The following is a 72,089-nucleotide window of genomic DNA, read 5'->3' on the forward strand; positions in this document are numbered from 1 at the left end:
ACTAGGCTTGACCCAAAAAACCTGTTTTGGCCCGGTGCGGAAGGACAGTGTGAGTGCGCCCTAAGTCTTTAAAACACTCTTTTAATAAACTCTGGATTCACTAACTACGCTGTTGCTGCTTCGGTTAATGTGCAGGGACTCTTCTCATGCTGCTGCAGAGGTTTGCTGTCATTTTGGGTCGAAGTAAATGTCTGAAAAAGAATGATCTGATCGATGCCGATACGCCTGTGAGGCCAGTATTGGCTAAATACATGTGTGTGGCTCTTCTGTGGAGTCACAGCATCTTAAACTCCCTCTACAGCACCACTCGAACATTAATCCCATCCACTGAGATGCTGCCAAACTCTCTCCACCGAGTGAAAATCATTGTTTTTGCAGGAAAAGATAAAAAAACGCTGACTGGACACATTACAATCAACAGCGAGCTAATATTTTGAAACAGCACAGCACCCATTGTGAATCACAATCCCTCCTAATCCAAACCTCCCTACGGCGCCAGTGCGTGCCAGGCCGTCCCCTTTATTCCTGTCCGATAATAAGCGGCTAGACAGCAACGCCGTCCCAGAAGCCCCTGCGGTTGCCATGGTAGTTAATAAGGCTCGTTAACATCAAAGGCACAAAGAAGATTGTTGACTCTCCGGGGGAGTTGAGTCGAGCCCGGAGGAACGCAATTAAGGCTGAGGGAGGGATCCTCCACATACCTGATGCTACGCTAACAAGTGGAGATGCAGCCAGAGGACCCATGATGTCTATCTGCGTGTGTGTGTGTGTCTGCGTGTGTGTGTGTGTGTGTGTGTGTGTGTGTGTAAGGTGAAAGCAATAGGTGGGCGCTGAAATGGATAATGGGCGCTCACCGAAGGCAAAACGCTCACCTCTCATAACAAAGACTGATGGTTACAATCACTATAATCACCAAGAGATTTAGTGTAACTGCCATTTTAACGCCACCTTTTTTCGATTTGCAGAAATAACTTTGAGCCAGATTGAGCAGATTTAATCTAATCACACACAGAGTTCAATTATTGGTTTCTCTGAGGCAGCGGGGACGTCCATTAGAGGACTCATCGCCTGCTCTGACTTCCACGTCCTGTGACTTTTGCTAACATCGGTAATAATTGAGAAGGGGTAATAACACGTACGGATGTGCTAATTTCATTATGACTCAACAATTACAACGTTCATGTGATTGAATCAATAAAAACAGAACAACCCAGATGAATAGACGAGGAACCACTTGATGGGAAATATAAATACAAGGGATCAAACGTTAACTCATGGTTGCAAAAGATACTTTTCCCCATTTTCTGGGACGGGGTCGTGGGGGAAGCAGGCGAAGCGAACTATTCTAGACATCGCTCTCCAGGGCAACATCTTCCCAACGCTCCCGGTTCGTTCCCAGGCCACGCGACATAGAGCAGGGGTGTCAAAGTGATCCAGTAAAGGGTCGCTGTGGCTGCAGGTTTTCATTCTAACCAATCAAGAACACACCTGATCCAACAAATGAACAAGGCAGTTCAGGTGATTGCATGACTCAAGCCAGGTGTGTTTTGGCTCGGTTGGAATGAAAACCTGCAGCCACAGCGACTCTTTACTGGATCACTTTGCCTCCCCTGACATAAAGAGTCTCCCCAGAGTGTTCTGGTCTACCCAGGGCCACTTGCCAGTTGGACATGCCTGGAAAACCTCCAACAGGAGGCACCCAGACGCCCGCACAACTTGAACCGATGTGTTGTTTGTTTCTCCCCCCATTACTTTGGTGCTCTCTGCCAAAAGTGCTCCTACATTAACACAAAAACCACTGATCATCAGCTCCCCACCATGGGTAATGGTCAGTAGTACTATTGCACAGTCTGTTTGGGCCTGGGGGCATTTAGGATCCTCATTGAGGTGGGCAAAAATGAATTTCTTAAGTGGTTCAGCCTGCAAGTGGGGACTCTGTAGCGTCTACCTGGTGGTAAAAGCTGGTATTCTTCGTGCAGAACATGTGTCTGATCAGATAGTATTATCGGAAAGTGTGGTTCACATGGGGGGATGGGCACATAAGCCCAGGAAAGAGACGGGTTCCCATAACAAACCCCCTTATTGTGTACTTTGAAATGTGGAACAGGTGTTTAGGGTTTAGTCTGGAAGGTGTGGTCTACGTGAGGTGGATATGCACATAAGCACGGGAAAGAGGTGGGAAGAGGACACACCCAACTGTTCAGTCTGAAAGGGGTTCACGGGAGGTGGTGTGTGTGTGTGAGAGAGTGTGTGTGTGTGTGTGGTGGCTGTGGATTTGTGGTTGTGTACTATCTGATGGGTGAACACAACTCGTCTCCCAATCATTTCCATGGTGGTCATTTTTCACACGATCTACATCTTAAAATAACACAACTCTACGCTGTAGCTGACGTATGGTGCTGCACATTTCTACTAGGTTATAATATAAACTCTGTGTTATTATGTAAATGCTGCAAACGGCTGACGTACATGCAGCACAGAGGTACATCTTCAACAGTCTGCTGGCACCTGACTCCGCTTACATAACCGGTCTGGTGTCTGGTGTCTGACGCCATCCGTGTGTTTCCACCCGTTTAAAAAAAAGCATCACAGCCTTTTTATTATTTCTTAAATGAACCTTTAAGTGGTCGTGCGTAGGGAGGGGATGTGGTGCCTCTGAAATATTAGAGCGGTTTGTGAGTCTGCTGTTTATTTCATTAGGTCTGATCTGCGTCGTTCCTTTACTCTCGGAGAAGGCCTTCGGAGCTTTACGGTCATAAAGGGCTGTATGAATAAATAAACTCCTGGAAGGTACCAGCAGAGCCAAATATGGTGCTTACATATTGGTGCAATGACGCATCATATATTCCATCTGTTTGCCGTTTAACTCCCTCCCTCTGGTCCCACTAAGCAACCTAACAGTGAATTAATTGTCCTTCCTTCAGCTGCTGCCTCTTTAATAAACATGTTCAAGGACTAAAGCGGTCACATTCTCTCCCCCGTGTATCGAAACTGGTTTTCAATCATTGTTGGCTTGTTTTTTAAATATCGACCAGAGCGATCTTTAACTGTAGTGTGTGGTCTGGTAGCACGATGGCACGACGGCAGGACAGTCTTGTTTCTAGCAGCCAGTCATGCAAAGTGCAAGCCCACGCCAAGACAGGACAAGCGTGAAGAAGTGGAGTGATTTCACCTCTCAACTAGGGCTGAAATAATTACTCCAGTAACTTGAATTACTCGAATACAAAAAGGGGCAAAATCTCTGCCTCGGTGATTCGTTTAATTCCTATCACGCACGTTCTGTGGCCCGTTCTGTGGCTGGTGAACCCGTGCACCTGTGTTCAGTAAGTGGCCATGCCATGCACACACCATAACACTCCTCACATGTTTAACTGTAGCTGCTCGGGAACTGTACACAAACAATATGATGTACCTTAACTGATGAATATAAGATTTGTATTTGGACCACAGATGGATTACAGAACGGGCCGACCGTGCACAGGCCCAGGGGGCCATAGGGTCAGGGGCCTATAGGGTCAGGGGCCCGTAGGGTCAGCGGCACATAGGGTCAGCGGCACATGGGGTCAGCGGCACATAGGGTCAGGGGACCATAGGGTCAGGGGCCCATAGGGTCAGCAGCCCATAGGGTCAGCGGCACATGGGGTCAGCGGCACATAGGGTCAGGGGACCATAGGGTCAGGGGCCCATAGGGTCAGGGGCCCATAGGGTCAGCGGTCCATGGGGTCAGGGGCCATAGGGTCAGAGGTCCTTAGTCACAAAATACTGGTGAAAAAAACAACAAAACTATTAAAAACAGGTGCTAAATAACCACAAACACAGACAAAACAACTACAAACAACCCCAAAGGACCGCAGAGATGCAAAAATGAGCATAAGACAGCAGAACAATTTTGTTTCTAGCAGCCAATGATGCAAAGTGCAAGCCCATGCCAAGACAGGACAGGCGTTCTTGAATTTGTCAGTTGATGGTGATGAAGAAGTGGAGTGATTTCACCTTTTTGAAATAATTAATCGAGTAACTTGAATTACTCGATTACAAAAAGGGGTAAAATCTCTGCCTCTGTGATTCATTTAATTCCTATCTTGCACGTTCCGCGGCCCGTTCGGTGAGGGATCATTGTTCCACAGGGACCGTTTTTGCGGTTGCACACAACTACAGCGCGGAGAAGCCAGAGATTAAGTTTAGGGATTATTTCACACTTACAAAGAAGTCAAAAAAGGTGCAATGTGTCCACTGCGAACTGGAACTGTTCTACCACGGCAGCACGTTATTGAGGATTCAGCGCCTGAGCAAGGAGTTCAACAAGGAGACAAAATAAAAGTGTCTCCATCTGTGATTCCTGACCAGGAACAGCAGACACTGAGCTACTGTCGGATATTTTTCAACAAGTTTCAACTTAATGGAAGGCTCTGAATGGATTCAAGTTCCCTCTGGTTAACTATGTAGTGTGTGTGTGTGTCTAAGGCTTTTATTTTGAAAGGTAATGACGGAAGAAGTGAAGCTACCCATGCAGCTTTTGTCAAGGTTAAAGAAGAGAAATAGTTTTACTTCTGCACACAGCAGACCTCTGTTGTTGTCTTATAATCCTCTGAAGTCAACAGCACAGGACTGTACATCCTTTCCAACATGGGTGTGTGTGTGCGTGTGTGTGTGTGTGTGTGTGTGTGGGGGGGTACTTTACTCATAGCAGGACAGGAAATGTCGAAGGTACATACTTGTGTTAAGCACACAGATGCATTAGCATACATAAACCATAATTTAAGTGTGAAGCACATGTAAATATACATGATCTCACACATGCAATCCACTTAGATGCATGCGTACGGTATAAAGGGGGACTTACAAACTACACAGTCAAGTACAGGGCTGCACACAAGCCCTCTGCGCGGAGGGCACTATCACTGTCACTCATACCATCAGACTGTATTGGAGCAGAGGAGAAGCTGGATTTAAGAACTTCAGCAGAGGAGATGAGATGATCCATCACTGCTTTCATCCATTTAATTTAAAAACAAAGTAGTTGTGTTTTTATTTTAGGTTGTTCAGAGTTGCTGCAGGTTGTCTAATGGGGGGAGTGGGGGTGTATTTGGAACAAGGTGATAAATCACCAGCTATCAAACACTTGGAGGTTCAAACTGGCTGGCTGGGGAATCACGCAACTGTTGGACAGCCTGATGAACGATCAGCAGCTGTGGTTCTGTGGACTGAGCAGCTGGTTTCCTGTTCTTCAGACTCTCCTGGAGACGTGTCTTCAGGCTGCTGACTTTGTGTTGCTGCCGCAGTCGTCTAAGTTATTGCATTGGTTCTCTGTATCAACGAGTACAGGGGTCTGCAACCTTTACCATCAAAAGAGCCATTTTGCCCCCTCTTCCACCAAGTAAAATTTGTCTGGAGCCGCAAAACACATTTGATGTCAAAGCTTATAAAGGTTTATATGTAATTATATGATTAAGAAAAAAAATAGTTGTTCATTCATTCATCTTAGACCGCTTATCCCGGGGTCGGGGTCGCGGGGGGCTGGAGCCGATCCCAGCTGACATCGGGCGTGAGGCGGGGTCCACCCTGGACAGGACGCCAGTCTATCACAGGACACATAGAGACGAACAGAGACAGACAACCATTCACACCTACGGGTGATTTAGAGTCATCAATGAACCGAACACCTGCACGTCTTTGGACTGTGGGAGGAAACCGGAGAACCCGGAGAAAACCCACGCAGACACGGGGACGACATGCAAACTCCACACAGAAGGGCCCCAGCAGGGATTCAAACCAGGAACCCTCTCGCTGTGAGGCGACAGTAAAATAAACAATAAAAATTATAGAATGAGAAAAATGAATCTGTTGACATTTAATCCCTAATATTACCTGTTATAAAAAATGTTGTTTGCTAATTTCTCATCAAGTATCAAGCACACAGGTAACATCATCATGTTAAAAGCAAATTCATGTCCACGTCACTATTTTTGGGGGGTTTATCCACGGTTAGCATACGGACAGCGCGGGTCAGAAACTCCAGATTAGCCCCCTGCAGTGAAAGGCGCTGGTCCGTAGACGTAGCATGTGACGCATATTTTAGTTTCACGTGATATTTTTTTCAAAAATCACCTTGAACTCCAAAAAAACAGGTGCTCCCTTTGAAAGATTGTCTACCCATGTTATTTATTTCAATGTTATTTTTTCAAAGCTACAGGAGCCACTGAAAAAGTGCTGAAGAGCCACATGAGGCCTGTTTGCCGTCCACGGCCCGTTTGGTAGACGTGGACTTTTGTAAAGCGTGTTTGCACGTGTACGAGCACGAGCGTGCGCACGTGTACGAGCACGAGGCCTACGGCGGTTCTGAGGTCATTTCCTGTGCGCCTGTTGGGACGTAGAAAAAAGAAGGAGGGACCATGCGCGGACATTTCAAACAATGGCGGTGAAAGGTTCACGTTGGTGTGATGTGGAGGTGGAGTGTTTACTGCAGATTTGGTCGATGAAAAGATTCAAAAACAGTCGACAAGACGCACAAAAACTCCGAGGTCTACGGAAAGATCTGGAAACAAAGCCACGCATGGCCATGACGTCATCAATGCGTGTGACGTGTTACGGCGTGATGACGTATAGGCAGCAAGAAGCATTCTCCGAGGCCCAGGTAGTGTTAGTACAAACGGGCCTGGAGGGGGGACAAGGACCCTAAAGCACGGGGCACGGGACAGAGGAACAGTGGGAGTGCGCCTTTAAAGGGAAGGTTTTTGTTGCCACTGTGCGTAAGACTGACATGTTATAGATATTGCAACTTGTTTCTGCTCGTGGAGGAACTGCTGGGTGTCTGTAAATGCTAAATAACTCAAAGTGTGGTCTAGAACTACTCTACGTATATATGTAAAGTGTCTTGATATGACTTTTGTTATGATTGGGCACTGAGAACAAAATTGAATTGAAGTTGACGATGACGCTGCTTTGAACAGTTGAAACTGGTTCAATGCCGACTTGAGGAGTGTGTGAATTGCACTTGTCATACGAAGTCCTTCATACTCTTCTAGGAACAGCAGGGAGAGCAGCTTATTAATAATGATAATTGCATTAATCATAGACGTAACAGCAGTGCCATATGCACACAGATGTGTCCGACATGCCTGAGTTACATCGTTGATGTGACTGAATTACATCATCATCCCAGCATGCCATCAAACTGTGCTGGTGCACCGATGGGCTGCTAGTTTCACTGTTATCGCCATCACACAGCCGACAGGAGCGCTGGACTATTCACTGGATTGACCGTCACTGCCCAAACCGTACAGGACCGGTTGTACGGTCCTGTCCTGTACCTCTAGATTATTTCTACAGCTGAATAGATGCATAGAGTACTCAGAGATTAGAGGTTGTGATAATTGGTTTGCCCGGGGGAGGGGCCAAAGGGGTATTTAAAGGAAGCTCAGCTCACTTGAGGGGGGCATTCGGCTTAGGGCGTACTCACACTGTCCTTCCGCACCGCGACCCGGGCTTTAGGGTACTTGTCCCCCCTCCCTCTCCCCCCCGCGCCCCAGCCCCGTTTGTACTCACACTGCCAGGGCCGGCCAATGCTTCTTGCTGTCCATACGCCATCACGCCGTAACACGTCACACGCATTGATCGCATGTGTGTGGCTTTGTTTCCAAATCTTTCCACAGACCTCGGAGTTTTTGTGCGTCTTGTCGACTGTTTTTGAATCTTTTCATCGACCAAATCTGCAGTAAACACTCCACCTCCGCATCACACCAACGTGAACCTTTCACCGCCATTGTTGTTGTTGTTGTTGTTAAATGTCCGCGCATGGTCCGTCCTTCTATTTACATGTCCGAACAGGCGGACATATCGCTACCGCCGTAGGGCTCGTGCTTGTGCTTGTACACGTGCGCACGCTCGTGCTCGTACATGTGCAAACGGCTCCGCTAAAGCCCACCTCTTTCAAGCGGGCCGTGGACGGCCCGCTGGCCGCAGTTATGCGCAGAACGGGTGCACTCGCACTGCTTAAACGTACTAGGCTTTAGCTGAAAAACCTGTTTTGGCCCCGGCCAGAAGGACAGTGTGAGTGCGCCCTTAGAGGCATGTGGGTCCTAATCCCTGCTGTCAATAAAAAAATCAGCACACTGAAGTTTGCCGACTGGGCCATCATCTAGCCATCACAAAGTGCGAACCCCGACAAGAACACTCACATCCGTTGAATTTACTGCACACACACTGAAAGAAGCACATCGTATTTCGAACACAATGGGAAACCGTCCCTAACCAACCATTCAACCCTTCATTCAGTATTCATGTACCGTAACAGGAACATACAGTATACTACACATGATGTTGCATTGTTAATTTATGCTGCAATTATTGAGAAGAAGAGAAGAAGCTGAGGGAAAGAGCCAAACATTGTTGAAACCGCGGGTGGAGAGGTGTGGGCAGCACATAGGGTCGGTGAACCCTTCCACCTGTGTTCAGAAAGTGGCCATGCCATACACACGCCATGACACTCCGCACATGTTAAACTGTAGCTGCTCGGGAACTGTACACAAACAATGTGATGTACCTTAACTGATGAAAATTAAGATTTGTATTTGGACCATGGATGGATTACAGAACGGGCCGACCGTGCCCAAGCCAGGGGACCATAGGGTCAGAGGCCAATAGGGTCAAGGGCCCATAGGGTCCAACCCTCACCTATGGTCATGAAAGCTGGGTCAGGACCGGAAGAACAAGGTCACGGCCAAAATGTGTTTCCTCAGGAGGGGGGCTGGAGTCTCCCTTAGAGAGAGGGGGAGAAGTTCAGCATCCGTGAGGAACTCGGAGTAGAGCCGCTGCTCCTTTGTTTTGAAAGGAGCCAGTTGAGGTGGTTCAGGATCATCTTGTAAGGATGAACCCTGGGCGCCTCCCTAGGGAGGTGTTCCAGGCACGTCCAGCTGGGAGGAGGCCTCGGGGAAGACCCAGGACCAGGTGGAGAGATTAGATCTCCAAACTGACCTGGGAACGCCTCGGGATCCCCCAGTTAGAGCTGGTTAATGTGGCCCGGGTAAGGGAAGTTTGGGGTCCCCTGCTAAAGAAGAAGAAGAAGAGGAATTGAATGGGGATTTAATCTGAAAGTGATTAAAAGAAAAGGACAGAAAGAAGAGAGGTGTCTCTTGCGTCCTTGAGGCATTTATCAAGTTTGGGCAGGAGTTGATGAAACCAGCCAGAATTTGACATTGAGCCCTGAAAGGATACCTCTAATAGACCGATACTGACAGACACAGATTGAAATAAAGGCTGTGGCACTGTTAATCGTCCAGGTGGGAACAAACTGGAAGTGAACAGCACGTGTAATGAGTGAAAACTGTCTTTCTCTTCCTTTGAGAGCTGGAAGCTGGACTCGCTCCAACTCTTAATCACCGCCTCAACAGCCCCAGTGTTTGTCCATGCCTCAAGTGTTACACCACAGCTGCATTAACAACCACGTCCATTAAAGTGGGTATCTATCCCGCGTCACTTGTTTACAGAGGAAGTCCTGTCTTCTTCGTCTTATCTGTGGTCTGTTTGAGTCCCGCAGCAGTGTGGGTGAATGACTGCAGTTTGACTTACAGATAACACTGTGGTGGATCCACTGTGATCAGATAGAGGACGCTCCGTCGTTACCGCTGCCCCACTTCCAGATAATGTTCGCTCTAATCTGATGGTGCACGGGCGTCCATTATTCAGAGCGATATTAGACCGTCAGTGGTCAGCAGAGCTAGATAAGTGGTGGCTCCATTAGATGACGGGCTGGGCAGTTACTGTATGCGTGGGTGTCTTTCATGTCTGCACTCGACTCTTTATAACGTGTTCATCTCATCTCATCTTCAGCCTCTTATCTGGGGTCAGGTCGCGGGGGCAGCAGCATTAGCAGGGGACCCCAAACTTCCCTTTCCCAGGCCACATTAACCAGCTCTAACTGGGGGATCCGGAAGTGTTCCCAGGCCGGTGTGGAGATCTAATCTCTCCACCTGGTCCTGGATCTTCCCCTCCTCCCAGCTGGACGTGCCTGGAACACCTCCCTAGGGAGGCGCCCAGGGTTCATCCTTACCAGATGATCCTGAACCACCTCAACTGGCTCCTTTCAACGCAAAGGAGCAGCGGCTCTACTCCGAGTTCCTCACGGATGCTGAACTTCTCCCCCTCTCTCTAAGGGAGACTCCAGCCCCCCTCCTGAGGAAACACATTTCGGCCGCTTGTACCCGCGACCTGGTTCTTTGGGTCATGACCCAGCTTTCATGACCACAGGTGAGGGTAGGAACCAAGATTGACCGGTAGATTGAGAGCTTTGCCTTCCGGCTCAGCTCTCTTTACGGTGCGACTGCAGCTCCGCCCCCGCTGCTCCGATTCTCCGGCCAAACTCACGCTCCATCGTCCCCTCACTCGTGAACATGATCCCGAGGTACTTGAACCCCTCAAGTACTACTTGAGGAGTACACAATAGACCTTAAATCCAGTAAAAAGGAAAAAGACATATCCTCAAATATAAGGCCAAATGATATCACAGCCCAAAATAATAATGTATATAGGACCTCGTTCTTTCGGTCGTAATTTATTACGTGTTGTTTTGTGAAAATACGTCCAAATTATGTATTTTATCATCAAGCTAATCAGCACCTGGCATGCCGGTTCCCAAAACTCTCTCTTATGACCCATAATGCATCTGTTGCTTCAGTAATTGCCACTTTATAGCCCTTCTATACACACTCATTTACATACACATTACATATTAATTTACCCAGCGTTCAAGCCATTCAATCCACAATCCATCCATCTATTAAACGTAGTTCGTTTCCATTTAAAGCACTTTCATCCTCTTCTGTGCAGGCAGAGGTTATGACCAGGGCATGTGTTTCACAGACTTATCACAGTTCAGATGGAGTTCAGTCTCTGATACAGAAGCAGCTTCAACTATTCTGTGTTTGGATTCGTAGTCGGTAAAAGTAATAGAAAGGTTATTAGCTTACCTTTATGTCATCTGGTTGCCAGCTCAATGCTTCCTGACACCTGAAACAAGAACAACACAGATTTCTTTGTTAATAATTTTCACAGCTTTTGTTGTTAATAATAATACAACGTGTTGTAACAGTAGTAACACTTGACTGGTCTTTGCACATTATTAAACAATTAACATTGTTCTGCTGATAGGGCGGGCAACAACAAACAATGTGTCTCAACCATGCACTGTATAAAAAATGGTACGTAGCGTCGCTATCGAGGTCCGTTCCTCTCAATTTGATCCAATCGTACTCGCCTCTGGGAGGTGGTGCTCCGTCAACATACAGCTGAATTGAATACGGCTTTATTTTCTGGTTCACTTTTGTCAAATCACAAACGGCCAACTTCGGTACAGAGTTATGACAGAAACGGGTCTTCTTGGTAGCGGGGTGTCTTGCCGTGGTGAAGTCCTCCCTGTATGCCTCACTGACATGCTCTCTGTGAGTAGGACTGCTGACATTACCTGCCAGTCCGGTTCAATGTAGTGGCATGTAACTGTGATCTAGCTTTCTGTAGTCAGGGAAGACCAACACTCTGTTGTGAGGGCCACATTCGTGGGTGCAAGTTGTTTTTTTTCAACTTGGCCTTTTTCCTCGCATAGCTTGCTTCCACGCGGGTGGTCATGGTGGTTCTAGAGGGATAGAGGATATTGAACCCTGGCTCGATGTACTTTATTACCTCTCGAAATCCCTGTCCGTCAACGACATTTATCGGCAGCATGTTTGTAGTAACCATGTTACATATCCACTGGGTAATGCCCTCTGCTTTCGTGGAGTCACATAACCCTTCGTCCCAATGCTGTGATGATTGTAGGCTGGGAACCACTCGCTGCTTGTAGCACGGCTGAATGTGACGTATTTAGGTGATAATTCAACAAAGTTATGCAGTTTTTCTACTTTAAAATATTCCCACATATTGTGCATTTGCCATCTTTGTCCTCATCAACCAACTTAAAGTGGCTCCATACTTCATCCTGTCAGTGTAGCGCTTCTCGTTTGTTTTGTTGTTGTCGCCAGAGAACTCCTTCGCTTGTGTTCTTGCATGTGCGTTAAGTATGTCTGGCATTAAGCGCGCCCTCAAGTGGACTGGCGGGGAATTGCAGGTTCAAAACGAAATTAACATAATTCATTGCATCCCTAACAGGAAAGGCAGAAGAGGGAGATGACACGCTGAGAAAATCACGAGTCATACGTGATGTTGTTCGGGAGAATATAGCTGAACCCACCGAGTCATCACGACACCGACTCTCATGTCATCTCCGAGCATTCGTTTCCAGTCTGCGTGTCTTTTTGCAATGAAGGGAAAACGTTGAAACGGAGCGACTCACAGGGCAAATGGATTCATTTCAGGAATGCAAAGGCAGCTGACAAATAGATGTCATCACGGAGGAGGAGGAGGAGGAAAGAGCGGCAGAATAAATTACATCTTCTGTATCTGATAGATGGGAAAGAGAGAGAGGGTGTGTGATTCTGGGAGACAAGGGGCAGAGTCGCTGAAAGAGTGATTACAGAAAAGGAGCAAACTATAAATTGTTCAGTCAGAACACAGAGCTGCTTTGTTCTTCCCCTCTTCTCTCCATCACCCTCTTCTTCCTTTCTTCCTCCCCTCTGAACTTGTCCTTCTTTCCCTCCGTTACCTTTTACCCCTCCTGTAACTTTTTGCAGTGGAAATCTCATCAGACAGCGAGGATTATCAAAAAGCCTTTCCCCGGCTCTCTCTGAATAAAATTGGACTACTTGAGTTTTAAGAGCCAGCCGGTTTCTTTGATCTCCAGATAGCATCGCGAACATCACACGGGGCACTCAGCGCTTTCTAACGGAAAAGAGAAATCCAATCCTCCTAAAATGGACCCAGTGGTTGCTCACTTTGGGATGGAGCAATTTGGGGATTTGGATTTTCAAAAAGACAGGCAAACGTCAGGTCAAGGTTAAGTAAAGCGTTAGGGGTTCAAGTGCATCGTAAGGAGGATTAATTAGTAGGAAAGACGTATGAAGGGAAGTCAAGGTGCAGTTCGCGTTTCTCCGTCACTCAGCATGAAAGCATCACGTTCCAGTGGCTGGGGACTTTCCCCCGTTGACCCGTTACAGAAGGTCTCATGCTTCACTTTGACCTCCATGAATTATGAAGGTTAATCTGCGCATGGATATCCTCAGTGGAGTTGTTTAGCCGTATAATTGAGCAATAACACGACAGACAAAAACGGAGCTACAGTTACAGCAGCACACCTTTAAATCAGCAGAGGGAAGCAGTTATGTAAGTTCAATTACACGCCTGCTGATAACGGCTACATGTCATACCGCATGCAGCGAGGACTGTCTGACATTAACGATGCCGCACTTACACAAAACATGGACTGCATTGGAAACAAGAAACCCATAGACTTACATTAAATACTGCAAACACACACAAAGGTCTCCATAAAATGATCTTTTTTTAGTTTATGAAACATCCACTTTTTGTAATCTCCGGTTATCTCATCTCATCTTCAGCCTCTTATCCAGGGTCGGGTCTCGGGGGCAGCAGCTTAAGCAGGGGACCCCAAACTTTCCTTTCCCGGGCCACATTAACCAGCTCTAACTGGGGGATCCTGAGGCGTTCCCAGGCCAGTGTGGAGATCTAATCTCTCCACCTGGTCCTGGGTCTTCCCCGAGGCCTCCTCCCAGCTGGACGTGCCTGGAACACCTCCCTAGGGAGGCGCCCATGGTTCATCCTTACCAGATGATCCTGAACCACCTCAACTGGCTCCTTTCAACGCAAAGGAGCAGCGGCTCTACTCCGAGTTCCTCACGGATGCTGAACTTCTCCCCCTCTCTCTAAGGGAGACTCCAGACCCCCTCCTGAGGAAACACATTTCACACGCTTGGACCTGGACCTGGTTCTTTGGGTCCTGACCCAGCTTTCATGACCACAGTTGAGGGTAGGAACCAAGATTGACCGGTAGATCGAGAGCTTTGCCTTCAGGCTCAGCTCCCATCGAAATCACACGTTTCAAGTGGATGTGATATCAAGTGTGTTTCACAACAACAACAAGTTTTAACCATTTCAAAACGGAGCCGATGCGAGTGATGACATGATCACTTGTAAACTTATCTAAAATCAGAAGTATCTAGAGCAGGGGTCTGCAACCAACGGCTCTTGGGCTGCACTCGGCTTTTCAGCCCCTTTTCAGTGGCTCCCTGTAGCCCGGTAGAAAATATATGTATATATATTTATTTATCTTAATATACCCTGTCAAATGTTCTGAAGAGCCATGTTTAAATACTGGTAAATGTTACCCGTTATATGTTCTTTCCTGAACTAGTCTTTAACAAAGTGACCCAGTTCTGAGACATACGGTTGGGCATTGACTTTAAACAGGAAATGGTTTTCTTTCTTGGACATCAACAAGTCTCCAAAGATTCATCGCAGCTCGGGACTGTCGGTTGAGCAAGTCAAACAAACAACGAGCCCTTTATTGGCTAACCACGTGAACCAACACACACTGAGGGCGCACTCACACTGTCGTTCTGTGCCGGGGCCAAAACCGTTTTTTCAGCTAAAGCCTAGTACCTTTAAGCAGTGTGAATGCACCCGTTCTGCGCATAACAGCCGACAGCCGCCCACGGCCCTCTTGAAAGAGGTGGGCTTTAGCAGAGCCGTTTGCATATGTACGAGCACGAGCGTGCGCATGTGTACGAGCACGAGCCCTACGGCGGTAGCGATATGTGCGCCTGTTCGGACATAGAAAAAAGAAGGAGGGACCATGCGCGGACATTTAACAACAACAACAATGGCGGTGAAAGGTTCACGTTGGTGTGATGTGGAGGTGGAGTGTTTACTGCAGATTTGGTCGATGAAAAGATTCAAAAACAGTCGACAAGACGCACAAAAACTCCGAGGTCTACGGAAAGATCTGGAAACAAAGCCACACACACGCGATCAATGCGTGTGACGTGTTACGGCGTGATGACGTATAGACGGCAAGAAGCATTCGCCGAGGCCCAGGTAGTGTGAGTACAAATGGGCCTGGGGCGCGGGGGGAGAGGGAGGGGGGACAAGTACCCTAAAGCCCGGGTCGCGGTACGGAAGGACAGTGTGAGTGGACTCTGAAGCAGGATGTCAGGATGCAGGATGTGTCTGTGAACACACTCACTGTGGTAGCCATCATGGCGGGGCCTCCACAGCTGATCACAGCCAAGCTCAGTCATCACAGTAAAGGCAGCACTAGTCATGGCTGTCAGGTCTAATCATCTGTAAACGTTACTCCATCCAAACAAGCATTCACTGATATAATTCTATTATGAGTTCTTTAATGCCGAAGCCCTTTTAAAGATGATGGCGGAGAACAAGCGGGGAGGGCTCTGAAAAGTTCAAGCAGACTTTGATGCTAAGTAAAGGAGAAGTGCTGGAGGGAGGTATGGATTCAAAGAGGAGGCTAATAGTCTATTGTTGTGTGGTTTTCCTTTTTAAAAGTTAGTATGTGGGCTAATGGCATGCAGCAGGGAAAGTTTGTATACTGACGACAGTGTCTGGTTTCAAGGATAAGTAAAGAAGTAAACAAGAGAAGTGCTGAGGCAGGAACCTAGGAGCATTCGGGGTAGCAGACGGACAGGCTGGACCAACACACACACACACACACACACACACACACACACACGCACACACACATCATTGAGCAGGGCGAGGTCCAACTACGAAACACTGTGGAAGTGTCCAAACTTCGCCATACTGTATGAGTAACTTGGAACTGAAGTGTGAACGGAGCCAATTCCAGCGTCCGGCGTCATCGTAGACCATGGGTGTCAAAGACAAGGCCCGGGGGCCAGATCCGGCCTGCGAATTAATTATCTTGGCCCCCGGGATGATATTTGATTAGTGTTAGAACCGGCCCGCATGCCACAGCCGCCTGTTGGTGTTTTTCACGCACCAAAACTACAATACCCACAATGCTCTGCTTCATTATTCATCAGCATTCAGGGCAGATGTCAACTTTCAGCAACCCCTGAAAGAGCCATTAAATAAAATAGGGTACACTGTGTTAGGTCTTGGTTCAATATGTTATATGCAATCATTTTAATATGTTTTAATAAACATTGAACCAGTCCGGCCCTCGGCTTGTAGCAAATTTGTTTTTTTGGCCCTCTGATGTGTTTGACTTTGACATCCCTGTCGTGGACAAACCACACAAGAGGACTTAAATCATTAACACATGCCTTTAGGTCAGGGGTGGGCAATTCTGGTCCTGTAGAGCCACTGTCCTGCATGTTTTAGGTTTCTCTCTGCTCTAACACACCTGATTCAAATGCTTTGCTCGTTATCAAGCAGCTGATGCTCGTCACAGGTTTGATCATTGTTACATTCAGGTGTGTTAAGGTAGGGAGAAACCTAAAACATGCAGGACAGTGGCTCTGCAGGACTGCATTAGGTGATGGTCAAACATGCTTCAGCCTGCTACAACAGGGCTCAGGTGCACAAGACAGTCTCATGCAGAGTGACTCTCAGTGTACAGCACTAGATAAGTCAAGTACCTGCTGCTAAAGAGAGTCAAAGGGTCAAATGTTACACTGCAGTATATGACAGAATATTATAGTAACGCTGATTTGGTCCAATGAAGATCATGTTTGATAGGCAGGAAGGAAGAAAATGTGGACAGATGATTGAAAAATTGATGTGATGGTTATGTAGTGAGTGCAGACAGATACAATAACCACAATACAAATGATATAATGGTCTTATTCCACGGTTCACAGCCTGGTTTGCTTTCCACCGACTCCTGAGAGAAATACCCGGCCTTTAAACTGCTCACTCTGTCCAGGCTTATTTTATAAAATGTCTGCCGGCTGCAGCTGAAAACCGTCAGAAACAGCTAAACCGTTCAGCAATGCTGGAATATCAAAAGCTCTAAGGGCGCACTCCCACTGTGCGTCCGTCCCGCGCCCCGTGCTTTAGGGTCCTTGTCCCCCCCTCCAGGCCCGTTTGTACTCACACTACCTGGGCCTCGGAGAATGCTTCTTGCTGCCTATACGTCATCACGCCGTAACACGTCACACGCATTGATGACGTCATGGCGATGCGTGGCTTTGTTTCCAGATCTTTCCGTAGACCTCTGAGTTTTTGTGCGTCTTGTCGACTGTTTTTGAATCTTTTCATCGACCAAATCTGCAGTAAACACTCCACCTCCGCATCACACCAACGTGAACCTTTCACCGCCATTGTTTGAAATGTCCGCGCATGGTCCCTCCTTCTTTTTTCTACGTCCCAACAGGCGCACAGGAAATGACCTCACAGCCGCCGTAGGCCTCGTGCTCGTACACGTGCGCACGCTCGTGCTCGTACACGTGCAAACGTGCTTTACAAAAGCCAACCTCTCCCAAACGGACCGTGGACGGCAAGCGTGCCGCAGCTAGACGCGGTACGGTTGCACTCACACTGGTGAAAGGAACCAGACTTTACCCGTAAAACCTGTTTTGGCCTGGTACGGAAGGACAGTGTGAGTGCGCCCTAAGGGACTAAACTTCTCCGTAGAGTTGACACTATTACCAGCCCATAGCCATCATTATGTTTGCTGTGATGTAAATATAATAAACTGTCTAATGGAAGTGAACCTTTTATGACGCTCTCTTATGGTTTAACTTGATGCAGGAACATGCAGGAGAACATTAAGTTGCGTGCGTAGCTGAAGGTAACTGTGTCATTGGTAAATTAATCATTTTAAAGATCTGTATAAAAGGAGAGAGAGAGGGCCACAACTGTGACTCATTACTGTTAGCATCCTGTCACAGCAGCCTGTCTCACTGCACCGCTGCAGCTCATTAACCCCCCTCACATCTTCACTGCATCTCTCCAGCTGATTATCTCTGGTTGGCTTCGAAGCAGCAAAAACACACACACACACACACAGAGACTGCTGCTTCAAATGACGGTGCACAATACACACACAGCTGTGCAGCAACACTCGTCATATTAATAGGTTTGTCCACACTTGCAGCTGCCATTTTAAGAAGATATTCATCAACATTTGGACGTCTCACTGTACAACTCTGGAAAAGAGTCGGTTACTTTGACTAATGGGATATTTATGATGTATTTCTTGATCAATTATTTAGTCTATGAAATGGTGAAGCATCCATCATAATTCCCTAGAGACGAAGATGACGTCTTTAAATTGCTTATGTCCAATCATAAGCGAAATATATGGTAAATGGACTTGTACTTACATTCACACTGATGGCAGTGGACGTCTACAGACCATCTAATCTAACCATTCACACCACATTTACACACCCATGCACAGCACAGGGAGCAATTCAGGGGCTCAGTGTCTTGCCCACGACATGTGGACCGGGGGAGGTGGGGATCGAACCACCAATCTCTCGAATGGAGGACAACCCACTCTGTCACTGAGTCACAGCGACGATATATGTATGTTTACAATATAAAGCACAGATCTGCAAATCATTGGCATTTTCACTTGTTAAATGACTCCTGCAGCTTTCAAAATCATCCTTTATCTTAATATTGAAGGTTAAATATGTAGAATCTTCTTTAATTATATATATATATATATATACGTTTTTAGGGGTACAGAATATATATACAAAATATATTTAGTCTGAATTAAAATTTAAAATCATTTTGACGGGTTTGACAGTGACTTTCTGTCACGTTCTGTGTCCATTGTAGCAGCCAATAGCGTTGGGCGTCGCTGGTTGCCAGGGTTGCCTGTTGTTGGGTGCAGCTACTGTAGGCTGGCACTTGGTGACATCGTTATTAGTCCCAGCAGCTGAGAGAGCGGAGACGGGCAACAACCAGAGTCACTATAGGCCGAGCATTCACTCCATGGACTGAGAGAAAGGAGAGGAACGCCATTCAAACGCACGCCCACATGGCTACGCTGCTCCTTGATGCTAACATCACTTTCATCTGCACTTAGCTGGAACGGCTAACGCTAACAGCTAACGCTAACTGTCAGTCAAACTCCTCTAATCCTTGTTTTGATGCTGTGGTTTTCTGGAGGGGACGGGTTCAAACAGGCTCAAACAGACTCCGGTCTCCTGGAGCTACTGGGCCGGGTCTGACCAACCTGGCAACCCCACTGCTGGACTTCTTTTTTGTTGTTGTGACTACGATCTTAAGACACTAGATGGAGCTGTTCTGCTCATTCTACATATTCAATCAACATAATGAGCTGACTTTTAGTTGTATCCATTAGTTTGTACTTTAAAAATCTGGGAAAATCTGTTTGAAATGCTGTTTTTTGTTGACTTGACCCCCTTTCACAGTGGTCAAAAATATGTATTCTGTCATTTCATATTTGCATAATGCAGTAGAAGCATAAATTTGATGCATTCAAAAATCCCTATCAAGTTGAGAAAGGTATAATATTCTTTCAAACGTCTTAAATCCACCTTAAAAAGTGAAAGGTGCAGATATCTCCGGTCTCCAGCGTCTCTAGTTTGAGTGAAAGTGTGTTTGTCAGTCCGCGGGGAAACTTTCCACCGGCCAGACAACGTGGGCATTAATATTCAGAGCCGTAATGGAGTTAGCACTGGCACTGCCACCTGAACAGATGGAAGCAGACAGGTGCAGAGTGCCTGTGACCACATTAAAACATATTCATTAAAGCCCTGATGGATTTCAGCTTTAAAACCGCCCGTGAACACAGATTCAGCGGTCGAGAACAAACTGCAGAGCTCTAATGCAGCATGCAGGAGGCATTGAACGCGTATGCACCAACCTAATGTCGCAGACTGGACGGTGTTCATTCAGCCGCCTGTCCTCGAGGCCTCAATGTCACCTTGGAGGAATAGTTTCGACTGTTTCTTTCTCCGCACACATCCCTCCCACGCACCATACTGTTGGTTCTCTTCTCTGTCTCTGTCATTAGGTTTTGTAACTCTCTTAATGCAGCATGACTGTATCAACTGAGAGCTTGCATCAACTAATGTGCCACCGCAAATTCAGCTCCTCATTGCCCCTTTCCCTTCTCTCTCTCTACTACACGGTCATTTCATCGCGCACCTTTGGTAACGCCTCCGGGGACACTTTGACATGCGGGCTGGAGGAGCCGGGGAGGACACGCTCTACCTCTGAGCCGCGGACGCCAGTTAAGTGGAGAAAACATGACGCAAGTTGAAGTAAAGGAGCGGTAATCTCCTCGTTTACAGTAAAACATTTTGTGAAGTGGTAAAAGCAAGTGAAGTGAATGGATTTTGGCACATTTCCGACGCTCCGTTCCTCGTGGACATCTGCCACGAAGACAGGCCGGACACGCTTCATCTGAACAACGCCCACACTGCCCTGATACAGACTTAAATTTCTTTCACGCAGATGATGTGAACACTTCTTCCACCAGCTGACATCTGGAAACAACACTGCTACGACAAAGTCCAAGAGACACAAGCAGCCAGATGACCCAACAGGTCGTAAATAAGCCTTTGATTGGTGCGCTGTCTGGTATTTACGGTGGCTTCGTGAAGCATTTTCTATATTTTAAGCCACTAGATGGAGCTCTTGGTTTAAATTAAAAAGGCTAGTGTTGTCACAATACCAAAATTAGGACTTGGGTACGATACCTGCCTAAAATATCTCAACCTGATACTGAAGCGATACCACTGCGTAAAACTCAAATATCATCATCATATCATCGTTAACGTCTCCGGCTCATGTTAAGGTAACTCCTCTCCTTGTGTGAACTCGGACAGTTAAACAGTTAGCTTTACCCGTGACTGTCTTGTGCAACTCTGATGTCTAATTGTCACAAAATAAACTATCGCTTGACTTCACGTTACATGAGGGGATATTTATGTTATCTATCTCTAACCTGCAGCTCTCTGAACTCTTTGAACAAGTCTGTCAGCTCCATGTGTCTCTTGGTTGGTCGTTGTGGTGTCTGTGGGCTTGCCCTTACTGTCGGCAACACAAGTGAAATACGGTCGGCACGAGCACTCGAGCCACTTTCAACCAAGTCTGTCTCACTCTGTCTGCCTGTCTGTCCGTCTGTCTGTCACTATGAAACCACGCCCACTCTGGCTGCAGACAGTGATGAAGCAAAGAGAAGCTGCACACGGACACGCTGCCGCACAAAGTTCATTAAGTATCGATACTAATAAAACGTGAAAAAGTATAATTTTTAACGGCTGGGTACCGCCGTACCTTTCTAGTCTCTGTTTACCGTTCTACATTCACAAAGATCCACCCAACTCGGCCTCTGATTGGCTCATACTCGTCTTCTTGAGAGGAAATTAACGCTGCAGCAGCTTGGTAGACGTTGATATGGCACACTGAGGTCAGACTGAATGGGAAATATAGGTGATAAGGGGTCTTTGCACAGGAAACGGTGCACACAATGACAGTAAATATGGCAGGTGATCGTTGAAGCAGGAAACTATTTGTTGTCTGACTTTGTGTTTCTTGAGTATTGCCCTTATTTTCAGTGACACCACCATGTGTCCAGAGATGCCTCATCCTCTTTTATTTCCTCCAATAGTCTTTGGACAACTCACAAATGTATACTCGTCTTCTGAAGTCTCTCTCTCTCGTTCTATCGCTCTCTCTCTCCTTTCATCTCTCGCAGTATCTCTCTTCTCTTCATCTCCCGTGTGTCACAGCCTCCCACTCCCCATTCTCTCTGACATGAGAAGTCCATTCCTTTGTCTCTGTCCGCTGACACGGTGCTCCATGACAGTGAGGCTGCTGACACTATCAGCCACAGCGTCCCCACACCGGAGCTGCATTGCATGTGTGTGTGTGTGTGTGTGTGTGTTTGTGTGTGTGTGTGTGTGTGTGTGTGTTTGTGTGTGAGAGAGAGAGACACCAAGTAAGTGGTGTGTGTCTTTGCAGGTCGGTCTGAGTGCCCTCTGTGTGCATGTCTCTATGCGCCCCTGTGTATGTATGAGTCAGGGTAAGTGGTGCATGCCTTAGGTGTGTTTTGAAAGCATTCATGCATGCATGAGTCTGTGTGTGTGTGTGTGTGTGTGTGTGTGTGTGTGTGTGTGTGTGTGTGTGTGATTGATTTTGTGTTGATTTTAGCCATATCGTCTTCATGAATGATTCAAAAGGACTCCAAATAGGAAAATTTCTCTCCGACCAGCCCGCTTTGCATCTCCAAAGCCTGCTCTTTCACTCTCTCACACACACACACACACGCATACACACAAACACACACACACACATAAATGAAACCCTCCATCTGCCTTGAGACATGCCACTTTAGGAGTGTGTATAAATATATTTTTGGAGTGTCTGAGCCTCTATGCATCTGTCTCTGAGTGAGCCTCCATGCTTTAAAGCATACAAACAGTATGTGGCTGTACACATATGTGTGTGTGTGTGTGTGTGTGTCTGTGTGTGATCAGAGAGTTGGCCTGAGGCTGTGGCAGGATCCGATGGAGTTGGCGGTGCAGAGCAGAGAGCAGCGATCAGGAGGAGATGCACAGCCTTAATCTGATTGCGGCTCCAAACTCTGCACAGTCGACAGGCGGAGGACCACTGAGGAGGAGTCTGGGACCACACACACACACGCACGCACACACACACACACACACACACACACAAATACACACACACTCCAAATTAAGTGGCTGTTTACCAAAACACTGAAAGGGACTTAAACTAATCGCTAATTATCCCTAAAACCTCAAACTTTGTTTTAAAGATTATGAACGGTTTTCAATTTCAAACCAATAGATTTTTCACCATGAAATTTCCCCCTAGGCGACACGGTGGAGTAGTGGGGCCTGTTTGCATGTTGTCCCCGTGTCTGCGTGGGTTTTCTCCGGGTTCTCCGGTTTCCTCCCACAGTCCAAAGACGTGCAGGTGTTCGGTTCATTGATGACTCTAAATCACCCGTAGGTGTGAATGGTTGTCTGTCTCTGTTCGTCTCTATGTGTCCTGTGATAGACTGGCGTCCTGTCCAGGGTGGACCCCGCCTCACGCCCGATGTCAGCTGGGATCGGCTCCAGCCCCCCGTGACCCCGACAGGGACAAGAGGTTGAAGATGAATTTATGAATGAATGAATGAATTTCCCCTGTTTATTAGTCGGTGCGTTAACTTGCACATCAGTAACCCCGAAAATGGCCTTATCCTGGTTAAGCGAATAATCAGATGATTGAAGTTCCCCCCGTTTACATGAAAGGGGGTTGAATGGGAAAAAGACGGAGTAACTCCTCCTCCAGTACAGTAGGTGGCGCTCCACCTACACACAGCTAGACTGAATACGGCTTTATTTTCACCTTCACCTTCATCAAAATCACAAGCGGAAGACTTTTGGAGGGAATTAAGGTTTAAAGGAAGTTTCAAGTTGTTCGGGGCGACAGCAGCTCAGTCCATAGGTGACTTGGCTGGGAACCAGAGGGTTGCCGGTTTGAGTCCCTGTGTGGACCATGAATGGAGCGTGGACTGGTGGCTGGTGAGGTGCCAGTTCGTCTTCATCTCTTTTGAGCAAGGCACCAACTTATTGTGCAACAACAATAATAGAGTGAAAAAAATCGAATTTTCCCGTTGCGGGACTAATAAAGGAATTCTTCTTCTTCTTCTTTCAGAGCCGTTGCTTCCTGGTTTATTGTATTCCCGGATCAAAAGCCGCTGTCGCAGAGTGGGGGAGGGGAGTTATAACACGCGGTGCATGTGCAGACGAGACACCTGATAGTAACCCGAGAATGCTGATTACAAGCATGAATGTCCGGGGTACTGAGGGAGTTCTCTAGGTCTGTTGTATGGGAATGCCGATTTCACCCGGGGTACGGTGTTTACATGGTGCTTGAGAAACCGGAGTACGCCGAAACGATTCAAAACAGATGAAAAAACACCACAAAAACTTGAAAAAAATGATTATAAACTGATGAAAACTCTCGACCAAGGGGAGTTTCTTGTGTCGTCCGTCCGTTCAACATGTTCAGACTGAGCCATAAAAACCATTTTGACGAGATTAATGAATATTAACCAAATGTGTGTGTCTAGGTAAAAAAATGTCATTTTCCTGAAAAGTATTAAAATGGATTTATAGCGTTTTGGAAAAGATGTAAATGAGTCCTTATCCGACGCTAACTTTGGATGAATTTAGGAGGAATCTACGGACACACGCGGACAAAAAGAAGAAAATATATCAGTGCGGCGTTACTGAAACCCCGGGAGGATCATGGCTGTTGGTGAATCCCAGCATCTGTTTGTAAAGCATTTAACAGAAGTCCATTCATCACCAGCCTCTGATCCATCCATCTATCCATTAGTTTGCTCTCTAGCTTTATTAATATTCCAGGAGAGCATAAATAATGTAAGACTGCGGCATGAGAAGGGCACAGGAATCGTTTGGGTACATCTGGAGGAAATGAGAGCTGAATCAGATTTGTGCTTTATTACATAATAAATCATTTTTGCTTTGGAGATTCTCTCTCTTGGCAATTGCAAAAATAAATTGTTTAGAAGAGTGTGCACAGGTTTACATGACACTCATACGGCGTGTGTGTGTGTGTGTGTGTGTGTGTGTGTGTGTGTGTGTGTGTGTGTGTGTGAATGATGTCCGTCTGTGTGAGTGTGTGACACTGGAATCAAAGGTCAGGTGAAAACAATGAATATATTTTCTGTCTTAATGAGACGGGGGGAGAGAAACAGGTACTGCTGGATCCCTATAAATAATTAAAGTCCTGCTTCAGGGATTGAAACTGAAATGGCTTTAAAATATCATTTTAGTTAAGCATCCATTTAATTTTAGGGGCTGTTCAACCTCCCCCACCTCCCCAGGTCCACATGTCGAAGTGTCCTTGGGCAAGACACTGAACCCTGAATTGCTCCTCGTGCTGCGCATGGGTGTGTAAATGTGGTGTGAATGGTCAGATTAGATGGTCTGTAGATGTCCACTGCATCAGTGTGAGTGTGTGTGTGAACGGGTGAATGTGACCAACACTGTGAAAGCGCGTTGAGTCGTCAGAAGACTAGAAAGGCGCCAAGTCCATTTACCATTTACAAGTCCATTTAGCCGATGCTTTTGTCCAAAGCGACTTCCATAAGTGCGTTCAACAATTAGGGAACAAACCAGAAGAGCAAGTTATTAAGGAAGTGAGTAAGCTTTGAACTAGCGGATCTATAGAGTGCTACATATAAGTACAATTGAGTTTTTTGTTTAAATACATCCTCTTCTCATGACCCAAAGAACGAGGAGGAACGTGAGTTTGGCCGGAGAATCGGAGCTGCAGTCGCTCTACCGCACCGTTGTGACGAAAAGAGAGCTGAGGAAGGCAAAGCTCTGGATCTACCCTCAGTCCTGGTTCCTACCCTCACCTGTGGTCATGAAAGCTGGGTCAGGACCCAAAGAACCAGGTCCAGGTCCAAGCGTCTGAAATGTGTTTTCTCAGGAGGGGGTCTGGAGTCTCCCTTAGAGAGAGGGGGAGAAGTTCAGCATCCATGAGGAACTCGGAGTAGAGCCGCTGCTCCTTTGCGTTGAAAGGAGCCAGTTGAGGTGGTTCAGGATCATCTGGTAAGGATGAACCCTGGGCGCCTCGCTAGGGAGGTGTTCCAGGCACGTCCAGCTGGGAGGAGGCCTCGGGGAAGACCCAGGACCAGGTGGAGAGATTAGATCTCCACACTGGCCTGGGAACGCCTCAGGATCCCCCAGTTAGAGCTGGTTAATGTGGCCCGGGAAAGGGAAGTTTGGGGTCCCCTGCTAAAGCTGCTGCCTCCGAGACCCAACCCCGGATAAGAGGCTGAAGATGAGATGAGATGAGATGAGATACTCTTGTTAGCCAAGGTGCAGTCAAATGTGTAGACCTTCTGCTGTAAGAATGACAATGGGGAGCGTGTTCCACCATTTGGGAGCCAGGACATCAAACAGTCATTACTAAGTGTTCCTCTCAGTGAAAGAGCAGCAAGCTGATTGGTCAATGCAGAGCAGAGAGGGCCGGCTGGGGTGTAAGGTTTAGGGTACGGCCACACGATCAAAAAGAAGTGAATGGTTGTCTGTCTCTGTTCGTCTCTATGTGTCCTGTGATAGACTGGCGTCCTGTCCAGGGTGGACCCCGCCTTACGCCCGATGCCAGCTGGGATCGGCTCCAGCCCCCCCGCGACCCCGACAGGACCAGGACCAGGACTAGGACCATGACCAGGACCAGGCTGGGACTGGTCCTAAGTCCTACATTACTTAGAAATTATTTGTTCCATGTATTTTAAAGTGAATGCAGTTAAAAATACTAAATAGTGCAAACATACTGTACTATGCACATGTAAAACCCTGTTCTCCTGTCTCAGCAGAGACATTACAGACATGCAGAGAGCAACAGCAGCCACACCTACGTCATGACATTCACAGAGCACACACAGTTAAGGTTCAGCAGCCAGGATGTTCCGGTCAAGAGAGCGAAAGTAATAAAATATAAAAAAGACGTGATGCGGGTTGACACTCAGAAATAGCACAGTTGTCTCTCCTGATGAGTTGACAGACATCAAGCGATCGCCGTTGTGCAGGTTACATAAAAATAAACTGTTTAGGGTTTAGTCAGCTGTCAGCAGAGAGAACTTTGGGGGAAATTACATCTGAAATAAACTTACAACTAAACTAAGCCGTCATTCAAACTGGGAAAATGCAAAAGTATGAGAGGAACTCAACGTGTCTGGTTGAAGGAAAGCTTCCCTCTGAATTCCTCAGGCTTTATAAAGTACCAGTGGAAACGTGTGTGTGTGTGTGTGTGTGTGTGTGTGTGTGTGTGTGTGTGTGTGTGTCACAGAAAGTCCTGGTGGATTAAGGCCTAGTCCACATGGCCCGCGGTCACCTCCGTCCAAATGAAACCGCAAAATCCACCTCAAACCCACTTCTGACAACAATCCTTTGGGGCGGCAGCAGCTCAGTCCGTAGGTGACTCGGCTGGGAACCGGAGGGTCTCCTGGGCACTGCTGAGGTGCTGTTGAGCAAGGCACTGAAAAAAATACTGCTGCAATTCTCCAACAAATAAAATCCTTCTTAAATAGTTACAGCTGCAGCCTTAACTGAGGTCATGGCATTCGTCCGTTCTGATCACAGGTAGGGGTTGTTGAAATAGTGTCTGGAGCTGGGTTTGCACATCAGCGGTGACAGTAACCATAGTAACACCTGGATGGTGCCTTTTTAAATGTCTGTGCATGTTCATAATAAACCTTGAGTCTGAAGTTATCCCACACTTTGAATGACAGGGGGATGTCTGCAAGCTCCGGTTTCATGTTGTCATTCGGCACGCAGTTCACTCTCTGTTCGCTAACCATCAGGGCGGGTTGTCCTGTGCTACGGCTCTGCCTGCCGCTGCCTGCTCTGCTACACTCACAGACTCTCCCTCACTGGCTGCTACTGTACACCCATGCTGGGCACGTGCGAGTTGAGCCAGAGGCTAAAACGGTCCGGGGGGAACTGCGACTTCAGGATTTAAGTTCCGCCCCGCAAAACAAGACTGTACATTCGCCATATTAACGCAGTGTATGCCACATTTACGTACAGCAATCCACCTCTGTATCCGCCCAGAATTGCCTGTACTGTGACGGTTCGGTACGAATACCTGTATCGTTACACCCCGATAACTGAACTCAGATTTCAGGAGCCCAGAACTGCGGTTACATTTGGATGAAAGGCCAAACTGTGCAGAGAAACGCACCGTTTCAAAAATACCCGCGTTCTTATGGATCGCCCTTCAACGTGTCTGGTTGACGGAAAGCTTCCCTCTGGATTCCTCAGGCTTTATAAAGTACCAGTGGAAACATGGACAATTATCTCCACAGTTCTGACTCCTGCAGAGCCAGGTGTGTGTGTGTGTGTGTGTGTGTTACAGAAAGTCCTGGTGGGTTTAAAGATGCTGGGGTCAGGGAGGGAGCTCAGAGCCCGACAGGCTTCTGCTGCTCACCGGGGGAATTACAAGGTGCAGAGGAGGAGGGAGTGTGAGCGTCCACAGGACCAGTTTTATTTAATTTGAGCAGCAGACGAGAAAAGACAGCTGAGGAGATTCAGGGATTTCCTTGGGAACTAATGGTGTGTGTCACATTTAGATTTAGAACATGTGACCAAAACGGGCTCACACTAGTGAAAGCCTCAGGGAGGCGGCAGAAACATTAAGACGGCATTGCTGCCCATATTTTAGCGTGATATGCCATATGGTGAGCCGTTTCTCCTCCTCCATTAGACCCTGATGAATTCTGCCTTTGCAAAAATACATCGCTCATACAATGTTGTTGAGCGTTTCCCATTTATTTGATTTAAAAATGGTGCCTTTTTATTTATTATTATCGTTTTAGCTTCATTCGTCATACCTCACTGCAGAAACATGCTGTTTACCGGCCTTCCAGTTTACTGATGGAGTTCCTCTGGACTGATAGATTAGGTACGTTTCCATCAGGGGTTTACGAAACTCTGGAGGTGACGTATCTCTCTGAATGGGCTCCGATGGCCGGTGATCAGCTGATCAGTGATACAGTGGCGTGATCTAAGGTGGCCTTCATGATTCCCATCTCATCTCATCTCATCTTCAGCCTCTTATCTGGGGTCGGGTCGCGGGGGCAGCAGCTTTAGCAGGGGACCCCAAACTTCCCTTTCCCGGGCCACATTAACCAGCTCTAACTGGGGGGGTCCTGAGGCGTTCCCAGGCCAGTGTGGAGATCTAATCTCTCCACCTGGTCCTGGGTCTTCCCCGAGGCCTCCTCCCAGCTGGACGTGACCTCCCTAGGGAGGCGCCCAGGGTTCATCCTTACCAGATGATCCTGAACCACCTCAACTGGCTCCTTTCAAAGCAAAGGAGCAGCGGCTCTACTCCGAGTTCCTCACGGATGCTGAACTTCTCCCCCTCTCTCTAAGGGAGACTCCAGCCCCCCTCCTGAGGAAACACATTTCGGCCGCTTGTACCCGCGACCTCATTCTTTGGGTCCTGACCCAGCTTTCATGACCACAGGTGAGGGTAGGAACAAAGATTGACCGGTAGATCGAGAGCTTTGCCTTTCGGCTCAACTCTCTTTTCGTCGGTGCATGATTCCCAATGTCAACTTAATTCTGGGCAGTGTAAAAGTGTGTGTTGCCACTTCCAACCCGGCCGCTGCAGCACTCATTTAACAAAGCTGTGCAAAGATGTGAGTGCACAGATCATTTTCTGAGTTTTGTCTACTTCGCCGTGTTGGTGTGGCGTCTGTACTACCACACGTCACATCCCAGTGAGAGTTACATCCAATCAGCAACCGGGCTTCTCTCAGGGGAGAAAAACAGCCGCTCAAATGGACACTAGTGCGACTCTGCGCAAATTAGGGGCGCTTCGGCGAGGGACACCCGCCTTATTCTGTGTATTTGACCCTTATGGAAACGCACCTATTATCACATGACACAGCAATCGCGTTCAGCATCAGGGCTGACTCAGGTGCAACACTGTCCTTATCTACCTGTGGAAAGACCAACAGCGTTCACTCATGTTGACCCGCTCAGTGAACAGCGCTCTAGCCCCGTGTTCTCCCCGTTCTGTACAAAGTCGAGAGCGAGTAGAAGCGAGGGAGAAGGAGAGGAAGGGAAGGGGGGATGCTGGCAGACACAAGCACAGCTCAAGGTGAAGTTTTAAAAGGAAACAAGTCTAGAGAAAAATAGGTGACCCCTGTGTTTCCCCTGCTTTCCTCGCGCACAGTAAAGTAGAACAAAGGATGGCGAGATAAGTTCAGCTAAGTTGCTCTCAATTCAAACACTAACTTGGACTATTGCTGAAGCAGAAAGTCAGGGGTGTTAGCTGTCAAGGGCAACATGCAGGGAGGTTTTTAAATCATGTTCATGCAGGATCACCCTCATTTCCCACGTTAGCAGTGTTGGGATACCTGTGGTTCTGGACCCATCAGGAGTTCCTGGGTCACTAATGATCATTAAAAAGAAGAAATGCTGGATGCTTTCACTTCTTTCAGTCCCTAAAAATGTTGGAAAGTACAAAATAGAGCAAGCATGATAAAAGTCTTTGCCAGAGGAACGCTTAAACTGTGAAGCGGTGAGAACTGAAGCTCTGAACGTGGGTGACGAGGAGTCTGATGCTCTTTCCTAATTTCACACTACATCCCAACATCTCATCTCATCTTCAGCCTCTTATCGGGGGTTGGGGCGCGGGGGCAGCAGCTTTAGCAGGGGACCCCAAACTTCCCTTTCCCGGGCCACATTAACCAGCTCTAACTGGGGGATCCTGAGGCGTTCCCAGGCCAGTGTGGAGATCTAATCTCTCCACCTGGTCCTGGGTCTTCCCGAGGCCTCCTCCCAACTGGACGTGCCTGGAACACCTCCCTAGGGAGGCGCCCAGGGTTCATCCAGACCAGATGATCCTCAACCACCTCAACTGGCTCCTTTCAACGCAAAGGAGCAGCGGCTCTACTCCGAGTTCCTCACGGATGCTGAACTTCTCCCCCTCTCTCTAAGGGAGACTCCAGCCCCCCTCCTGAGGGGGGGCTGGAGTCTCTACATTTCGGCCGCTTGTACATGCGACCTCATCCCAACATGTAGAAGTATATTTGCTATATAGTATACTGTGATATTATGTTTTCTTGTCTTCCCTTTGAAATGTAAAGCGTAAAAGCATGTATCAATTATGAACAACAACGCCCGACTAAGACTACACTAGAACACTGTAAAATAAGGAAATATAAAGATAAAAACATGGAATAAATATCAAAAATAAATACAGTACAATCAAGAATGTAAGTAGTGTTGGAGTCTCTGGGCGCTGTAGCATGATTAAAGGAGCCCAAGGCCACGCGTGACTCTGAGTTCAATCTATTTGTGTCCTGAATCAGAGACGTCAGAATCCACACCTGCAGGCGTCTTTGCAGGAGGTGAGCATCCACCGCATAAATCCTTCTGCTTTGGAAGATCCCCACGCTGTCTCTAACTCATCCTCCTCCCTCCTCCTCCATCCTCACCTGGATCAGCACACAACAGCTGCACTAACAACAAAGGAACTGGATTTGTTCCTTCTCTTTGTATTGGAAGTATTTCCTCCTCCCCCCTCCTTTGAGTGGAGAACCGTGCAACATGAGTCAGCCGTGGAGCGCCACAGTGGTCCTGCATGATGCTTTCTGCTGCTATTATTACTGTTACTCATTTATATTAGCCTTAGTTTTATAAATTATACTATTCAAACATTATCATTCATCATATTTGTCATTGTATCACAGCTCTTATTACTTCTACTCATCATTGATCATATTTACCACCTAAATTATTATTATTATCATCTTAAAGCACCACTTGGCAAGTCTGGCAGATCGAGTTGACTCAAATTTCAAAGGTTTACAACTCTCACACCCCTCCCCCTCTACCACAAAGCTCCTCCCTTCCTCCCATCGAGTGCTCGTCAGTGCGCGTGCACCAGATTCCTGTGAATGCGCCTGTGTCTTCTCTCATCAATAAACAGCATGGAGTACACGCTACATGGAGGTAGCCTGGCTAACTCATAGATAGCAACTGCTAACATAATTTAGTGTATGCTAGCTTGAGGCGTGAGCCTGTGATGCTACATGCTCGATGGGGAGGGGGGATCTGTGGTGTGTGCACGAACTGTGAAATTGATGAGTGGACAGGATGATTGCAAAACAAACATGAGGCTCTAGATGCACGTAGAGGCACTTTCTTTTCTAAAATTGGATGATTTTTGTTGATCTATTGGAGCAGAAGGTTCAGTGAAAATGAACTTTAACTGCAGCTGTTTCTGCTCTTTATACCACTCTATAACATGTGAATCATTTACATTACTTTAGATATTATTATAGTTTTTATTAAAGCCTAGATGAGGTGCACTAGTCGAGTTTCCTCAGGACATTTACATCACAATATGGGCGCACTCCCACTGTGCGTCCGTCCCGTGCTTTAGGGTCCTTGTCCCCCCCTCCAGGCCCGTTTGTACTCACACTACCTGGGCCTCGGTGAATGCTTCTTGCTGCCTATACGTCATCACGCCGTAACACGTCACACGCATTGATGACGTCATGGCGATGCGTGGCTTTGTTTCCAGATCTTTCCGTAGACCTCAGAGTTTTTGTGCGTCTTGTCGACTGTTTTTGAATCTTTTCATCGACCAAATCTGCAGTAAACACTCCACCTCCGCATCACACCAACGTGAACCTTTCACCGCCATTGTTTGAAATGTCCGCGCATGGTCCCTCCTTCTTTTTTCTACATCCCAACAGGCGCACAGGAAATGACCTCAGAACCGCCGTAGGCCTCATGCTCATACACGTGTGCACGCTCGTGCTCGTACATGTGCAAACACGCTTTAAAAAAGCCCACCTCTCCCAAACGGGCCGTGGCCGCGCGTAGTTGCGGCACGGTTGCATTTACACTGGTCAAAGGAACTAGACTTTACACGCAAAACCTGTTTGGGCACGGTATGGATGGACAGTGTGAGTGCGCCCTATGATAAAAGATTCTTCTGGATTTTGACCCAATGTCACCAAAAATAAACTGCCCCTCCCAGGTTCGAGTGCGCCGGCTCATGCAACATTAACCACTCTGGAAAATGAATTACTCATTTTAATTCCATGCTTGGGGAATTAAAAAGTTCACTGGTCCATTTAAATATCATTATCAATATAATTATCATAATTATTTGAGTATGTTTGAGAAATAGAAACAGTAGCTGAGAGAGTAGAGCAGATATTGAGCAGAGGAAAGTGAAGTCTGGCTGACAGCTGCTGTTAAATCTCCCTGCCTGGTTTGGACAAAAAGCCTTTTATCGTCCTGGAGACAAACTCAGTCACAGTTTGAAAACATTACAATTACCCACAGCACTGACAGGATTACAGCATTCACTGTTCTGCTCCGACACTGAGATGTTATATAAGATCAAACGCAATGCTAATACAAGCAGAGGACATCAAATGTGGGTTCTGTAGCCGTCGCCAAAGCACATTGTGCCGGCTGTGGGAATCTGAAGTCTGTCCAATGAGAATACGGAAACACAGAGCAACGGGGAGAGAGGAGGACGAATAAGGCAATTGGAGAAATGGGGAGAGCACATGTGGTTCATGAAAGACAACACATGAGAGGAGAGATGAAGGAGGACAAATGAAGGATGATGGAGGAGAGGGGGATGAAGGACAGAGGACAGGTCAGAGGCACTGGAGTACAATTGTCCAATTGTTGAAAAGCGTGTGCTAAAGTGCCGTCTAGGAGCCAATATGTGTGCTAAACATAGACTGTATAAAAAATAGACATATCCGCTCCACCGGGCCCATTTTCTCAACTTGATCCAATCAAATTCGCCTCTGGGAGCCGTCACCTTGTCAGACTTTGACTCCTCCTCGTTTCCTCTTACCCAAAAAGGGCATGTAGTTCAGAATGGGGGGTGGGAGATACGTCTGTCTGGGTGACGTTTACAGAATTAGCCACATTAGCTCACATTAGCTCCACCGCCCGGGAGCTAGGCTAACAGAACACGTTACTAGATAAACGGGAGTGGGAGTCCCGTGTCTCTGGCGGAGACTACACCAGCCATGATATGAAATAAAGTTATGAAAAAATCAAAACAGTCCCTCCCGCTGCTCCAGATTAGCATCTAGTGTATATGCCATAGATAGCAGGTTGTGTTCAAGTCATTGAGCAAGTGCGGCTATTTAATTAGCATAACAAAGCTAACTACAAACAGACTGCTGTTTGTACAGTTGTCTGAAGAGCAATCCATCTTGTCACTTATAGTTACACCACCACACAAATGACCACAGTCCAGGTCAAGTTGATGGAGATAGCATGCTAATCTTGACAACTAGCCTTCGAGGAGAAGTGAGGACCAAACTTTAACCTCCAATAAAATAAAAAGTAGCCTGTTACAAAAACATACAGACTAGACTGTTTTTTTGTAAACAAGTACTAAGTAGGTTAAATATGCTGTGAAAATGGTCTGTTTAACATGGGAGTCAATGAGAAACTGCTCTATTGTGCAAACTACTCCTACTAAGCACTCAGAGAACTATAGTTTATGGCACTTTGGCCCTATTGGATCAACAAGGAAGTCACTGTGGTGGGGGCTTGGTGCTAAAGTGCCCTCATGGGGGCCAAAATGCATACTAAAGTGCCATCTAGAAGCCAAAACGCGTGCTAAAGTGCTCACTAGGAGCCAAAACATGTGCTAAAGTGCCCTCTAGGAGCCAAAATAAGTGCTAAAGTGCCGTCTAGGAGCCAAAACATGTCCTAAAGTGTCCTCTAGGAGCCAAAACGTGTCCTAAAGTGTCCTCTAGGAGCCAAAATGTGTGCTAAAGTAAATGGTAAATGGACTCATTCACACTGATGGCAGTGGACATCTACATACCATCTAATCTAAATCAACCATTCACACCACATTCACACACACCCATGCGCAGCACGGGGAGCCAGTCGGGGTGCAGTGTCTTGCCCAAAGACACTTAGACATGCAGACAGGAGGAGCCGGGGATCGAACCACAGATCTGTCAAACGCCCCCTTGGAAGCCGAAACATGTGCTAAAGTGCCCTCTTCAGTGGCAAGGATGCGCTATATGTGCTCTTTTGTCGTCCCTGCCCTTTAAAAAGTTCTGCATGCCACTGGTCAGAGGACAAGAAAAGAAGACGGACCAGACTAGGCCAACATGTCCTGACCTTATAAAACAAGAGACAGGAGAGAGGACGGACGAAGGAGAGACAGGAAGAGATACGAAAGGATAGAAGAAAGAATCCCACACCTGCAAAGCTGACACCAGGTGATGTAAGAGGAAGGAGAGAGGACACGTTTACTGACACACACATGTTTCCACAGCATCAACGGTGAGACGAGTTTACGCCGAGAGGAGTTAGCTCGCTGTTCCATTCAGCCCCAAGGTCCTCTGGGTAATATGAGCAGTCTTGCACAACACAGATGCTACCCAGGGACCCCTCTCACCCCCCGCCATCGTGAGCTACTGAGCCAAATCAATGCTCATTTGTCCCCTCTATTCTGTCCCTCCTCCCTGCGCCGCTTTGAGGCGCCTGCTTCTTATCTCCTGTGGTGCCTTCAGGTGACGCTTGCTGATGTTTTTATAAACGCCTGTGAAAGTTACTTTAAAGTGAGCATTTTGTCTACCCTTTCCACATCTCTTACATGATATTTAAATGCCAAACACTCAAAATACGGAACCGTTTTTAACGCTTTAATCGTCCTGGCATCTGACAATGTAAACCACGGAAATGTCAAACATTTACACGTCATCTGCAAAGTTCTTTATTTCTTCTCTTCATTCAAATTTCCTCTCTCTAGTCTCCAAACCAAGTCATATGTTTGAATGGTCCTGTATCCTTCCCCTGAGACGGGAGAGAGGCGTATCTGTCTCACACTTCAGAAGGACGATAGCAAGTGTGATAGAGACGAGTTTTGCTAAAAACTACAAGCACTAGTTCCTAACCCACTCACACTTCAGACCTATCACAGATCAGTGGGTGGGACTTGGGCCACAACCTGCAGAAACTACGTGCGTCCATGTGTGCGCTTTTGTTGAAATCAAACAAACATGGCAGAAGGCAATCAGTCTGATGTGGGAGAACAGGAGTTTGAAAATCTGCTGCTCGAATGGAAACGGATGGTCCCGGCGTCCTATACGAGCTGCAATACAGCGACGAGCAGCTGGAGCTGATGGAGGAGCAGGAGGCGGCTACTGCAGATGCTACCGAGGCAGCAGAGTTGCCCATGCCTGCTCTCTGCGCTCGCTGTGATATGGAGACAGAGGTAGAATCAGACGGCGTTATGTATGGTATGGTATGGTCGGTGTTATGCATCCTAGTTTCACCCCATTAAAATGGCCGACTTTTGGACAGAATTACGGCAGAAACAGGTCTTCTGGGTAGTGATGTTAGTTGCCACGGCAAAGCCCTCCATCCGTTTAAAGGCTACGCTCTATTGTTATTTTTTTCACGTTGCTTTCGGCGCTCTGGTTTAAGCCACCACTGCAGAGTAGGGAGTTCTAACCCCGGCACATGCGCGGATGAGAAACCCGATAATAATCCGTGTAAAGCGTCTACATGCAGGAGAACTCTGGTTAATAAAGGAGTTATCTCGGTCTGTGAACCGTGGTATGAGAACTCCGATTTTAAGTACGGTGTTAACATGATGTTTGAGAAACCGGAGTTTGCCCTTAACACGCTTATAACTGGGTTCCACGGGTGACATATACCTTTAATCCTTCGTTTTGGCGTTCATCTACCTCTACGAGCTACCCTTTGCTCATTTTGACTTCCTTATTTCTGACTTCTGGCGAATTGCTTTAACCCTCCTTCCCCACACCATTATCCTCCTTCCTCCGTCTCGATCCTTTGCTCATCGTCGAGCGTGCTTCGCTCTCCTGAGCCTTGGCTCGGGGGGCGCCTCCCGGCGTCGACGGGAGTTGACGGAGAGCAGAAAGAGGGAAAGAAAGCAGAACTGGGAGGCCGGGTTGACAGTTACGGAAGGAACAATGAAACCAAACAATACAGGGTGAGAGGCGAGGAGAGAGATTAGAGGAGGAAGACGGGAGATTCTCACTTTGTGCTGAGATACAGAAATCAGGCGATCGTCTCATGGAGCAGCGAGGAGGAGGAGGAGGAGGTGGTGGTTGACTGGAGATGGAAACCAGGATAACAAGGAGGAAGGAGTGTAAATGACAGGTGAGTGGGGTTAAAGAGAAAATGAGAACGAGAGAGGAAGAAGCAAAGAGAGTGAAATCAACTGGCCCTTAACCAGAATCAGCAGACGTCCTCTCTAAAACATGCGGTCGGTGCGTCTCCCACCTAAACGCTCCAAATTGATTCGCAGGGCAGAGAACGATTGTGTGTTCGCATCAACCCTCGCTCGCTAAACAGCTCTCTGCCTTCACGTCGCATCCCATTAAGTCATTAAGTCATTTTCTCGTTCAAATAACACAGCGCGGCTCAGGGGACACAGGAGGCGTCGAGGTGCGAGTGGGTGGTCAACCAGAGCCGCAGAGAGACGGACGGAGAACGAGAGGATAATGTGGTGAAAGAGAGGATGCGTGACTTATTTTATAGGCAAAAGAAAAGGAGGAAGAAGGCTGCGGAGGCAACTTTTCGCACTGCACAACAACTTTATCATCACATGCTGTCATTTACACCTTCCAGTGATTCGTCTCTTGAGCTCAGTATTGACCACACATGGTTGTGTTGCAGTAAACATCGCGGTGATGGAGAGTCTTAGACGACACGTTTCTAAATCATAAAACAAAGAACAGCAAGGGGGGAACAATGGCAGTCCAGGGAGAAGTGAATCATGTCTCGGTGAAGGAGAGCGCTGTCACATCCATCACCACCTACAAACTCAGTGTGTTAAGAGGCTACTTGTCCATCAGCTCACAGAAGATACGAATGTCCAACAGCTTAAACCACGATATAGGTCATTTATAATCACCATAAAGCACATTTACTCTTAATTTACATGTACAGGTCTAAATACTTATATATATATGTTATATATCATTAAAGGTCAACTGCAAAATGTGTTTCCCAGCACATTCTTAGACTATTTATTATTTTTAATTGCACTGGCAACGTGTGGAAATGATACACCCTCTCATTCTGGGTGGCAGCGTGTGACACAGGAGTGCACGAGTCCTGGTGCATGTGAGTCCAGTGCTGCAAGGTCACGCAGCCCAGTACTGAGTGATTCCTGATACGGGAATCTTAGGGCGCCCTCCCACTGTGCGTCCGTCCCGTGCCCCGTGCTTTAGGGTCCTTGTCCCCCCCCTCCAGGCCCGTTTGTACTCGCACTACCTGGGCCTCGGCGAATGCTTCTTGCTGTCTATACGTCATCACGCCGTAACACGTCACACGCATTGATGACGTCATGGCGATGCGTGGCTTAGTTTCCAGATCTTTCCGTAGACCTCTGAGTTTTTGTGCGTCTTGTCGACTGTTTTTGAATCTTTTCATCGACCAAATCTGCAGTAAACACTCCACCTCCGCATCACACCACCGTGAACCTTTCACCGCCATTGTTTGAAATGTCCGCGCATGGTCCCTCCTTCTTTTTTCTATGTCCCAACAGGCGCACAGGAAATGACCTCAGAACCGCTGTAGGCCTCGTGCTCGTACACGTGCGCACGCTCGTGCTCGTACACGTGCAAACGTGCTTTACTAAAGCCCACCTCTCCCAAACGGGCCATGGACGGCGAAGCGGGTGCACTCACACTGGTCAAACGCACTAGGCTCTACCCGAAAAACCTGTTTTGGCCCGGTACAGAAGGACAGTGTGAGTGCGCCCTAAATCATGTGTTTCACGGGACTATCACCCAGGAGACCGCTGTTCATTTCTTGTGAAGTTAATTAACAAACTTACCTATTTTAGGCCAAACCGCAATATTTTTCTTTAATCTAACCGGGTAGTTTTGTTGTCTTAACATAACCACACTGCTACCAGAAGAGGTGCTCATTTAGCGAACTCCTCTGTAGGGCCTTGTTAAAGGGTAGGAAGCTTGGAGGACCTGTTGTGTTGTTCAGGTGTGTGTTCTGTGTGTAAAAAGTTCAAATGTGAGGGGGAAATGAAGATGAAACGAAGACGACCAACTCCAGAAAAAGACCAAAAATAACTTGGGCCGCTGCCGTCCTCTCACTGGCTGAGGGGGTGAAACCAACAGCGCATCCTACCACAGCTAAGGCCACGAATCGATTTTTTAAATGGAAGAGAAAGAGAGAAAGAGAGAGAGAGAGAGAGAGAGAGAGAGGGTGGATGGAGGAGGAAAGGAAATGAGAGAGAAGAAAGGCAATGCTGTAGCGTCGGAGTGTGGCGAATCGACAAAATGGTGACAGTGGAGGACACGCTGCTTGTCTCTACACTTCCCTCCAAAGGCCTCTTTCATTGCATTTTACTGGGTCACATTCACATCAAAGGCTCTGTGTGTGTGTGTGTGTTTGTGTGTAAGTGTGTGTGTGTGTGTGTGTGTGTGTGTGTGTGTGGTAAATGCAAGTGCACGGAGATGGCTAAGTGTTGGCTACGCTAACAAGTGCGGATGCAGCTGGAGGAGAGGACGCGTGGGACCATCTCTATCTGTGAGGGAGAGATGGGAAGGCAGACACAAGCGTCTGTTATCTCCTGATGCTGCCACTGTTGCTTTTATTAGAAAATAAGTCTGATGTTACGCTGTGTGATCATATTACTGCAGGCCTGTTTACAGTGTGAACTCACACACACAGTTCACAGTGGTTGGTAGGGAGCAGAGAGCAGCGTTTAGCTTTTAAAAACTGAGATTTGGGCTGAGTTCACCAATTCTGTGGGTAACAACTCTGACTTTGATGCAGGGCAGCAGTCCATGCGGTACATACGGGCCTGCGTTTGTTCCTTACTGTACTTTAACCGGGGTCTTTCCCAAACTTTAAGTGTTTTAGCTGTTAAAGTTGTGCTCTGTAAGATTTTTCATCTATTTAATTCATTTAAAGTTTATATCTATCAGCTGTGAGGAGGACTCGGGGAAGACCCAGGACCAGGTGGAGAGATTAGATCTCCACACTGGCCTGGGAACGCCTCAGGATCCCCCAGTTAGAGCTGGTTAATGTGGCCCGGGAAAGGGAAGTTTGGGGTCCCCTGCTAAAGCTGCTGCCCCCGCGACCTGACCCCGGATAAGAGGCTGAAGATGAGATGAGATGAGATGAGAAAGAGTGAGTTTAAACTGTGAGTTAAAATGGTGATTGGTCATGTGACCCACTAATAAAAGCACTTCTGTGGAGACGTTCGCCGGCTAGATGGAAATAAGCCGTCAAGGTCGTGACGCTGCTGGGAGCGGTCGGTATGCCAAAACAGGTTTTACGGATAAAGACTAGCTCGTTTGACCAGTGTGAGTGCAACCACTCCGCACCTAGCAAGTTGGCCGTCCACAACCCGTTTGGGGGAGGTGGGCTTTTGTAAAGCGCGTTTGCACATGTACGAGCACGACTGTGCGCAAAAAAAGACGGACCATGCGCGGACATTTAACAACAACAACAATGGCGGCGAAAGGTTCACGTTGGTGTGATGCGGAGGTGGAGTGTTTACTGCAGATTTGGTCGATGAAAAGATTCAAAAACAGTCGACAAGACGCACAAAAACTCTGAGGTCTACGGAAAGATCTGGAAACAAAGCCACGCATCGCCATGACGTCATCAATGCGTGTGACGTGTTACGGCGTGATGACGTATAGGCAGCAAGAAGCATTCTCCGAGGCCCAGGTAGTGTGAGTACAAACGGGCCTGGAGGGGGGGGACAAGGACCCTAAAGCACGGGGCACGGGACGGAGGCACAGTGGGAGTGCGCCCTTAGAATTGTGCCAAAACAGAGTTTTAACAGAATCGTCCAATATCGATGTTCTTGGTCTCAAAAACATGACGTGACGAGGAAGAAATCTGAAGCAAAATCAGAGGAAAATATAACATTCAACCATGTTGTGCCTCTGGAAAACTGCTGTGCACACCTGAGTCTTCTCTCAGCAGTGAGGGCTATGCAGCGAGCGCAGACTGAATACATGTGATGGCTGATTCCGTGCGCACGTGTGTGTGTTCGTACGTGTGTGTGGGAGTGATATGCATGTTGTATTAAGCTGGGTTTATGACCTCGTGCTCCAAGATCCACATCCGTCCTCCAGGCTAAACCTTATTTATATTGAATACAGCTCCATCTCTGTGCTCCCGCTCCCCCCCCCCACGCATGGCTGACCACTCATGACTCCAAACGTGATCCACAAACAAACTTCATTCGTGCCTCTGACCCTGATCACAGTTATCAAGTGAATCATGAAGCCCAGCGGTTAATAATAACATAAGCATGAGCACAATAGGAAGGGTGTGATTCATGACCCATGGCACAGCTTAACTCTGGGAAAAAACACTGTGTGTGCATTGTTTCTTCACTGTATATAAATAACCTTTGATTATTCAGGGTTGAGTACATATGCTCCCGTTCACTCACGCTCGGCTTCACACATAAAGCATATACGCACTCTGGAACAGCATGGATTCACACAATCACTTATGCAATCGAGAGTCTTAAAGCAACACTTTGATTCCACAAATACATTTTAGGTGGCACACAATTTCTGCCCGGGTGACGCACGATGACTTCATCAGTCCAGGGGACTAATGAATAAAAACGCACCTTTACAAATAACCTTTAAAGCAATTTCAGTCAAAAACAACTGGACTTGGTTATTTGTCTAGGAAGACGTTTCACCTCTCATCCAAGAGGCTTCATCAGTTCATGTACGCATCTGACCAGACTGGGACTGGACCAGGCTGGACCTGGACCAGGACCAGGACCAGGGTCAGGCTGGGACTGGACCAGGACCAGGCCGGGGCTGGACCAGGACCAGGACCAGGCTGGGGCTGGACCAGGACCAGGCTGGGACTGGACCAGGACCAGGACCTGGCTGGGGCTTGGACCCTTGCGCACTTGCAGATGCTGAAAGTATAATCCAGGCTTTAGTCATAGTTACGTACGTTTGCCTGTTTTTGCATTAATCCTCACGTCATCTGCTCTGGCAGTCCCGAAAAGAGCTATAATGTATCGTACAACGTATCTTACAACCTATCGCACAATGTAGCGTACGACGTATCTTAAAACCTAGCGCACAATGTAGCGTACAACATATCTTACAATGTAGCGTACAACCTAGCGCACAATGTAGCTTACAGCGTATCGTACAACCTATCGCACAATGTAGCGTACAACGTCTCTTACAATGTATCGTACAACCTATCGCACAATGTAGCGTACAACGTAACGTACAACGTAGCGTACGACGTAGCGTACAACGTATCTTACAATGTATCTTACAACCTATCGCACAATGTAGCGTACAACCTATCGCACAATGTATCTTACAACCTATCGTACAATGTAGCGCACAATGTATCTTACAACCTATCGCACAATGTAGCGTACAACATATTGTTCAATGTATCGTACAACCTATTGCACAATGTATCGTACAACCTATTGCACAATGTAGCGTACAACGTATCTTACAATGTATCGTACAACCTATTGCACAATGTAGCGTACAACGTATTGTACAATGTAGCGTACAACGTATCGCACAATGTAGCGTACAACGTATCTTACAATGTATCGTTCAACCTATCGCACAATGTAGCTTACAACGTATCTTACAATGTATCGTACGACCTATCGCACAATGTAGCGTACAACGTATCTTACAATGTATCTTACAACCTATCGCACAATGTATCGTACAACCTATCTTACAATGTATCGTGCAACCTATCGCACAATGTAGCGTACAGCGTATCTTACAATGTATCTTACAACCTATCGCACAATGTAGCGTACAACGTATCTTACAACGTATCGTATAACCTATCGCACAATGTAGCATACAACGTATCTTACAATGTATCGTACGACCTATCGCACAATGTAGCGTACAACGTATCTTACAACGTATCGTATAACCTATCGCACAATGTAGCATACAACGTATCTTACAATGTATCGTATAACCTATCGCACAATGTAGCGTACAACGTATCTTACAACCTATCGCACAATGTAGCGTACAATGTATCTTACAACCTATCGCACAATGTAGCGTACAGCGTATCTAACAATGTATCGTACAGGTGTGTGGGAGCAGCTGATCAAGATTCATAAATTGAATCTGCTAGCCGTCTCTGCAGTGAGGTCAGAGGTCAGAGGTCACAGGCGGTTAGGAATCAGTGAGCCACAGATGGCTTCTTCTAAAGCAGGATGGATATCCGCTGACTCGGGTCTTTATCGTCACGTGAAGGCCACGCGCTGACCTCTGCCGTGTCTCACACTGGATTTTACTACAAGTCAGCATCGAGTGAAGCACACAGCTGCTGCGACCGTTCAATGTCTTTAATTCAGCCCAGTGATTGATGAAATATAAAGAGGTCTCTGTCAGCGGTGCTGAGCTGCCACACTGATATTGACACCTTCTATTGAATGCTCCATGTGTGTGCTATTATACGTGTGTGTGTGTGTGTGTGTGTGTGTGTGTGTGTGTGTGTGTGTGTGTGTGTGTGTGTGTGTGTGTGTGTGTGTGTGTGTGTGTGTGTGTGTTCAACATGTTCTCACTCCCAAGTTTCCACTTACAGATTCGTCAGCGGAGCGTTTTTAATGCTCTGTTTTACGCTTTTGGTGTCACTTCTCAACGTGCACAGTGTGATGAGGTCCAGGAAATAAAGCGACATAGTTAGAAGTACTCGGTGTTAAAAACAGCGGACTCCTGGGTAAATATCCTGTGTGTTCGACCCATCCATCAAGCGTGTCCTCACCCTCTATGTCTTCTCATATAACAACGAAAAGCAATGAGCAGTAATTCGTGTGTATTCGTGTGTATATGACAGCACATCTCTATGTAAGAAGGCAGGTTGTGGTGGTGGCTGGTTTGCACATGTACGAGCATGAGCGATGTCATTTCCTGTGCGCCTGTTGGGACATAGAAAATAGAAGGAGGGACCATGCGCGGACATTTCAAACAATGGCGGTGAAAGGTTCATGTTGGTGTGATGCGGAGGTGGAGTGTTTACTGCACAAACAACCACAATGAGACACAAAACAACTACAAAGAGACACAAAACAACCACAAAGAGACACAAAACAACTACAAAGAGACACAAAACTACAAAGACACACAAAACAACTACAAAGAGACACAAAACAACTACAATGAGACACAAAACAATCACAAAGAGGCACAAAACAACTACAAAGAGACACAAAACAACTACAAAGAGACACAAAAACACTACAATGAGACACAAAACAACCAAAAAGAGACACAAAACAACTACAAAGAGACACAAAACAACCACAAAGAGACACAAAAACACTACAATGAGACACAAAACAACTACAAAGACACACAAAACAACTACAAAGAGACACAAAACTACAAAGAGGCACAAAACAACTACAAAGAGACACAAACCAACCACAAAGAGACACACAAAAAAAACACAAAGACACACAAAACAACTACAAAGACACACAAAACAACTACATGGAGACACAAAACTACAAAGAGGCACAAAACAACTACAAAGAGACACAAAACAACCACAAAGAGACAAAAAAAACCACAAAGACACACAAAACCACAAAGACACACAAAACAACCACAAAGACACACAAAACAGCCACAAAGAGACACAAAACAACTACAAAGACACACAAAACAACTACAAAGACACACAAAACAACTACAAAGAGGCACAAAACTACAAAGACACACAAAACAACTACAAAGAGACACAAAAACACTACAATGAGACACAAAACAACCACAAAGAGACACAAAAACACCACAATGAGACACAAAACAACTACAAAGACACACAAAACAACTACAAAGAGACACAAAACAACCAAAAAGAGACACAAAACTACAAAGAGACACAAAACAACCTCAAAGAGACACAAAACAACCACAAAGAGACACAAAAAAAAACACAAAGACACACAAAACCACAAAGACACACAAAACAACCACAAAGAGACACAAAACAACCACAAAGAGACACAAAACAACTACAAAAATATTGGATTATCATTTAATCATTAAATAAAATACGGTGCACTGTGTTAGGTCTTGGTTTAATAAAGTTTTAATAAACTTTGAACCAGTCCGGCCCTCGGCTCGTAGCAAATTTGTTTTTTTGGCCTCTGATGTGTTTGACTTTGACATCCCTGGCCTAAAAACGACCCTGGGATGATTTCACACTGGATGTCTTACCCTTTAAGACACGCTTGTTGTGACACACCGATCAGACTTTGCCTCTCCAGATACCACACATGATACCTCGCCTTGCGTACTCCGCAGATCCCAAACCCAATCTGATAAAGTGCTTTCCTTTGTCCCACCTTTGAAATCCGTCACTCACTCGACTCACTGCATGAAACTCATTGGTATCGAGTCCTGAGCTGCTGCTGCTGATGCCATTGACACAGACAACACATTTCAGTCGGGTCACGCATGAAACCCATCCATCACTCGTTCTTATTTATTAGTATTTGGTTGATTTTTTTGTTTCCATTGTTGGTCGGCAGCATTGTTTCCAACCGCTGCCTCTAATCTTCCTTTACTGCTTTGTGTTGTTTTGTCTTTTGGGTGAATTGGACCAAAACAATTGAGCTATTTGCATTTGTATTTTCCTGTGTGGTAACAAATATCTAGCTGTGTTGCTCCACACACGCTCCCCACACACTTACACACACACACACAAAGACAAAGTATGCACGGAGGAACACACACACACACACACACACACACACACACACACACACACACACACAAAGACAAAATACGCACGGGAGAACACGCGCGGACAAAAACTGACAAAGACAGATTATTCTCCTCTCCCTCTAAAACAGGGATTAGTCAGATGCTCCTCTAATAGAAAAACTGGCCTAAATAATGTCTGTAGTGTGTGTGTGTGTGTGTGTGTGTGTGTGTGTGTGTGCGTGTGTGTGTGTGTTGTGTCCCTTTAGTGTAATCCAGCACAGATATCCGTGTGTGTGTGTGTGTCTGTCCTGTCCCTTCAGTGTAATCCAGCACAGATATGCGTGTGTGTGTGTGTGTGTGTGTGTGTGTGTGTGTGTGTGTGTGTGTGTGTGTGTGTGTGTTTCTTATTTTATAATAAAAGAAGAGTACTCGCTAATTACAGTGGACACATTTCACCACTGCGGCATTCTCTGGCCTATTACAGACCTCGCCTGTAATTAGCCCAAAGAGACTACAACATTTGGTGTGTGTGTGTGTGTGTGTGTGTGTGTGTGTGTGTGTGTGTGTGTGTGTGTGCGTGTGTGTGTGTGTGTGGGAGGTTGAAATGTGATCATGTCATTCCTCCTGTCAGTGGACATTTTAAATAGAGGCAAGGAGTCCTCTTGCCAACAGAGTCATGATACAACGGTAATGATAATAATTAAGGATGGGGTCGAGAAGACGGAGGGAAGCTTTGGGGAGACGGGCGGAGAGAGACCACAACAGTCATTAGAGGAGTGGAAAAGACCGCGTGCCCGATCCCTGTGCTGACTGAGAACAGTGGGATTCAGTGAATATGTCCCCGACACTGGAGCACAGCAGCACACAGCACATCTTTTTCTGTCCCTCGGAGGAAAACACCCACTGTGGACCTCAACACTGCCTTGAATGGCTGTAATCAGTGGTCATCACACTCAGGGCGCCCTCCCACTGTGCCTCCGTCCCGTGCCCCGTGCTTTAGGGTCCTTGTCCCCCCCTCCAGGCCCGTTTGTACTCACACTACCTGGGCCTCGGAGAATGCTTCTTGCTGCCTATACGTCATCACGCCGTAACACGTCACACGCATTGATGACGTCATGGCGATGCGTGGCTTTGTTTCCAGATCTTTCCGTAGACCTCAGAGTTTTTGTGCGTCTTATCGACTGTTTTTTAATCTTTTCATCGACCAAATCTGCAGTAAACACTCCACCTCCGCATCACACCAACGTGAACCTTTCACCGCCATTGTTTGAAATGTCCGCGCATGGTCCCTCCTTCTTTTTTCTACGTCCCAACAGGCTGTTTTGTGTCTCTCTGTCATTGTTTTGTGTCTATTTGTGGCTGTTTTGTGACTATTTGTAGTTGTTTTGTGTCTCTCTGTCATTGTTTTGTGTCTATTTGTGGCTGTTTTGTGACTATTTGTAGTTGTTTTGTGTCTTTCTGTGGTTGTTTTGTGTCTTTCTGTGGTTGTTTTGTGTCTTTCTGTGGTTGTTTTGTGTCTTTCTGTGGTTGTTTTGTGTCTTTCTGTGGTTGTTTTGTGCCCCTTTGTGGTTGTTTTGTCTTTGCAGTTATTTTGTGTCTTTCTGTAGTTGTTTTGTGTCTTTCTGTAGTTGTTTTGTGTCTTTCTGTAGTTGTTGTAGCTGTCTCTTTATAGAGTTAAGAAGGTCTCATCACTCATCTTTAATGTCAGTTAAACCAATCACACTGATGATGATCTGAACTCATCTACAGTATAGATTTTGTCATTTAAAGACTTTATTGTCCTCCTGGTCAGCAAAACAGCTCAAACACACCACTTTCTGCTCCGTCAGCTGTTTGACAACAACAGAAAAAGCAAATGAGAGCGAGTGAATTGACTTCTTGAGTTTGGGCAAATTTAATAAGGGCGCTCTAATCCAATATTCTGGTCTGGTGCCAATACTGACCTTATTAAGAGAACCAAGCTCTGGTCAAGATGTGGCTGTAGTGTTTCCTGTTACACTGAGTTCTTTATCTTTAGTGCGACATATATCCGTGTTATTGGCAGCAGAAAGAGTCAGATGCATAGATAACAGTTTCAAAACACAGTAGAGGTGATCACAGACAGCAGCACTAGTTTTAACAGCTAAGGGCGCACTCACACTGTCCTTCCGCACCACGCAGCAGGCTTTAGGGTACTTGTCCCCCCTCCAGGCCCGTTTGTACTCACACTACCTGGGCCTCGCGCAAATGCTTCTTTCTGTCCATACGTCATCACGCCGTAACACGTCACACGCATTGATGACGTCATGGCGATGCGTGGCTTTGTTTCCAGATCTTTCCGTAGACCTCTGAGTTTTTGTGCGTCTTGTCGACTGTTTTTGAATCTTTTCATTGACCAAATCTGCAGTAAACACTCCACCTCCGCATCACACCAACGTGAACCTTTCACCGCCATTGTTTTAAATGTCCGCGCATGGTCCCTCCTATTTTCTATGTCCCAACAGGCGCACATAAATTAAGTCAGAACCGCCGTAGGCATCATGCAAACGCGCTTTACAAAAGCCCCCCTCTCTCAGACGGGCCGTGGACGGCCAGCTGGCCGCAGTTATGCTCGGAGCGAGTGCACTCACACTGGTCAAACGCACTAGGCTTTAGCTGAAGAGAAGAGTGCGCCCTAAGAGAAAAAGGACGAGCCAGAGCAGTCCTCTGCAGGCCGCCAGATGGTGGCTGTGATTAACACGTTTGCTGTTTGCTGATGCAAGAAAAGACTCTTCAGTTGTTTCAGATAACTCTACAAAAGCAACCTGATTTAGTTTGCAGATGCATCCTGCTTCTGGACCGCAGACGCACCTTTCAACAACATGTAAATCACACCACCAGGACTGCCTTTCCCACCTCGAGAACATCGCCCATCTCCGCCCATTATTCACCTTCTCATCCAAAATAGACGACTGCAATAGCATCCTCTTCGGTTCATTTGACAATTCTTAAGAAACTTCAATACATCCCAAACTCTGCAGCCCGCCTCCTTAGCCACGCCCGCTCCCGTGACCACATCACCCCTGTTCTGCCAAATCTCCGCTGGCTCCCGGGTCCCCAACGCATCCAGTTCAAAGTCCTCCGTGACCGCACCGACAAGCACACCTCACAATCACTCATCTCTTCAGAACTGGCTCCCTCCTATAATCCTCTATGTCATTTAACTTTAATTTCTTCACTACTTATTTTAAAATGTGCCGCTTTACACACACACACACACACACACACACACACACACACACACACACACGGCGTGTAGTAATCCAGCCGACTCAGCTCCGGTTCCACTACAGTGGAGTAATTGGAGAATTGGAAAAGGAACATGAAAGCCAAATGTGATTAGTGTTGCGTGGAGAGAGCGGAGCCGTAGATGGGCTGAGCTGATGAAAAGGCCTCACCGTGGGACTTCCATGGAAAAACCAATGGACGTGTTGGGACGCGGCCAGCGGGGGACAACCCAGCAGGTAGATCAGGGACGTGAGGTCCTTCTCATACTCATATTGTGTCATTTATCCATTCATCATCATGCTGGTTCTGTGTCGATTGATTGATAGATGTTATGTGACCATTAATGATATGAAGCATGAAACAGCACTCTGAGTCATACATTAAATTACATGAATAGATAGGGATAGCACATAAAGCCCTATGGGGCAGGACAAGAGGGCAAGTAGCGGCAGGTCACACAGCAATTATCCAAATGACTTATTCTGTCATGACCGGCTCAAAAAGTAATGACAAAAGATAGTGAGACGGGATAATATGTATTTAAATAAAGTACATAAATCATAATAATGCTATGAGGTGTGAATGTATGGTTATCAGTGTGTCTGCCGATGAGTGCGAAGTGTTGTAAAGGGTAAAAACCAGGCCACAGCCAACAAAACAAGAAAATGGCGCCGGAGGAAAAACCAGGTCCTTATGTTGAGAGAGAGAGAGAGAACGACTGAGATGGCCTGCTCTTAAAACTTCCAGGAGACTGGCCAGGTGCTCCTAGTTTCAAGCCCCGCCCACTGAGACACCTGCAGACAGGAAGGAGGGGACATAGAACAGCAGGGGGCCGTCACCATATATTGACGCACAAACATCATTAATATAAAATGCATAAGATGTGCATCTAAGCCATTTCTTCAAAGCCTGTTCAATACTGCGGATGCTTCTGACTGACGCGAGTGAAACAAACCTGTTCCAAAGGCTCGTTCCAGGATAAAGAAGAGACTATTATTTGTTACTAGTATTTGTCTTAACTCTCGGTGGTGCAAAATCTGTTGAGCTAACCCCGGTGGAATACCTGTGAACTTCATTTACTCCAGTGTTTCCCCTCGCGGTACCCCCAGCCCCCCTTGAAAGTCAAGTTATCTCATCATCATCATCTTCAGCCTCTTATCCGGGGTCGGGTCGCGAGCGCAGCAGCTCCAGCAGGGGACCCCAAACTTCCCTTTCCCGGGCCACATTAACCAGCTCTAACTGGGGGATCCCGAGGCGTTCCCAGGCCAGTGTGGAGATCTAATCTCTCCACCTGGTCCTGGGTCTTCCCCGAGGCCTCCTCCCAGCTGGACTTGCCTGGAACACCTCCCTAGGGAGGCGCCCAGGGTTCATCCTTACCAGATGATCCTGAACCACCTCAACTGGCTCCTTTCAACGCAAAGGAGCAGCGGCTCTACTCCGAGTTCCTCACAGATGCTGAACTTCTCCCCCTCTCTCTAAGGGAGACTCCAGACCCCCTCCTGAGGAAACACATTTCAGACGCTTGTACCTGCGACCTCGTTCTTTGGGTCCTGACCCAGCTTTCATGACCACAGGTGAGGGTAGGAACCAAGATTGACGAAGGTCAAGTTAATGTTATTGAATTGTATTTTCGGAATAGCGTCAGATCCCAACAGAAGTCATTTAAGGATCTCTTTCCTATAGAACAGCTCTATACCTCGTCCTTTTGTTATGATCATGGGTCATTTGGGTTTCTGTTATGTGTTTTGGAGGCGTGTATGTAATTTATCCTCCCTGCCAGAGGGTGGTGCTGCTCTGTTTTGTGTTGTCCCCTTTGATTTCATAGACAATGCTGATTGGCCAGGAGCTGATCTTTTAAAGGATGCCAACTGCAAATGTCTCTCTCTGCCTACTTCCTGTTTCCAAGCCAGACCAAGCTGACCTGTGTGTTGTAGTGGCGAATTCTGACTGTAGCTAAGACTGAACCTTTGTCAAAATTAACTGTGAACAGAGAAACCTGGGCGCCTCCCTAGGGAGGTGTTCCAGGGACGTCCAGCTGGGAGGAGGCCTCGGGGAAGACCCAGGACCAGGTGGAGAGATTAGATCTCCACACTGGCCTGGGAACGCTTCAGGATCCCCCAGTTAGAGCTGGTTAATGTGGCCCGGGAAAGGGAAGTTTGGGCTCCCCTGCTAAAGTTGCTTCCCCCGCGACCCGACCCCGGATAAGGGGTTGAAGGTGAGATGAGATGACGAGAGAAACCTGGCCAAATAGTGGACTCTGTCCCACCATAGAAATTCAAATTCGAGTCCAAAATGAAGCGGTGCTGGAGTGGTTCTCAAACACGAAACCTATGAAGTGTAGTGAGTTTAATGAGTGTATAATTGGATGATCTGCGAAAGTCAGAGGGGCCTTTTAAAAATGGAGGTCTTACAGTTTTTAAATGAAAAGCAGCAGATGGTTTGTATTTTTATCCCGAGTAAATCATTTCATTGGATTGCAGCGGTGCCCTTTCTCTGCTCCGGCATTGAAATGCTTTCCAGCAGAGCAGTTTTTTGCTTTTAAATGTTGTCTGCTCCACGGGAGCTTTAAATCTCCACTCCAGAATAAACCCCCCGCTGGAATCAGCCGCACCAGCTACACTGCACAAAATGACACGCTCGGAAACTGCTGTTCACTTTGTTACATTACATATCTCACTGTGGATACACATAAATGCTGACGGACAGCTTTATGCAGCTTAAACATTGCTGTTGTTCGAACGTATTATTATTATTATTATGGCTTAGATTTATACAGCGTCAAGGCTTTACAGAGTCCAGGTTCATTCACACAGACGTACATGGTGGTGGTAAACTACGCATAAGTCACAGCTGTCCTGGGGCAGACTGACGGGAGCGTGGCAGCCAATCAGCGCCTACGGCCCCTCCAGCCACCTCCTCAAACATACAGCATCAGACACATTCACACGAGGCAAGGTGGGTGAAGTGTCTCGCCCAAGGACACAACGACACAAGTAAGGCAGGGCGGGGATCGATCTACTGACCCTTCGGACAATGGCCGACTCGCTCTACCAAAGTGGGTGAAGTGTCTTGATACACATTTACACAAGGCAAGGTGGGTGAAGTGTCTTGATACACATTTACACAAGGCAAGGTGGGTGAAGTGTCTTGCCCAAGGACACAACGACCATGACACAAGTAAGGTAGGACGGGGATCGATCGATCTGCCGACCCTTCAGACTTTGGCTGGCTCGCTCTACCAACTAAGCCACAGTCGCGCCCCTTATTTGAATAAGAATTCAAATTACATTATTAAATGGGGCAGACTGACGGAAGCGTGGCAGCCAATCAGCCCCTCCGACCACCTCCTCAAACATACGGCAGTCACACACATTCACACAAGGCAAGGTGGGTGAAGTGGACACAACAACCATGACACAAGTAAGGCAGGGCGGGGATCAACCCGCCGACCCTTCGGACATTGGCCGACCCTTCGGACATTGGCCGACTCGCTCTTCCAACTGAGCCACAGTCGCCCCCCATGCCACAACCATAATAAACCCCCTGCTAGAATCAGCCAATCAGTGCCTACGGCCCCTCCAACCACCTCCTCAAACATACAGCAGTCAGACACACTCACACGAGGCGAGGTGGGTGAAGTGTCTTGCCCAAGGACGCAACGACCATGACACAAGTAAGGCAGGGCGAGGATCAACCTGCCGACCCTTCGGACAATGGCCGACTCGCTCTTCCAACTGAGCCACAGTCGCCCCCAAGCCACAGCCAAAATAAACCCCCTGCTAGAATCAGCGCCTACGGCCCCTCCAACCACCTCCTCAAACATACAGCAGTCACACACATTCACACGAGGTGAGGTGGGTGAAGCGTCTTGCCCAAGGACACAACTACCATGACACAAGTAAGGTAGGACGGGAATCGATCGATCTGCCGGCCCTTTGGACATTGGCCGACTCGCTCTACCAACTGAGCCACAGTCGCCCCCTTATTTGAATAAGATTCATAACGTACATTCAAATTACATTATTAAATGGGGCAGACTGACGGAAGCGTGGCAGCCAATCAGCCCCTCCGACCAACTCCTCAGACATACGGCAGTCACACACATTCACACGAGGCAAGGTGGGTGAAGTGTCTCGCCCAAGGACACAATGACCATGACACAAGTAAGGCAGGGCGGGGATCGATCTGCTGACCCTTCGGACAATGGCCGACCCTTCGGACATTGGCCGACTCGCTCTTCCAACTGAGCCACAGTCGCCCCCCATGCCACAGCCATAATAAACCCCCTGCTAGAATCAGCCAATCAGCGCCTACGGCCCCTCCAACCACCTCCTCAAACATACGGCAGTCATACACATTCACACGAGGCAAGGTGGGTGAAGCGTCGCGCCCAAGGACACAACGACCATGACACAAGTAAGGCAGGGCGGGGATCGATCTGCCGACCCTTCGGACATTGGCCGACTCGCTCTACCAACTGAGCCACAGTCGCCCCCAATGTACATTCAAATTACAGCTTAAACGCTACTAAAATATCTATCGTGGAGGATATTTCAGGTCAGGTTTGGATAAGAACAACCCTTTTTAAATTGGATCCATTAAAGGGACCTCATATTTTGGGTCAAACTTGATTTGGTTTTAAATATATTATTGCAGCGTAATGAACTCTCAGCACAAAGAGACCCCTGGGACACATTTGGAAGAGTTAAAAAAAAAAAAAAAATCCTGAGAAGTGTGTGATATGTCTTATAAAGCCCGGGTCCACAGAGCCCTCTCATTAAACAGTAATTATTCCTCAAAGCCAGGGGCAAAGTGCTCCACTCATTTACTCAGAGAAGGGGTGGAATAAGAAACACCGGCACGTGTTGTTGTTGTTTTTTGGGGCTTTAATGTCAAGTTTAGCTTCTGCTCTCACTTCAGACGAGTAAAGAGACGCAGACCTCGTCTCAAATGTGACGTGACATGTCCCTCCTTCTCTAGAAATTACATTTCAGTTCTACTCATTTGTTTTTCATAATTACGAAGCAACAGGAAATATAATTGCTGCCTGAATAATGTTCCTTTCCAGTGTTTTGTTGAAGGAAGTACATTCATGCTCTAGGTTAAGAGAAGAACTAGTTTGGAGAGATGTTGATGAAGTAAACTCATGTGTTTCAGGTCATTTTGACGTTTAGGGCGCACTCACACTGTCCTTCCGTCCCGTGCCCCGTGCTTTAGGGTCCTTGTCCCCCCCTCCAGGCCCGTTTGTACTCACACTACCTGGGCCTCGGAGAATGCTTCTTGCTGCCTATACGTCATCACGCAGTAACACGTCACACGCATTGATGACGTCATGGCTTTGTTACCAAATCTTTCCGTAGACCTCGGAGTTTTTGTGCGTCTTGTCGACTGTTTTTGAATCTTTTCATCGACCAAATCTGCAGTAAACACTCCACCTCCGCATCACACCAACGTGAACCTTTCGCCGCCATTGTTTTAAATGTCCGCGCATGGTCCCTCCTTCTTTTTTCTACGTCCCAACAGGCGCACAGGAAATGACCTCAGGACCGCCGTAGGCCTCGTACTCATGCTCGTGCGCACGCTCGTGCTGGTACACGTGCAAACACGCTCTACAAACTACTGTGGACGGCCAGCGTGCCGCAGCTAGGCGCGGAGCGGTTGCACTCACACTGGTCAAACGAACTAGGCTTTACCCGATAAACCTGTTTTGACCCAGTGCAGAAGGACAGTGTGAGTGTGCCCTTAGTTCTCAGAAACATTATTTTCAGTGCTTCAGATGTATTAGTGCTGATGTTTTTGGCTGATCAGTCACATGGGATTTACTCACTGTTTGACAGGAGCATCAGTCAGTAGGTCGTGAAACCCTATTATTCACAGGAGGACATCCTCTTTGCAGGCTGAGCTGTTTGTCAGGATATAGATCAATAACACATGCTCTTCTGCCTCGGCTACCGGACATATTCATCCATTCCTAAACAACTATCAGGGTTAAACAACACCTTAATGTGTTTCCACATCAGCCCGAGTCTAAACTATGATTGAACATGAGAACGCTTTATTAGCCCCCGCGCGTCCATCACAAACACATTAACTGATCTGTCTTTAACAGAGAGGCAAAGAGCGTGCGCCCACTCCCGTCTCTGGAGTGCTTACGCATGTTGCCTGTTGGCTGTTATCCAGTGGTCATTTAGTACACGAAGCTCCCGACATTCAGCTAAACATGCCCTTTGCACGCTCCAAGATCCAGTAAGCATGCACAATGGTGGAATATTAAGTGTTTTTATTTGACCTTTTAAATCAGCAGGATGGTCTCTTGAGATCAAAATCACTTTTTGGAAAAAAGAATACGATAGGAGAACATGATGGAGGGGGTAAAGAGTAGTAAAAGAAACTAAAAGGCAACTGAAACATTAACAATCTCTTAGGGCGCCCTCCCACTGTGCCTCCGTCCCGTGCCCCGTGCTTTAGGGTCCTTGTCCCCCCCTCCAGGCCCGTTTGTACTCACACTACCTGGGCCTCGGCGAATGCTTCTTGCTGCCTATACGTCATCACGCCGTAACACGTCACACGCATTGATGACGTCATGGCGATGCGTGGCTTTGTTTCCAGATCTTTCCGTAGACCTCGGAGTTTTTGTGCGTCTTGTCGACTGTTTTTGAATCTTTTCATGTTTTCATTTGTTACACTGATTTTAACAAAGTAATGTTTAAGTCAAGCCTGATGCAGTGGCTGTAGCAGCAGATACATGCGCCTCATTGTGCAATATTTTACTGAAACAACATGTTTTCTTATTGAGCCATCAAGCTGCTCAAGGGCTGAACTTTGTATCGCTCTCTCACGGGTGGAATCAGAACGTTAGGAGGAGAGGGTGCTACTGGACCTGGGTGTGGTCTGTACATGGAGAGATGGTTGGAGCAGTTAGTGATGGCTTGATGAATCAAATGGTAAATGGTAAATGGACTTGTGCTTATAAAGCGCCTTTCTAGTCTTCTGACTACTCAAGGCGCTTTCACAGTGTTTGTCACATTCACCCATTCACACAGACATTCACACTGACGGCGGTGGACATCTACAGACCATCTAATCTAACCATTCACACCACATTCCCACACCCATGAGCAGCACGGGGAGCAATTAGGGGTTCAGTGTCTTGCCCAAGGACACTTCGACATGTGGACCTGGGGAGGTTGGGATCGAACCGCCAATATCACAAATGGAGGACGACCCACTGGTCCATTGAGCCACAGTCGCCCTAAACACGTAGGGCAGGAAAGATTAATAGCTGCATGTTGTTAATGATGAAAAGGCAGTGACAGACCGTGACCAACACACAAACTGAAAATATTAGTGTGGGATTGGTCAAAATGAAAGAGTGACATCATTTCCTCATTTCTGTTGTTAATAGTTTAGATCAACAGTCAAATGTAAGTGGAGTCATGAGACGGGCATGACTAATGACAAGAATCACTTTCAGCCAGTGAATCAAAGCCTTTACGCTCCACTGACCCGGACACTTTTAAAGAGGCCTGATGAGCGTCAACGAGGTGGGTGGGAGTTCACCCACAGCGCTCCCACTCACTGACCCATGTCCACCAATTATCCACAGTCACCATATCATGAGAGGTGACTGTGCACAGGTGTCAGGCCACCTGAACAAGTTGGCTTATTAGTCCACTTCTGCGGTGTTTTGACTCAGAACAGGTACCATTAGCATACTAAAAAAAAAAAGCTATCAGTAATAACCACAAATCATGCAAACAGCTGCACATTAAGAAGCAAATGTTGTGCATTTGGAGGGGCTCTGATCCTCATTGTCCTTGAAAGGAGATAAAGAAAACACATAAACAAAGAAATAACAAGTAAAATTTAATGCAGCGTTCTGGACGGACATCAGACGGTTGGATTAGCTGCCGCCGTATACTGCTCCGTGTCTTTTACTACGAGGCACTAAAACGAACAAAAGAACAGCCTTTGGTCATTATCGATTTAACTCATCGTGCCATAAAAAGCTGACAAACTCTTCCAAAACAACCAGCACCTAGAGCCAAAGAGCTGTTTTTGGGGAGGAGGAATGATCATTGCATCAACTGGACTTGGATATGGGAGGGGCGGAGAGGGAGGGAGGGAAAGGATGCGAGAGAAGAAGGCGACAAATGAAGTGAGAGGGAGGAGGAGGAGGAGGAAATTGGATGTCGCGCTGAAGTTGATGAATGGCCGAAGGAAAATGGGAGTAAGAAAGTGGAAAAGGTGAAGAAAGGGGAATGGAATAGATGCATGGATGGTCGTGGAAAAAAGGGAAGGAGGGATGAAAGAAGGAGTGGTGAAGCAATTTATGTACCAGTGGATTGTGCTGCCCGCCCCTGTGGCTGTGCTTGGATTGGACTCTGCTTTGTTTAGGGATTGGGAAGGTCTGTGGCCGACGAGAGCCAGGGCTCAGTGAAAGCAGTTTACAATGGCAACTGTGGGGAATGACCAGTCCTGCTAAAGTCAACTGAGGGCGCACTCACACTGTCCTTCTGCACCGGGCCAAAACAGGTTTTTTGGGTCAAGCCTAGTGCGTTTGACCAGTGCGAATGCAAACGCTCCGCGCATAGCTGCGGCCAGCTGGCCGTCCAACTTGCAACCTTAAATGTGGCCCTCACAACACACTGTTGGTCTTCCCTGACTACAGAAAGCTAGATCACAGTTACATGCATGTTACATTGAACCGGACTGGCAGGTAATGTCAGCAGTCCTACTCACAGAGAGCATGTCAGTGAGGCATACAGGGAGGACTTCATCATGGCAAGAAACCCTGCTACCAAGAAGACCCGTTTCTGTCATAACTCTGTACCGAAGTTAGCCGGTTGTGATTTGACAAAGGTGAACCGGAAAATAAAGCCGTATTCAGTCCAGCTGTATGTTGACGGAGCACCACCTACTGGAGGTCGAGTCACTTTCAACCCCCTTCAATATAAGAAACAAGTCCATTGAAATTGTCTACTAATTAAACTTATGTTCGTTCTGACCACCGAGCAGTTTTTGTATTTTTCCTTTTAACTATGAACTGCGCCGTCCTGGACCGTGACTTCAAAACCAAGGTACGTACCGAACCGTGACTTTAGTGTACTTTTACACCCCTAAATGACATCCAGGGAAGGACATCAGGTGACCTGGGTAGGACAAGTGTTCGTGTCCTTGAAGCATTAAGCCAAACCACCAAAGTCGCTCCATTGCCTAAACTTAACGACTACGGGCAATAGCTGGTCGCCCTTTCACAGCGTTAAATATGACCCATTTCCAAAAATATAATACGAATTGTTGAGAATATGTTGCATGAAGTACACGGCAGAGGTAGGAAGAAAGGTAGGAAGATAAGGCCATCTGGAAGCATGTGATGCAGTCGCTCCCTCTCCTCTCCTTGTTGTGTATGTTGAGGGGATGAGTCTTATAACGGCCTTCTCTTCCTCTCCCTTTACAATCCATCTTCACCGACTGACAGAGGGCAAGAGGCAGGAGAGGGAAACAGAGGGAGGGAAAGAAAGACATAATGAGAGCGAGAGAGAGAGAGGAGGCAGAGGAGGAGGCGAAGAGGAGATCAGGAGAGAGCGTAGGTGTGCGGTGAACATCTTTATGGACAGCGTGTTTACTCAAGAGTGGATGTTTGTATAGGGTCTGATGTTGCGTAGGTGGTGTTTTGTGCTCTTTTGGGTCAAGTGCTTAGAAGTGAGTGTGTGTGTGTTAAACGTGGGAGTGCATGTGCACGTCGGGCCCATCACAGTCGGGGTTACCTTCACTCTGACGGTTCGCCTTGACATTGGAGACCCTTACTGCGAGAACACAGCGTTTGTTGTAAAACAGAGATCAGTGTGACGTGTTAAAGTTCACCATGGCAACGCCGTGTTAATCTCTACAGCTACAACTTCCGTATTAAATGACCCATGATGTTTTCTTAGCTCATCTGTTACTCAAGTCTTCATCTGTCACTAAGCAGACCCCCCCCCCCAAAAAAAATGCCCCGTGGGTGTATTATTTAGTTTTTTTAAATGTAGCTTTTAATAAAGATTGTACATATTCAACCTTTAAACATGATGAAAATCCTCACTTCAGCAGCCCTTACAACCACCAAACAGTTGCATTCCTCAATACGGTATATTATGACTGAATAATACGTGACTGAACAACATTTTTAAGGATTTTGTTGTAGTATCTTCTGATTTATGGTGTGATGAAGAGAGGTATCTGTAAAAACCTTTGGATTTGACATTTCAACAAAACCTGGCTTATTCCAATGTTCACATTTCTGCTCTGGAAAACTTGTAATACAGAAAATATCAATGTCTTAATGTCATGTCATGGTGATATCTATATTGGTTAAACTGTTCACCGGTAGCGTCTACCCTTAATGTCTATCTTTGTCCGACCAACAGTCCAACGAGATATTCCATTTACATTAATACGTCACATCAAAGATGAAAATCCTTCGGGGTTCGAGGTCGCGTGTGAAATGTGTTTCCTCAGGAGGGGGTCTGGAGTCTCCCTTAGAGAGAGGGGGAGAAGTTCAGCATCCGTGAGGAACTCGGAGTAGAGCCGCTGCTCCTTTGTGTTGAAAGGAGCCAGTTGAGGTGGTTCAGGATCATCTGGTAAGGATGAACCCTGGGCGCCTCCCTAGGGAGGTGTTCCAGGCACGCCCAGCTGGGAGGAGGCCTCGGGGAAAACCCAGGACCAGGTGGAGAGATCAGATCTCCACACTGGCCTGGGAACGCCTCAGGATCCCCCAGTTAGAGCTGGTTAATGTGGCCCGGGGAAAGGGAAGTTTGGGGTCCCCTACTAGAGCTGCTGCCCCCACGACCCGACCCCGGATAAGCGGATGAAGATGAGATGAGATGAGAGATCAAAGATGCAAATCCTTACAACTGAGATGCTGACAGAAGGAGGTGTGGAGGTTTTAATGGATGATGAAATCGATCGTTAAAATTGACGATTGATTTTCTGTAAAAAATCAAATGTTCCAGGACGTGTTTCTACAAATGAGTCCTCTGCTTTCTGTTTCCCCGTCTTTTATGATCTTTATTTATGAGAACATGGTCCTGAAAGGCAGTTTCTAGTACTGAATTAGAGGAAATCTTATCCCCCTATTGACTGGATTGAATAGAAAGTTAATTAAACCCTGGTGGACTCTTTAATGAGATTAACAAGGCATTTCTAATCCACAAACAACCAGGACTTAACAGATTTATTCAAACCTCTTTCAGCCCTGCAGCCTTTAAGATGTGCTTCCACTGCTTCCCTGAAAATCCATCATTACCTAAAAGTCATCGTCACAAACTAAATGTTGCATGCTGTACTGTGAAATGGCCTCTGAACGGTAATGTCTGCCATGATGACTTTTAGGGCGCACTCACACTGTCCATCCGTACCGTGCCCAAACAGGTTTTACGGGTAAAGCCTAGTTCGTTTGACCAGTGTGAGTGCAACCGTATGGCGCCGTCGACAGCCCGTTTGGGAGAGGTGGGCTATTGTAAAGCACGTTTGCACATGTACGAGCACGAGCGTGCGCACGTGTACGAGCACGAGGCCTACGGCGGTTCTGAGGTCATTTCCTGTGCGTCTGTTGGGACATAGAAAAAAGAAGGAGGGACCATGCGCGGACATTTAAAACAATGGCGGTGAAAGGTTCACGTTGGTGTGATGCGGAGGTGGAGTGTTTACTGCAGATTTGGTCGATGAAAAGATTCAAAAACAGTCGACAAGACGCACAAAAACTCAGAGGTCTACGGAAAGATCTGGAAACAAAGCCACGCATCGCCATGACGTCATCAATGCGTGTGACGTGTTACGGCGTGATGACGTATAGGCAGCAAGAAGCATTCGCCGAGGCCCAGGTAGAGTGAGTACAAACGGGCCTGGAGGGGGGGACAAGGACCCTAAAGCACGGGGCACGGGACGGAGGCACAGTGGGAGAACGCCCTTAAATGTTTTATTCGTCCCATCAGCTTCGTCCAGGAGTAACTTTAATCCTGTTGCATCTACAGCAAATCAAGAGCATTTGTGTTTTTATGAGCATTCAGAGAAGAGGCTGTGCAGCTCTGTGGCCACCGAGCAATGAGTGTAATGTTTTTATCTGCAGCACTCTGTCTAATCCTCCAGCCGCCTCCTCCACCGCCGGAGAAACAACATTAGCATCTTTATGACGAAGCTATGGTACACAGATATCACAATTTCTGATATCAGCTCCTCGTTAAGGCGTCGGGCTCCAATAACGCTCTCCCTGGATGGAAATATGCCCAACTGATGTATGTTACGTATTCCAACATGGAGAAATACATTCACAGCCCTCGTCTCTCTGTAATGCCCTGTGATACACAGAGAGCCAGCAGCTCTCAGCATACAAACAGCCCAGTGATAAGAGTATATCAGGATTCAGCAGGCGCCTGGAGGACAGGTCTGTAGGCACCATTTCAAGCGTACAATACAATGTCTCATGAGTGACATCCATGAAATACATTAACCTACAACATAAAGATGAGCCCTTCCAAAGAGGGTCTGTGTTGTTCTGTATGTGCTCCCCTTTGTTTCCCTGGTTCGAGTTGGTTTTCCTGGCAGGTGCTTCTCGTTGGCATTGATCACCTGCAACACTGTATATTAAGCCGGTCCTGAGCCTCATTCAGGGCTGGATCATTACTCCACACACTCTATCCACCCAGATGTCTCCCTGTGTACCTGGCCTCTTGTGTTCATGCCTCATGTCAAGTTTGTATCAGTTTGCCTTTGTTCTCTGTGCACCTTTTTGTTAAAGTAAGTTTATTAAATCTGTTAAAACTGACTCTTGAGTTCCGTGTCTGCATTCGGGTCCAATCCTCAGTGAATTCCCCGTCACCCGACGTGACAAAGAGGAAGTGTGAGAGTTTGCTCTTAACCTGGATTTAAGGTCACTTCATCAGACGCCAACATAAGTTAAAGTTTGACCAATCTCTGAACCCGTCTGCCATCCGTGTGACTAGGGGCGATGTGATGATATTAGATAGCGAAGAATTAGAACGTGTTGACGATCCGCCAAAGCAGAGAGATCGTAGCATCGTCTGTAGGGCTCAGTCTATCCACTGCTGTTCTCTGCTCTGCACAGATGCAGGCTAGTCCGCCTCATGTCCGCCCTAAAGACGCACCGATCAACCAGTGGTAGCAGACTACAGGCAGTGACGAGGATTTCTACAGTAGATTCAGAGAGTAGCTGGAGGTCATGGCTGAAACTACCGTGTCCCAACAGCACGCGAGCGTCAGACAATCATGTGGCATCGATGCTATCCGTCCGAACTTATTCACATAATGCGTGGAACAAGATGTAAAATATGCGCCTGAAAAAACAGATAAATGTCCCGTGCAACCGCGGACTCCTAATGTGATTAACAAGGAGGCAGCGCCGTAACTTCACCGCCACAAAACCAAGCGTGCGAGTGAAACGGCGAGGAGACCAGCCACACTGCAGCCAGCAGAGGCAGACCTCAACTGTCTCTCTTTCAACGCAAAGGAGCAGCGGCTCTACAACTGGACACAAAAACAGCATAAAAGGACCAAAACTTGAAAAGTCAACCAATGAGACCTCATTGCTGCAGTTGGAAGACTATAGTGAATGAAGTGAACCCCCAAAAAATGTCAGATTTTTTTGTTTTCTGGTAAGTTTCGTGTATTCTGTAATTTTTCTGCTCTACCTTTCCTCCTTCGGTTTTGTCGACTCGACCCCTAACCTGAAATTGATTGGAGCTAAAGATTACCCACCTGGTTATCTACAGGACTCTCTTTCTATCAGAGTTATTATTTTTTTTACATACTGTATTTTTTTCAGATTATAAGTCGCAGTTTTGTTCATAGTTTGGCCGCGGGGGTGCGACTTATACTCTGAAGCGACTTCTGTGTGAAATTATTTACACATTACCGTAAAATATCAAATAATAGGCCGGGCTGTTATTCATCTCAGTCACGTAAGAGACTAGGCGTATATCAGCAATCATCACACACACACACACACACACACACACGTCAACCAATCAAAATCCGGCGGGGGCGGGTCATGGCAGAAGTGCACTGTGGAAAAAAAGATGCTAGCTGCTACTTCCGTACTGTTGCGTTGGCGGAGTTGTTCAGAAGTGACACCGAGGAAGAAGAGTTCATTGGAGTCAGTGATAAGCAGTGACAGAGTGTTTGATAAACGTAGAGCATGTTCTATATGTTATAGTTCTGTGTGATTAGTGACAGAGTGTTTGGTAAACGTAGAGCGTGTTCTATATGTTATAGTTCTGTGTGATCAGTGACAGAGTGTTTGGTAAACGTAGAGCATGTTCTATATGTTATATTTCTGTGTGATTAGTGACAGAGTGTTTGGTAAACGTAGAGCGTGCTCTATATGTTATAGTTCTGTGTGATTAGTGACAGAGTGTTTGGTAAACATAGAGCATGTTCTATATGTTATAGTTCTGTGTGATTAGTGACAGAGTGTTTGGTAAACGTAGAGCATGTTCTATATGTTATAGTTCTGTGTGATTAGTGACAGAGTGTTTGGTAAACGTAGAGCATGTTCTATATGTTATAGTTCTGTGTGATTAGTGACAGAGTGTTTGGTAAACGTAGAGCGTGTTCTATATGTTATAGTTCTGTGTGATTAGCAGTGACAGAGTGTTTGGTAAACGTAGAGCGTGTTCTATATGTTATAGTTCTGTGTGATTAGTGACAGAGTGTTTGGTAAACGTAGAGCGTGTTCTATATGTTATAGTTCTGTGTGATCAGTGACAGAGTGTTTGGTAAACGTAGAGCATGTTCTATATGTTATAGTTCTGTGTGATTAGTGACAGAGTATTTGGTAAACGTAGAGCATGTTCTATATGTTATAGTTCTGTGTGATCAGTGACAGAGTGTTTGGTAAACGTAGAGCGTGTTCTATATGTTATAGTTCTGTGTGATTAGTGACAGTGTTTGGTAAACGTAGAGCATGTTCTATATGTTATAGTTCTGTGAATGACTCTTACCGTAACATGTTACGTTAACACACCAGGCACGTTCTCAGCTCGTTGTTGATGCGTCATATAACGTAAACACTTATTCAGCCTGTTGTTCTCTATTCTAGTTTTAGTTTAAATCTTGGTGTTAGACTTTTACTTTAGTGCGACTTATATATGTGTTTTTTCCTTCTTTATTTTGCATTTTCGGCCGGTGAGACTTTTACTCCGGAGCAACGTTTAATCCGAAAAATACGGTAGTGGGCCCCGAGTGAGCCTAAAGAAAATATATGAGAAATACTCTGCGACATTACATACTGTATCCTGTATGGGTTACAGTGTGGAAACCAGAGCGGAGCTAAAAAAGGATGCATTACTGAACAAAAGGAAGGCAGAAGTCTTTCAAATGGGTAATTCCAGGCACTTCCCATAAAATACATCAATATTAAATGAATGGAAACGAAAATCTGTACATGCAGAATTTATGTTTTCACTGCTTCTTTGAAACATCAGCCTTTTTTTCAAACCGCTGCGTTCATGTGCTTACCTCAAATATGTACGGTCTTTATGCACTTCCCCGGTGTTAACGCGTGCATCTGTGTGAATGTAAAGCACCGCATTATTCTAACAAGACCACTAATGCTCAGTTAAGCTCTGGGTTCCAGTCTGTATCTCCATGTTGTGATTTGATTTAGCAGAATGACTCAAGCGTGGAGACGGAGCGTTGCAGAAAAACCTCAAATGAATAAGCCTGTGAATGTTCTCATTCGTCCAGGTCATCGTTATCCTCAAAGCAATTTCAGTCAAAAACACAGGAGAGCTGACTCCTCAGGCCTGGACTCGGCTGTCCACTTACACCTCAAGGAGAAAGCCCACTCCTTTGATGACAGCAATGTCCAAATCTTGGACAGAGAGGACAGATGGTTTGAAAGAGGAGTAAAAGAAGCCATCTATGTAAAAGTGGAGAAACCATCGCTAACCAGAGGAGGAGGTCTGAGACACCACTTATTTCCAATTTACAATGCTGCCCTTTCATCCCTTCCCAGGAGATTCAACAATCTAACCTCGAAGGACAACTGTTCACACATGGCCCGGGTGACCCCAACGACTGTCGTTCAGACTCAACAGAGCACTAACAAAGTCGAAACCAACTGCCCACCAACGACTGTCACTCTAACGACGGGCGTGGGCACTTGGAGCACAAAGGGTGTCAGTGACATCATCGGCCTTGTGAGAGGTTAAATACCTGGATCTCACACCAGTTAGTTGGACCAGTCCCAGCCTGGTCCTGGTCCTGGTCCAATCCCAGCCTGGTCCTGGTCCTGGTCCTGGTCCAGTCCCAGCCTGGTCAGATGCGTACATGAACTGATGAAGCCTCTTGGATGACAGGTGAAACGTCTTCCTAGACAAACAACCAGTCCAGTTGTTTTTGACTGAAATTGCTTTGGGGATACCTCAAACGAATGTTCCACCTCTATTATTCACAGTGTGTGTGTAGTGCATACAGAACGCAGTAGATGGATGTGGCTTCTCAGCTTCCTGGTGCGATCGTTGTTTAATCAACGTCACTTGAGTCAAGAATAAAAAATAACCTCTGATACTCAGGGAGTCGTTAGGTAGAAGGGAGCGGCTGAGCACTGACCAAATGACTTCTTTTCAACCAATCTGGCAAATAACCAAAAAGAATGATAGTCCACTAGGGGGCAGAGTACGGGTATCACGTCGTATACAGCAGGTTTTTAAGGAAAGTATTCGGCTGTTAAGTCGCGACGTAACGCCCTTTCAAAATATGATTTCCGGGTCCAAGCCGGTCGAAGCCCTGTATTTTTTCCACAACGCAGTGCCGTGTTCCCCCTTGTTTAAACAGATCTGAGTTTTTAAAAAAAGCAACGTAATTGTCATTTTACCTCTTTCTTATGGATGAAAAAGGTGTTTAAATGTCGGAAGAGGTGATTGTAATTGTTCACGTTAGGCCGTTGTTGTCTGTTTTGTTTCAACGGAGCGTTTGGATCTGGAAGTCTTATTTTGAAAGGGTGTCACGTCAGACTTAACAGTCGGATTGATAATGTTGATAAAATAGAGCTCTCAGAAACTAGCGTAGCAAATGTGATACAAATGGTTTTATAGGGCTAATGGAAACATGAGGCCCTCTCTCCCCAAAAACTGGACATATTAAACCGAACATCACATAAGCCTGTGAATGTTCTCATGTGTCCAGGTCGTCGTTCTCCTCAAAGCAATTTCAGTCAAAAACAACTGGACTGGTTGTTTGTCTAGGAAGACGTTTCACCTCTCATCCAAGAGGCTTCATCAGTTCATGTACGCATCTGACCAGAACCAGGACCAGGACCAGGACCAGGCTGGGACTGGACCAGGACCAGGCTGGGACTGGACCAGGACCAGGACCAGGACCAGGCTGGGACAGTAACAGGACCAGGACCAGGCTGGGACTGGTCCAACTAACTGGTGTGGAGATCCAGGTATTTAACCTCTCACAAGGCCGATGATGTTGGGGGGGGGAGGGTGTCAGTGACATCATCGGCCTTGTGAGAGGTTAAATACCTGGATCTCCACACCAGTTAGTTGGACCAGTCCCAGCCTGGTCCTGGTCCTGGTCCTGGTCCTGGTCCAGTCCCAGCCTGGTCAGATGCGTACATGAACTGATGAAGCCTCTTGGATGAGAGGTGAAACGTCTTCCTAGACAAACAACCAGTCCAGTTGTTTTTGACTGAAATTGCTTTGACGAACATCACATGATGTTTTACTTTATCAGCCCCTGGCCGGTGCCCTGTAGGCACATTCAGTAATTCATCCATCCATTATTTGCAGACTCATTGACTTTGGACTTCATCCAGTCCACCAGAGGCCTCAAGCAGACTTCAGAGTCCACTCGGGGGTTCGGATTTCACCTGACTACCCTGATTTAATTACCCGTTAATTATTGTAGTTTTTCCTATTGCGGAGTAAAAAAGAAGAAGAAGAGAAGAAGAATAACTTTATTTTTATCCCACACGGGGAAATTCAATTTTCACTCTTATTATCATACATGTTACACACACAGGCCCGCTCGACAGCACCTCGGCAGTGCCCAGGAGGTGAACTGGCACCTCTCCAGCCACCAGTCCACGCTCCATATATGGTCCACACAGGGACTTGAACCAGCGACCCTACGGTTCCCAGCCAAGTCACCTATGGACTGAGCTACTGCCGCCCAAAAAACAACTTATCATGAACATTATCCCCAAAGTATTTTCAGTCAAAAGCAACTGGACTTGGTTATTTGTCTAGGAAGACGACAGCTTTGGACCAGTCCCAGCCTGCTGCTGGTCCTGGTTCTTGTTCCTGGTCTTGGTCCTGGTCCTGGTCCATTTACAGCCTGGTCCTGGTCCTGGTCCAGTCCCAGCCTGGTCAGACGTGTACATGAACTGATGAAGCCTCTTAGATGAGAGGTGAAACGTCTTCCTAGACAAATAACCAAGTCCAGTTGCTTTTGACTGAAGTTGCTTTGAGGAGAACGACGACCTGGACACATGAGGCACTCAACAGGCTTATCTTGAACATGTAAAAAAAAAATCACTATCGTCAAATGTCTCTTGAATCATGTAGGCCAGAAATAACATCCAACCACACCATGGTAGTCAGTGTTTCCCCTACCATGACGTTATTTGACCTTGAAAGTCAAGTTGATTTTATGGAATTGTATTTTCTGAAGGGCGTCAGATCCCAAGATGAGTAATTTAAGGATCCCCTTCTTAAAGTTCAATGTGCAATACACTGATTTAAACTGAGTTTATATAAGTTTGGACACTACATCCTCATAGTTGCACATTATTCAACCTTCCTGTCCACAGATATGGGTCACTTCAAGGTTTTCACTGTGCTGCTCGCTGTAATGTCAGGTGAGGACAGATTCCAAGTATGTTATTTAGGGCGCACTCACACTGTGCGTCCGTCCCGTGCCCCGTGCTTTAGGGTCCTTGTCCCCCCCTCCAGGCCCGTTTGTACTCACACTACCTGGGCCTCGCGCAAATGCTTCTTGCTGCCTATACGTCATCACGCCGTAACACGTCACACGCATTGATGACGTCATGGCGATGCGTGGCTTTGTTTCCAGATCTTTCCGTAGACCTCAGAGTTTTTGTGCGTCTTGTCGACTGTTTTTGAATCTTTTCATCGACCAAATCTGCAGTAAACGCTCCACCTCCGCATCACACCAACGTGAACCTTTCACCGCCATTGTTTGAAATGTCCGCGCATGGTCCCTCCTTCTTTTCTCTACGTCCCAACAGGCGCACAGGAAATGACCTCAGAGCCGCCGTAGGCCTCGTGCTCGTACACATGCAAACGCGCTCTACAAAAGCCCACCATTCCTCAGGCGGGTCGTTGATGGCACTCACACTGGTCAAACGCACTAGGCTTTAGCCGAAAAAACGGTTTTGGCCCGGTGCGGACGGACAGTGCGAGTGCGCCCTGAGAGGTCAGTCCTATTTAAAGCAACTTTGTGCTGAATTCAATCACCATCAAAAGTGCAGAGACACAAACATCACACTTGAGGAACAGCGCAGCCAGAGTTTGATGAAGTCTGTCAAACTAACAGAGGCATAGAATTGATTTCTTCGTGGTTAACGCCGCACGATCGCGCCCCCGTACAGCCTCGTGTCTTTAAGCACATCCAGCCATGGAAAGGCTGTCAGTGCAGAGCCGTTAGTCTGACAGAGGTGAGGGTGCCTCGTCGATGAGCGACGGGCCCCTTCACAATGAGTTGTGAGTTTGCTCTAATGGGGTCAGCCGGCTCTGGCCTCATTCCACAGTCTGAGAATTATTTCGAGACGGCGCCGTGAACTCTATCAGTCCAAACAGCCGGGCTATTTCTGCCCATTCCGTCGAACACAATGCATAAGGGATTATTACGGAGACTACATGAGGATCAGCAAACACACAGCATGGACTTATGCAAACACAAGCACGCAGTCAGGACGACCATGAACACAAGCGCACAAAGGCTCCGAGTAAGTTTGCCGGAAACAAACGACCACAAATGACGCAAGATCAGCACATTTGTGTGTTTCCGTGTGTGCGGGGAAACATCCAGAGCGATGATGGGATCTTTAACCCCTCCTGTAATGACAATCATGACGGCAGTAAGCAGAGATGAGAGGCGGAGAAGGAAAGAGGTATGGCAGGGTAATGATACTTACGGCTGGCGCTGGAGAGGTCAAGATGAGAGCGTGTGGGGGAGGAGGGGGGCTGGGAGGAGGTAACTGAGGGGTCAGGGTGAGGCGAGGAGAAACGGGGAGGAGAAAAGAGGGGGATGTTAACGGGGTAAATGTGAGGTGGAGGACACGGCGAAGGATAGAGGGAGAGATGAAGGCCGAGCTCAATGAGGGAAGGGATGGAGGGGCACGGATGAAGAGGAAAAGCGAAGGATGAAGGAGGGAGGAAGCACGGAGGTCAGCGGAGATGAAACACTGACGCATGGACGGAGGAAGGCTGCGGGACAGTAGCCGCGGGAGTGATGGAGGTGGTGGGGCAGAGGTGGAGGACAGGATGGCGAGGTGGCAGGGAAAGATGGAGTTGAAAGAGGTGAAGAGGGGAGAGACCATCAAAAGGTCCTGACTTCACTGCATCTGTAGAATGGACCTATTCGGAGCCAACGGGCCCCAATGGCGTGGACGTGTCAGAGCCGCCCGTTCTGTCTACGTAGGAACAAGACACCCAAACTCAAAGAGTCGACCTGTTTTGTGCTCATTTTGTTTCTCTTTGTACTCATTTTATGTCCATTTGTAGTTGTTTTTTGTGTCTTCGTAATCATTTTGCATCTATTTTTAGTCATTTTGCATCTTTCTGTGGTGGTTTTGCATCTATTTTTAGTCATTTTGCATCTTTTTGTGGTGGTTTTGCACCTATTTTTAGTCATTTTGCATCTTTTTGTGGTGGTTTTGCATCTATTTTTAGTCATTTTGCATCTTTTATGGTGGTTTTGCATCTATTTTTAGTCATTTTGCATCTTTTTGTGCTGGTTTTGCATCTATTTTTAGTCATTTTGCATCTTTTTGTGGTGGTTTTGCATCTATTTTTAGTCATTTTGCATCTTTTTGTGGTGGTTTTGCATCTATTTTTAGTCATTTTGCATCTTTTTGTGCTGGTTTTGTATCTATTTTTAGTAATTTTGCATCTTTTTGTGTTGGTTTTGCATCTATTTTTAGTAATTTTGCATCTTTTATGGTGGTTTTGCATCTATTTTTATTCATTTTGCATCTTTTTATGGTGGTTTTGCATCCATTTAAAGTCATGTTGCATCTTTTTGTGCTGGTTTTGCATCTATTTTTAGTCATTTTGCATCTTTTTGTGGTAGTTTTGCATCTATTTTTAGTCATTTTGCATCTTTTTGTGCTGGTTTTGCATCTATTTTTAGTCATTTAGCATCTTTTTGTGGTGGTTTTGCATCTATTTTTAGTCATTTTGCATCTTTTTGTGGTGGTTTTGCATCTATTTTTAGTCATTTTGCATCTTTTTGTGGTGGTTTTGCATCTATTTTTAGTCATTTTGCATCTTTTTGTGCTGGTTTTGCATCTTTTTTTAGTCATTTTGCATCTTTTTGTGCTGGTTTTGCATCTATTTTTAGTCATTTTGTATCTTTTTGTTGTAGTTTTGCATCTACTTTTAGTAATTTTACCTCTTTTTGTGGTGGTTTTGCATCTATTTTAAGTCATTTTGCATCTTTTTGTGGTGGTTTTGCATCTATTTTTAGTCATTTTGCATCTTTTATGGTGGTTTTGCAGCTATTTTGTTTCTCTTTGTGGTCATTTTAAGTCCATTTTAAGTTGTTTTGCATGTGTCAGTTATTGTTTTGCATCTATTTTTAGACATTTTGGATCTTTTTGTGGGGGTTTTGCATCGAATTTTAGTCATTTTACATTTCTATGTCATCGTTTTGTTTTTCTCTGTGGTCATTTTATATCTATTTTTAATCGTTTTGCATGTCTGTCATCATTTTTTGTCTCTTTGTGGTGGTTTTGCATCCCTATAATATTTTTTTTTCACTTAATCAGCCCCTGGCCGGTGCCCTGTAGGCACATTCAGTAATCCATCCATCCATTATTTGCAGACTCATTGACTTTTATACTTTTAACCATCACTATCTCTCTGCTTTGGCAGATCGTCAACACGTTCTGATCCTTCACCATCTAATATCGTCATAATCGCCCACTCCTCAGGTGTATAGGAGGACAAATAGATGGAGGGACACAGAGAGAGGGATTCAAGGATGAGTGGGAGATGATGACAGGTGGAGACCACATCCAGGACGGGCTGGAGGGATAGACGGGGGATAAACAGGTCAGTGTGCCTCGTTAAAGTTGGATCAGGGAGTAAGCTGGGCAGGTAATTGTTTGCTTCCGAATGGCACGGACTGGCCCGACCCTGCTCGGCCCGGCTTGGCCCACGGACCCTGGAGCTCTCTGACTCTTTAACCCATACGCTGCCGGGGCCGCTCTGGCACAGATGGCTGGACTGAACAGATGCTGCAGGATTAGCTGCTGGTTGTTTGTCCTAAAATGACAGTGAAAGCTTTCTGAGACTTCCAGTCGACTCACTGGTGCAAGGACAGAAGATGTGATGCGTCCGGGTGAATACCAATAAGGTAACGGGATTAGAGGGAGTCTGGCTGTGAGAATAACAGCTATATTCAGAAAGGTTCAGGTGTCAGTTTTGTGGCTGTCACTGGTGGGAAAGAGCTTTTTCATGGAGAGGATTTTCAAGATGGAGAGAAAAATCAATCAGCTCTGCAAAGGAATGTAAAAGAGGAGAGAGAGAGATTGTCACATGAAGCAGGGCGTGATGCATACTTTTTAATTTTCTTTAAACCAAGGAGCAAATGTGTTCCTCAGCTGAAAAACATGTGTATAAATATCTTTGGGGGTGTAATCATGATCATCTCATCTCATCTTGATACACTTATCCGGGGTTGGGTCGTGGGGGCAACAGCTGCCCAACAGCACCTCGTGCCCAGGCACCTCTCCAGCCACCTGTCCACACTCCATTCATGGTCCGCACAGGGACTCGAACCTATGGACTGAGCTACTACCGCCCCACAGGTTGCACTTCACTGTTTTTAGTCACAAATGCAAGTGAAACGGGCGCACTGTGGAGTTCTGTGATGTTGCTGTCTGATAACAGTTGTAACAAGTTTCATTTTCAGTCAATTCAATCTTAGGGCGCACTCACACTGTCCTTCCGCACCGCGCCAAAACAGGTTTTTCGTCTTAAGCCTAGTGCGTTTGACCAGTGTGAGTGCACCCGCACCGCGCCTAGCTGTGGCCAGCTTGCCGTCCACGGCCCGTTTGGGAGAGGTGGGCTTTAGTAAAGCACGTTTGCACGTGTACAAGCACGAGGCCTACGGCGGTTCTGAGGTCATTTCCTGTGCGCCTGTTGGGACGTAGAAAAAAGAAGGAGGGACCATGCGCGGACATTTCAAACAATGGCGGTGAAAGGTTCACGTTGGTGTGATGCGGAGGTGGAGTGTTTACTGCAGATTTGGTCGATGAAAAGATTCAAAAACAGTCGACAAGACGCACAAAAACTCAGAGGTCTACGGAAAGATCTGGAAACAAAGCCACGCATCGCCATGACGTCATCAATGCGTGTGACGTGTTACGGCGTGATGACGTATAGGCAGCAAGAAGCATTCTCCGAGGCCCAGGTAGTGTGAGTACAAACGGGCCTGGAGGGGGGGACAAGGACCC

Source organism: Echiichthys vipera (assembly GCF_963691815.1).
Source record: "Echiichthys vipera genome assembly, chromosome: 5".
Taxonomy (NCBI): domain Eukaryota; kingdom Metazoa; phylum Chordata; class Actinopteri; order Perciformes; family Trachinidae; genus Echiichthys; species Echiichthys vipera.